Below are 72,089 nucleotides of genomic sequence, written 5' to 3' on the forward strand. Positions count from 1 at the left end.
GTCATAGACAGACCTCTGTGCACGGGGATTGTGAGCACAGCTTGGGCAGTGGGATTTTTGCTTTCCTTGATGAATAGTCTTTTCATCCACAAGTTACATTTCTGTGGTTCCAACATCATCCCCCACTTCAGTTGTGAGCTACCTCCACTCTTCACTCTGTCCTGTACTGATCCCACTGTCAATGAGATTCTTCTAGCTGTGTCATGTGCATTTCTAGGGCTGCTGACACTTCCCCCGATCCTCTTCTCTTACTCCAGAATCATTTCTGCCGTACTGAGTATCCGTTTGTCTAAGGGCCAAGGCAAGGCCTTCTCCACCTGCTCCTCCCACCTCACTGTGGTGCTCTTGTTCTATGCAACGGCTCTATTCAGGTACACGAGCCCTGACTCAGGCTCAGTGTTGGAGCGAGTGGTCTCCATTCAGTACAGTGTGATCACATCCTTGCTGAACCCCCTTATCTACAGCCTCAAGAACCAGGAGGTGAAAGCAGCCTTACAGAGAATGCTGAGGCAACATAAGTGTGCCATAGGGTAAGAAAAAGCTATGTGATTCTGCTCAGGAAATAGAAAATTTATCTCTAAAGGAGAAAGATTTTTATAGGCACAGAGCATTTGGATTTCACTGAAATTGGATTTCAATTAAATTCAAGTATTTGTTTGGATCTGGAAGTAAATAAACTGCCAAAAACAATAGAGGCTGGGGGAAAAGAGTTTGATGTACAGGCTCCTATCCAGCAGCGCTTTGCAAAATAATCTGAGAGAGAGAGACTTTGGCTCCATGTGAGGAGACAGCAGAGCTGGCTGACACAGATGAAGTATACTGAAGCAGAACAGGGTCTCTGGCCAAAATGCTGACCTTGTCTTGACATTTTCACAAAGGTACATAATAAAGAAAGGAGCCTACAACAAAGAAGAAATCAAATGTAAATAATACTCCAGAATGGAGACAGTCAGAGCCATTCATTCACCAGACCTGGTAGTATTCACTGGCATCAAATGGCCAGCGTACCTGCATAGGCTGATGTGATGGTTAATTTTATGTGTCAACTTGACTGGATTAAGGGATGCCCAGATAGCTGGCAAAACAATATTTCTGGGTGTGTCTATGAGGGTGTTTCCAGAAGAGATTAGCATTTGAATCAGCAGACCTAGTAAAAAAGATTGCCCACAACAATGTCATGGGTATCATCCAACTGTTGAGGGCTCATATAGAACAAAACAGGGTGAATTTGCTTTCTCTGCCCTTAGACATTGATGCTTCTGGTTCTTGGGCCTTCAGACTAAGAGTGGGACTGCTATCACTGGCTCCCCTGGTTCTCAAGCCTTAGGGTTTAGACTGGAATTACACCACTGGCTTTCCTACGCCTTCATTGCACAGATGGCAGATCTCAGCCTCCATAACTGTGTGAGCCAATCCCACATAATAAACCTCTTATATATATCTATACATATGTATATTCTGTTAGTTCTGTTTTTCTGGAGAACTGTGACCAACATGACAGGGAAAAGTGAGAAAAAAAATTAAATGATTGTCAGATTGGAAATCAGTATATCATGCCTATTTGATTTTTCCTAAGCTCTCCTGCCCAAGGTCTTATGTTTAAAAAATATAGCATGTACATTTGATCCAGGTACATATTGTCTAATAGTATATGGAGTGGGGGGGGGATAGGCATGAATAATTATAATAGTAAAATTAAAAGATCAATAAGGTACCCTTTTGCATCTATGTAATTAATAAATAAATATATAATAGCAGCCTATTGAGAAACATTAAAGAAGACCTAAATAAATGGAGAATAATATACCATGCTTATGGTTGGCAGACTGACTATTGTAAAAAATGTCTATTGTTCCCAAATCATTTATATATTTAGTATAATTTCAATAAAAATTTCAGAACAATTTTTTATTAATTTGAAAACTTAATTCCAAAATTTATGCAGGAAGGAACAGGGTTCTTGTAGCAGAGTGGTGTATATCCCTGTGCTGGTAATGTACTGTTCCTTAACCTTTAAAATTTTTTTCTTATATACTGGTCACATAGATCTTTGCTTTATAATTATTTGTTAAATTGTACATATATGTTGCATGCACTTTTCAGTACATATGGTATATTTTAATTTCTTGAATAAACTGTAAACAACAAAATAAGTGGTGAAATACCAAAGTAATTTCTATTAAAACCAGAAACTGGGCAGAGATGCCTGTTTTCTCCACTATTTCCTAACATTGTTTTGAAAGTTATAACTAAGGTAATAAGACATGAAGATGAAATACTTAAAATAATTATAAAATACTAAAACTTATTTTGTATGCATATGATATGATTATATTCTTGGACTCAATAGGCTGGGGTGTGGAGGCAGGGAAGAATGAGAATTAATAAGAGAGATTAAGTTGGCAACACAAAAAATAAATACACAAAAATAGTCTTTCACTATCCTATCAATAACCAATTTGAACTGAAAATGGAAAAAAATCTATTCACATTAGCGAGAAAATCCTAAAATAACTAGTAATAAAATTAACCAGAAAAGGTACAAGATTTATATGACTAAAACTGTATTTAGTGTCATAAAACAAGATCTGAATAAAAATTTCTGAAAGAAAAAGTTTTTATAGAATTACTATCCTTTTAAACTTGATTAAATTCAACAGTAAAATCATCTGGACCTTGGGTTTCCTTCTGATTTATGGTTACAAATTCAATTTATTTAGTTGATATTCTGTGCTACTGTGGTTTTCTATGTTTTCTTATAATTTGGTAATGTGTCTTTCAAAGAATTTGTCCACTTCATCTACATTGTCAAATGCGTTGGCATAAAATCATTCATAACATTCTCTTATTCGCTTTTAAGTCTATGAAGAATCTATAGTGATACACTCTTTTATTCCTGATACTGATAATTTGACTTTTCACTTTTTCTCTTAATCAATCTAATGGAGATTTATTGACTTAAAAAAAACAGTTTTTGGTTTAATTCATTTTCTTGTTTTTTGTTTGTTTCTTATTTTGTTGACTTCAACTTTTCATTATTGTTTCTTTATATTTATTTTCAGTCTAAGTTGATTTTTTCTCACTTCTTAAGATGGATTTTAGATCTTAATTCTTTTCTAACATAAGCATTTAATTTCCCTTTAAGTATTAATTTAGCTGTATCCCACAAATGTTGATGTTTTCATGTTCATTCAGTTAAAAAATAATTTACTATTTCCTTTGTGGTTTTTTTCTTTGACCCCTGGGTTATTTGAAAGTGTGTTGTTTGATATTTAACTATTTCAGGATTTTCCAGATACAGTACTTTCAATTATTGACTTATAATTTAGTTTCATCATGATCAATTTCCTTAATGGTTCAGCATAGTTCTAGCTTGAGACTGTGCCATGTGTATTCTGCTGTTGTTGGATGGAGTGTTCTATAAATATCTATTAAAGTTTATTGATAGTGTTACTCAAGTCTTCTATAGCCTTACTGATTTTCTGTCTACTTTTTCTATCAATTACTGAAAAAGGAGAATTAAAATAACCAAGTATCATGAATTTGCCTATTTCTTCTTTCAGTTCCCTCAGTTTTTCCTTCATTATTTTGAAGCTCTGTTGTGTCTTCTTGGAAAATTGATCTTGTTATTATTATGAAGTGTCCTTATTTATCCCTAGTTTAGGCTTGTTCTGAAGTCTACTTTACCCAATACTATGACTTGTTGTAAAGTCTACTTTGCCTTAGATTTCGATAACACCTTCTGCTTTCATACAATTGTACATAATGTTATATCCTTTCCCAATCTTTTACTTTTAAATTAAGGTAAAGGCTTCCATTGCTGATGAGAGTGTGCACACATACAGGGAACAGGGCTGACTTGAACTCCAGACCTGCCTCTGACCAGGGCAAAAGAAACTATTTCCAGTACGTGCCCCTGCTCACATTTGGGAGGAGCAAAACTACCTCCAGGGTGGAGACCACCAAAGCCTGTAGGAGCAAAACCAGCTCAATAGTGTGGCACTAGACACTGTGGCCCCAACCCAGCCTCTAACTAAGGCAAGCACACTGGGGAAAAAGTGAAACCAGCATATGAGTGCAGTCCCTCAGGCCTCAGCCATGACCCTAACCAAGGCAAAGACTACTATCACACCCAGGAGAAATACAACTCCCTCAGGGCTCCCACTCCAGCACGTTGGGCCCCAACCTGCCTCCAACAGGGTGGTAATAGCCATAAAGCACAGGAAGAATCCTGGTCACACTTGCCCCTGGCTCTAGCTCCTTCAACTCCATCCCTACTTCCCACACCAAGGTCACGGCTGCCAGCAGAACCCAGGGTAAGAGGCAGCCCATGTTCACTTTAGATCCAGCTCTCCCACCAAAGCCACTGGGCACATGCAGACTACATAGGAATGCTCCTACACAAGGAAGTGACTTCAAGACTAAGATAGGTAAATGCTTCACCTAATTTCATAAAGACACAAAAAGTTAAAAACAAAATGAGAAGACAAAAGAATATATTTCAAACAAAAGAACAACAAAAAAAAACCCTAATGAAACAAAGTAATTTACCTGATAAAAAGTTCAAACAATAGTGATAAGAATGCTAACTGAACTTGGGAAAAGAATAAATAAACACAGAAAGAATTTTAACAAAGAACTAGAAAATATATATATAAAAAAAAGAGCCAGTCAGAGCTGAAGAATACAATAACCAAAACAAACAAACAAACAAACAAAAATACTAGAGGGAATTAACAGCAGATTAAATGATACAGAACACACAAGTGATCTGGAAGATAGAATATTGGAAATAACCTAATCAGAAGAGCAAAAAGAAAAACAAATTAAAATAAAATAAGGACAGTTTAAGGGACCTCTATGACAACATCAAACATACACCAAGAAGGAGAGAGAAAAAAAAGGGGTAGAAAATGTATTTGACAAAATTACAGCTGAAAACTTCCTGAACCTAAAGAAAGAAACAGATGTCCAGGAACAGAAAGCAAAGAGAGTCCCAAACAAGATGAAACCAAAAAGACCCACACCAAAACATATCATAATTAAAATGCCAAAAACTAAAGAGATAATTTTAAAGACAGCAAGAGAAAAACAAAAGGTCACATACAAGGGAACCCCCTTAAGGCTATCAGCTGACTTTTCTGCAGAAACTTTGCAGGCCAAAAGGGAGCAGAATAATATATTTAAAGTGCTGAAAGGGAAAAACCTTTCATCCAGACAGAAAAATCAATAAGAAAACAATGGCCTTAAATGACATATTAGACCAGTTGGACTTAACAGATATCTAGAGGACATTCCATCCAAAAACAGCAAAATACATATTCTTTTCAAGTTCACATGGAACTTTCTCTGGGACACCTCACATGCTAGGTCACAAAGTAAGTCTCAACAAATTTAACAGGACAGAAATTACATCAAGCATATTTTCCAACTACAATCGCATTAAACTAGAAATCAATCACAGGAAGAAAAATGGAAAAAACACAAACACGTGAAGACTAAACAATATGCTACTAAAAATCCAGTGGGTCAGTGAAGATATCAAAGAGGAAATTAGAAAATACCTTGAGACAAATGAAAATAAAAACACAAGTTTCCAAGTCTATGGGATGTAGCAAAAGCAGTTCTAAGAGGGAAATTCACAGTGATATGAGCATACCTAAAGAAACAAGAAAAATCTCAAACAACTTAAACTACCAACAAAAGGAATTAGAAAACGAAGAAAAAACAAAGCCCAAAGTCAGGTAAAGGAAGAAAATAATAAAGATCAGAGAGGAAATAAATAAAATAGAGACCAAAAAAATGGAATCAAGCAATGAAACCAAGAGCTGATTCTTTGTAAAGAGAAACAAAATTGATAAGCCTCTATCCAGGCTCATCAAGAAAAAAACAAGAGAGGGCCCAAATAAAATAAGAAATGAAAGAGGAGAAATTACAACCAACATCACAGAGATACAAATGCTACAAACAATGTAGTATTCATAAGAGAATACTACCAACAGTTACATGCCAACAAATTGGACATACTGGAAGAAATGGATAGATTCCTAGAAGTACACAATCTTCCAGAACTTAACCAGGAAGAAATAGATAATCTAAACAGACTGATAACTGGTACTGAAATTGAATCAGTAATGAAAAAACTCCCAAGAAACAAAACTCCAGAACCAGACAGATTCACAGAAGAAATCTACAAGCATATAAAGAAAAGCTAATACCTATACTTCTCGAACTATTCAAAAAAAACTAGAGATGACAGAGCACTACCAAATTCATTCCATGAGGTTAGCATTACTCTGATACCACAATCAGACAAAGACACTACAAAAAAAAAAAGAAAGAAAGAAAATTATAGGCCAATATCCATGATTAATATATACACAAAAATCTTCAACAATATATTAGCAAACTGAATTCAACAATATGTAAAACAAATTATACACTGTGATGAAGTGGGATTTATTCCAAGGATGCAACCATGGTTTAATATTCACAAATCAATCAATGTGATACACCACATTAACAAAGAAAGGATTAAAATCACATGATCATCTCAATTGACACAGGAAAAGCATTTGGCAAAATTCAACATTGATCCTGATAAAAACCCTCAACAAAGTTGGTATAGAGGGAACATATCTCAACATATAATAAAGTCCATTTATGACAAAACCAAGGCTAACATCATGCTCAATGGTGAAAGGCTGAAAGCTTTTCCTCTAAAATCAGGAACAAGACAAGCATGCCCAGTCTCATCATTGCTATTTAATATAGTATTGGAAGTCCTAGCCACAGCAATCAGACAAGAAAAAGAAATTAATGTCATCCAAGTTAGAAGGGAAGAAATAAAACTATAACTATTTGCAGATGGCATGATACTAAATATAGAAAACCCTAAAGTTTCTACCAAAATAATTTAGAACTAATAAATGAATTTAGTAAAGTTGCAGGATACAAAATTAATATACAGAAATCATTGCTTCTCTATATGCTAATAATGAACTATCAAAAACAGAAAGCAACAAAACAATCCCATTCAAAATCGCATCAAAAAGAATGAAATACCTAGAAATAAACTTAACCAAGGAGGTGAAAGACCTGTACTCTGAAAAACATATGACATTGATGAGGGAAAGTGAAGATGATACAAAGAAATGGAGAGATATCCCATGTTCATGAATTACAATTAGAGAAAGTAAAACTGTTAAAATGGCCATATTACCCAAAACAATCTACAGACTTATTGCAATTCCTACCAAAATACCCATGACATTTTTCACAGAACTAGAACAAACAATTCTAAAATTTATAGGGAACCACAAAGGATCCTGAATAGCCAAAGCAATCTTGAGAAAGAAGAACAAAACTGGAGGTATCACTCTCCCTGACTTCAGACTATAATACAATAGTAATCAAAACAGTATGGTACAAGCACAAGCACAGACACAGATCAATGGAACAGAATAGAAAGTCCAAAAATAAACCCACACATTTATGGTCAATTAATCTATGATAAACATGGAAAAAATATACAATGGGAAAAAGTCTCTTCAATATCTGGTGCTGGGAAAACTGGACAGCTACATGTAAAAGAATGAAATCAGAATGTTTTCTCATACCACATAGAAAAATAAACACAAAATGGATTAAAGGCCAAAATGTGAGACCAGAAATCATAAAACTCCTAGAGGAAAACATAGGCAGTACATCCTTTGACATAAGTCTTAGCAATGTTTTTTCGGATCTGTCTCCTTAGGCAAGAAGAACAAAAGCAAAAATAAACAAATGAGGCCTGATGTTTAATCAGAAGCTTTTGCACAGCAAAGGAAGCCATCGAAAAATAAAAGGACAACCTACTGAATTGGGTGGAAATATTTGCATTGGTATGTCTGATACAGGGTAATATCCAAAAGTTATAAAGAGCTCGTACAACTCAATATCAAAAAAAAAACCTAATTAAAAATGGGCAGATTGCCTAAATAGATATTTTTCCAAAGAAGATATACAGATGGCCAACAGGCACATGAAAAGATGCTCAACATCACTAATCATTAGGGAATTGCAAATTAAAAGCACGAGTTATTATCTCACACCTGTCAGAATGGCAATCATGAAAAAGACAACAAATAATAAATGTTGGTGAGAATGTGGAGAAAAGGAAGCCCTAGTACACTGTGGTGGGAATGTACACTGGTACAGCCACTGTGGAAACAGTATGGAGTTTCTTCAAAAATTAAAAATAGAACTATCACATGATCCAGCAATTCCACTCCTGGTTATATATCCAAAGAAAATGAAAAAACACTAATTTGAAAAGATATATGCACCGCAGTATTCATAGCAGCATATTCACAATAGCTAAGATATAGAAGCAACTAAGTGTCCATCAATGGACAGATGAATGGACAAAGAAGCTGTGAGATATATATATATGCACACACAATGGCATATTAGTCAGCCATAAAAAAAAATTAAAATTTGCCATTTGCAACAACATGGATGGACCTGAAGAGCATTATGCTTGGTGATGTGAGTCAGAGAAACACAAATAGTGTATGTTTTCATTTATATATGAAATCTTAAAAATAAAATGAATGAATGAATAAATAAAACAGAAACATACTCAGAGGTATGGAGAACAAATTAGTGGTTACCAGTGGGGCGAGGGGTAAGGAGAGAGGTAAGATGGGGAAGGGGATTAAGAGGTATGAACTAGTAGGTATAAAATACATAGGCAACACAGATATATTGTACAGCACAGGGAATGTAGCTAATATATTATAATTACTTCAAGTGGGGTATAATCTATAAAAATATTGAATCACTGTTGTATACCTGAAACTAATATAATATTGTAAATCAACTATACTTCAATTAAAAAAAACAATTAAGAAACTATACAATGTCAATGAGAAATCTGCTTTGAGTAAGTTTTTGTACTATAAAATAACGGCAATTTGAGATTACACCACTTTGAAGCTGTCCAAGTGTAACATGATATTTCACAAGTGCCGGAAATTCCTGGCAGTCCAGTGGTTAAGACTCCGTGCTTCCACTGCAGGGGGCCTGGGTTCCATCCCTGGTCAGGGAACTAAGATGTCACAAGCCTCACAGCACAGCCAAACAACAACAACAGCAAAAACAAAACAAGTGCTGTCTTGACCCAGTCTTGCTGCCATTACTGAAACTCTCTATTCCCCTTAATCTGCAATTTGTCAAACCCCCATTCCAACTATTTCCCTTATCAGGCTCTAACACTCCTGGGTTATAATACATATAAACCCAGGCCCCCTTCTCCATACCTATACCCAGGGACAGCCCATTCTTTCTTAGGCCTGAAGAATTACTCAAAATACCCAATACCCTGGAAGCCTATGAAACCTAGCTACTCCATCCTGTTTGCCATACATAAACATTTCCTGCAGTTCCAGCTTACTGTTACCTGTCCCTGGGTGCAAATTCCTGTGTGGCCCTGTGTGACAGTCTTCTCTGGTTTGGAGCTATAAGTAACAAAGAGTTCTGCCTTTCATCTATCTCTTTGAGTTGTGTTCCACCATCAAAAAAAACTTTAAATCTTATAAAACATCTAGTCTTACCCTGATTGCAACACCAGCTGTCACGAACTGACAGCTGCCTGCACTTGGTTCACTATTTGCACTGACTACAAATTATTTCTGCCAAGTAACACCAATTGCCAACATCTTGCCTTTGAATAGTGCTTTATAAGTTTTACACCATATGCCTATATTTTTACTTAATTTAGTCCTCACAACAGCTTTTAAGGAAAAGAAGAATGATACTATACCAATTTGACTGATGAGGTTAAGGCTCTGATCTGTCACTCAAAGGCAAAGCCAGAACTAAAAACAAATCTCTGGGTTCTTAGTTTAGTGCTATTTCTAGCACAACTCCGTGCCCACTATTCAATTTAGCACTGTCTTTTAAACTAAAATTTTCCTATTTAAAGAGTACACAAGAAACAGTTACCTCCTTATAACAGGCCACTCTTTCCCTCTCCCTCAATATCAAGGACAATAGGATTTAAAGGTAAGCCAAAGAACTCCTTAAGCCTTGACACCACCACCACCAATTGCCAAGCATGATCTAAGGGACCGCGGAGCTCTGGCACTTCTGGACAGACCCTTTAGCCTTAACTCTGTCTACAATAGGATTGAAAGAGGGTCCACAAGTGCAGCACACTTCTAGTGAGATCCTCATTCTACCACGCACACCTCATCCCCAGCCAACCCTTATACCACACCTCATCACTGACAAGATGACTAGACCAGTCCCAAGAAGAGAACTATGATTAGAACTGATACCGCCCCCCCCCCCCCCCCCGCCCTGAGAGTACTAATTCCATCATGTCCTCTGCTTACAACACTCCCCACAAGAATCCTTGGCCTCCAGATCATCCCTCATCATAGAGATTCTTACCCTGTCACAGTCTTCTACACTGCTTAATTTGAATTAGACTCTAACCCCACAAAACAATATCTAACTCCTTCCACTGTGACCTCTGGAATTCAGGATGTGTCATCAACAAAATCCCTTTGCTATAGCCTGAATGCTTGTGCCATCCCCAAATTCCTATGTTGGAGCCTAATCCCCAATATGATGGTTTTTGGATGTGCAGCCTCCAAGGGAGTGACTAGGTCATGAGGGCAGAGCCCTCATAAATGGGATTAATGTCCTTATAAAAGGGGCCTCAGAGAGCTCCCTCGCCCCTTCAGTCATGTGAAGACAAGAAGACACCAGAAAGCATTTTTCACCAGACACTGAATCTGTCAGTGCCTTAATCTTAGAAGTCTCAGCCTCCAGAACTGTGAAAAATAAATGTTCCTTGTTTATAAGGCAACCAGTCTATGGTATTTTGTTACTACAGCCAGTCAAGTAGACTAAGACACTCCTATATCCTGCAACCTCTTTGATAGATGTTTCCTTCACTTCCTTTATCTAACTGAAACCTGGCTACCTCTTGAGGAAAAAGCATGCTTCCTTTGCAGTCCTCTCAAGGGGTGAATATTTTTTCTCCGACAACTTACATACCAATGCTTTTCAAATGGTAAATTGCAAGCCATTCATGGTTTATGAAATCAATTTAGTGGGTAGGAAATAGAAAACTTTAAAAATAATGTAATAGGAAACATCAGCATATACCACATGTAGTTAAGTTGAGTATCGTTCCATGAAAGTCTTTTTTCAATTATATAAATGAAGGCTTTCAAACATGTTTTTTTTTCAAATATTTTTTCACATACAACATATGAAATTTGAAAGCCACTGCTTTACACCTTCTAGGGTTAGAAGTAAATACCCTCTTTGCTCTTCATTGCTGCCTCAAGTACCACTTTCGTCCTTCCTCCCTAAAGAATGCCCTGCGCCTTAGAGACATCAAGCCATTCCACACACTACCCCACCTTATTATCACCTACCACAGTCCTGGTCATTCTTCTTCTTTCATTAAAGACTCCCTCAACTAGCTTGCTATCTCACTCTCTACAACCCCATCAGCATTCCTGGTAATATCCATGTGGATGATCCATCTTATGCCCTGGGTTTGACTGCACAAGTATGATCGTTAAAATACTGAAACATTTTCATAGCCACTAGGGCCTCCAGGACCCTGCACAGCACTATAGGCTACACTCATTTTAGTGGATCCATGCCCTGCTAATACTGGTAGTTAAATATTTTTATTACTATCCCTGCTAATAAAAGTTCTTTGACTTTCTCTTACCTTAAATGATCTTGTCTACCATCTCAGTCCCTCACTTTCACAGTCATACCCTATATCTAGCTATTACCAACAACTGTCACCCCCGTCCTAATCTCCAGTTGAAGCATCCCACTCTGCCACCTACACCTTCAACTCCAACCAATTTGTCTACCTCACTGAGACTAAGGAATAAAATTTCTCTTTCATCCCACCTTTGCTCTGTCCCACCCTACTGAAGTCTTCTTTTCATCCATCATACCACTTCAATTCCTAGGTCTTATCATTTACTGAAGTCTTACTTGTATTAAGTTGACTATTTTTGTCAACTGAAAAAAAAATGCACAATGTGAGAGCTGTGAGTTAAGTTTTATTGGGGGCAAAATGAGGTCTATAGCCTGGGAGACTGCCTCTCAGATAACTCTGAGGAACTGCTTCAAAGAGGTGGCAGGGCTGGGGGGGATGGGAGGTCAGAACATACGTGATTTTGCCGAAGGGGGAGACACGTGATCAGGCACACATTTTGGCAGAAGGTTACTGCTGGTCACAAGAGGGTTGCTGATAGTCATGAGGAGCAGATGTCTCCATTAATGATTTTAGTGCTTTCCTAGATATGAGAAGATGCAAGAAACTGTGCTCATAAAACCTTCTCCTGAAAAAATCTGTCTGAAGACCTGTTCTGTAAGTTTTTCCCAGAGCGCACAGTGCGTCATTCCTACCTCCATCCTGAACTCCTTTTAGGATATGTTGACAGTGGCTAGTGACCTAATCTTTGTAGAGGCAGATGGTGAGACAATTTTTAGGTGACAATGTACATCATCTCATTTATCCTTCACAACAACCCTACAAAGTAGGTATAATGACATTCATTTTATTGATTAGGAAACAGGTATATCTACATAAATCTGCCCAAGATTATAGAAATAAAAAGTGAGGTTCTACAATTTTAAATGTCTGAACCACTTTTTCCTTAAACATAAACTAGGAATAAAGATAATTTATCTATCTCCCTGAGTTGTGAAGATATCACATGTACACAAAAGTACTTTGTAAACTGTGAAGTGCTCTATAAATACTAGTTTTAATTATTAACTACTGATTAGGGGGCCCTTACCCTTTCTTTACACAGGAATCCTAACCTGACACTTCCCTCAACCTTCCTCTTTCTTTTATAGTCATAGGCATAGAGGAAGCAAACAACTGCACTGCCCTGTTGGTAGAAAACTCATCTCTGACATTAAGCTTTAAAACTTTGAATGGAAGAAAAGCAGTGTCCTAAATGGTGATTAGGCTCTAATTAGCAATTGGAGGTATGGTTTATTATAGTGAAACAGGTTTTCATAAGCCAAGCTGATAATTCATTACAATCAACTGACTAATAAAGAAACTCTTACAATACAATCCTAAACTGGTGAACACCTGCCTTATACTTTTTTACTCAAACCATGGCAGAACAGGAGTTCAGAAATGAAGAAGCCAAGGCTGATAGGCAAGAGACTGAGTCTCTTAAGGTCTTTTGAAGTCCAACAGAGAACTTGGAACCTTAAATGACTGTGACCTCTCTCTGATCTCCAGGAAGAACGCTGCTGTGTCCTGAGGAACTCTGTACTCCACACGCTACAATCTGACTTTGGGTCCAACTCATTCCATTCTGTTCTGAACTCTATCAACAGGACAGCCCCGGATGACCAAGTTTCCTTAGAATGATAATAATTAGACCCATCAGGTATATCACTTCCTTATAACACTAAATATAGTTACCCTCTACTTGACATGGCAAATTAAAAATCCTTGACTTACTACTATAATCTTTCTATCAATTTCCCCATTTCTTCTCTACTCTAGATAGGCACATCCACATCTGTGTGTTCTTCACCCCACAGCACATACAGTTCTGCCTTCTGAGTCTATCCAAGATGGTGTTCCTACATTTTGCCTTCAAAGCTGACCTTGAAACTCTTCCACCAGGAAGTCTTAAGAAGATGGAATCACTTGCCTGCTATTCACTGCATATTTAATTATCCCACCTAACATAGGAGTTTGGACTCATTCATATGTTACTGCAAAATGTAAAGTACCACTCTGGTGATAGGTGCACCAGATTATAAGTCTAAGGCCAGGGTTCAATTCCTAATTTTGCCTTTTGGCTCACTGAATGCTTCTAAACCCCTGCTGGGATAATATCTACACCTTACAGTTTGCTGATCAATACTTAAAGAGATGGTACATTAAAACTAATAAGCTAAATATAAAGGTATTTTCTATTTTTTTCCCCTGTGATGTTAAAAAACAAAGTTCTGGCATAGAGTAGATATTTATTAAATATTAATGACCCATTATTGTGCCATCAGGCCAAAGATGACTATTTTGCCTTCTTTTTCTTTTTTTTGATATGATCTGGCAGCTCTCCCCAAATATCTCTTTCAAGTAAAATCAGGTTTAGGTGCTTGATTATTTAATTATATGTGTGACAGATGCAATGCTAATTGTTCATCAAACCCCATTTCCTTCTCTACTGGGGCACACACTTTACAGCCACCTCTGCAGTTAGGTGAAGCCATGTGACCATGCACCTGAATTCTGGCGAAGGAAATGGGGTGAAAATGGTGGATAGCACTTCCAGGCTGACCCCCGATATCTCCAACATGTCAGCCACAGCTTTCCTCCCTTATCTGAGGTCCATAGATTGGATGATTCCAAGGCAACAGGGGATGGTGGAGCCACAAGACAGAAGAAACCTGGTCTTTCCATGACTGCAAGGAGCCGACACCCCACCCACCGACCCCAACAAGCCTACTACACACTGTGACTTACATGAAACATAAGCTTTTATTATGTTAAAAACAGAGAGACTGGTATTGTTAACATACCCAGATTAACATACCTTGTATATCTCACCTGTGGAGACATAAATGAAAAGAACCCCTGAACTTAGTTCCAGGACCTGAGATACAAATCCTGGCTCTACAACTTCCCCCAAATACCCTATGATCCGCTCTAGAATATAGTCTATACACTTTCCCAACTGCATGTCTAGCACATTCTTCTCCTTTCCATTAATGGAGCCCTCCCCACCCTTCTCTCCCTTGAGACTTCTGTCAGGCCTTCTCTGACCTCCCACCCATACATGTCTACTTCTTTGCTCCGAGTGCAAAGTATATTCCTCCACTTCAGCATCTGCTACATTTCATTGCAAATATTTGTTGACATTTCCACAGACTGAGTTCTGGAATGCACAGACAATGCCTTTGGGATCTTTGACTTCCACGATTTAGTTACAGTGCCCGGCACACAGCAAAAAATAACCCTATACTAAAGGACGGTCACCTATGACCTTAAGTAAGTTACTGACTTTTTAAGTCTACAAAACAAAATTGTACGGAATTGTTCTGCTGAGGAAGTAATGAATGTGATTTGTCGATTCTAATGGTAATGTGTCTATTCTGTTTTGCAGGCCCTTTCTCACCTTTTCCGGTCAAATCTATCTTCATGCTTCTAGGTAGTTTCGTCCGGGAGAAATATAATGTAAGCCGCAAATATAATCTAAACAACTAAGCAGCCATATTTAAAAGTTAAAGGAAGTAGGTGATGTGAATTTCAACTATACATTTTAGCCCAACATATCTACAATACTGCTTATTAGCTATTGTACACTTGTTAAGTCCTCTAAATCCGGTGTGGACGTTACAACACACCTCTATCTGGACCGCTGCTGCTGGTTCCCGCAAATCGGACAATGAGGCCGCAAGGCCTACTTCAGACACACGTCTTGGTGAAGTCAACCTCGTTCAGAATTAATGACTCAACGGCCTCTCCAGCACCTTATCGTCACCCTCGCTATCTTGAAACCTAGAAGGTGAGCTCCTTGGGGGATTCCAGACCCAGACCGCTGTCTGGAGAAATCGCTCTTACAGCGCTTGTCTGCAGGTAACGAGCGGTTGCTAAATGCTGAGGTAATTCATGACCCCGCGGCGGGCTGAGTGGCCGGGACGCAAGATGGTCAGTCAGAGAGGGAGAAGGCGGGGCCGAGCGGGCGCGGTGGGCCGGGACCCGGGCGCCTGGGCCCGTGGCGCCCCGGGGAGGCGGGCGCCGAGGCGCGGGTCTGGGCCGGCCGGGGGCGCCGGAGCCGCAGCCCGTCCCCCGCCCCGGCGTGGCCCCCTCCCCCCCACCAGCGCCGCCGCGGCCGCCGAGCCCCGGAAGCGGGCGGGGATTTCCTGTGCCCGCCCCGCCCGCGCCCGCCGGGCCGTCGTCTCCGCCTGTCGCTGGCTCCGCGGCCGCCGGCTCCGACGAAGCGAAGCGAGGGCGGAGGGGAGGGGCAGGCGGCGCCCGGGAGGGAGGCACCGGGCCGCAGGCCAAGCCGACCGGGGTGAGTGGGGCCGGGCCGAAGGGAGTCGCGGCTGGAGGGAGGGACGCCTAGCTTCCCGGGGCGGCGAGTGGGGCCGGTCACCCGTGGGGGCGGGGAGGAGAGTCGACGCGGCCTCTGGGTCGCTGCCATTCCCGGGGGTCGGCCGCACTGACATTCTGCGCCCGCCCCTCTCCTGTCTCCCCGTCCCCATCGTCGCTGTCAGACCCCGTGGGTTCCCGTCGCTGTCACCGCGCGCAGGTTACCCCATGGCTCCTTTTTCTTCACTTGCTCCTGCCCCAGTTCACGGGAAACCTGTTTTCTGACCTCACTTCCCCTGTTGCAGCTCAGCTTCTCTCGGGTTCTCTGAAATCTGACCCTCTCCAGGCGCACCGTGACGAGGGAAGAAGCAACCTTACTCCGGAGCGGACGCCCGTCCCGCCCACACCCCGCCCGGGGGCAGGGGCCAGGCTTCTCGGACATCGCTACTGTCCCTGTGCCCTTGGGCTACTCATTTCGATAGCATGGCCCTTTCTCTGTACAACAGCGCTTGCTGCAGAAGCCAACTTCTGCAGGTGCCATGCCCCCCAGATATGAGAGGAAAAGGGGAAATGAAAGTTCTAGAACCCCGACCCCAGTAGGCCTGGGATCATCCTGGAACCGGGAGAAACCAGGTTAGGGCTGACACTTTCACTGTCCAGGTGCTGGCTCTGAGAAAGCGAACATCTTAGCAAATGCAGTCTGAGGACGAGCACCTGCCCCCTCCTTTGCTGAGATTTCTGCTAGCACTTCCACAGGTTTTCTGTCAGTGGTCTGGAGAGGCTCACATCTGGCCTGCGAAAGAGGCTTCCTATCCAGGGACTCTGCTCCTAGGGAGATGGAGAAATGGGTCTCAGACAGGTGTCCAGATATTTACTTAGAGGTAAAGCCCTGAGGGAGGACTTTCCAATGGAGCTAGAGAATGAGGAAGAACCCAGGTGAAGAGGGGGAATCCATGCTCTACATGTTAAAAGTGAAGCGAATACAGGGGCTGGAATTCAGAAGAGAAAGCTAAAATGGAACTTTCCCTTTATTGCTTTATTGGGAATTTTCCTTTCTCATGAGAAGTCTCTGAAAAGGAAGCCTCCTAAGCTGGGAATCAGTCCAGGATGCTCCCATGAGGCCCTGAGACATCTCTGGACTTCTGAGATGAAAAGGGAATTTGTTCCCATCCTGTGCACTGAGCTTAGGGTTCCCCCCTACCTCTTTTGTCAAAGACGAATAGGCAAGAAAATAAACAACTTGACATTTGTCATTACATATCCTGGACTCCTGGGTTCTTGCAAATATTATTGGATGGATATGAGCCAGCCAGAACAGTTACCAAGGTTCTGACCTGTTTTTGGAAGCCTTTCAGTAGCTCTGACTGCTTGGGCATTGAGTAAGAATCAAAAATATGATGTTGCCAAGCAAAAAGGGACTCTGCATAGTCTCATAGACTATTTCTCTGCTGTAAGGCAGGGAGACTGCTATCACCACACAACCTGTCCTGCTCCTGAGATGTCCAGAGCAAAGAGCCTTCAACGAGGTCCTGTGCACTGCAGGATTATTAAGAATTTTTTTAATCTAACCTAAATCTCTTCTCTTACAATCAAGAGACGAGATCTACACAGAGATAGAAAACATCTCTCTTTTTATTCATTGGCAGCATCATTCATCAGCCGTCTTCCCTAGACAAGAGAAGACTATGTCCATTGTTTTGAACTTTTCCCCAACAGACATATTTCCCATGCCTTTCTTCACTTTTGTTTCTTCTGATGGAACAGACTCTGGCTTCACCATACCCTTCTTTAAAATTGAATATGTTTTGTAATGAGATCTCACTGGTTCTATCCTGTGTCTCAGGTTCTTTCCCATGTCTTAACTCATGCCAGGGTCAGGTTAGCGACACCTGTTTTCCCTTTTTCTACCTAGTGCAAACCCTTTCTGTTCTTTTTTTCTTTTCCCAATTAGACATCAGCTCCTCAGTGACCAACAGTTTCTCTTTATCTGTTAGGGTTGCTTTAGAGTCTTACACCTGCTTTCCAAGTTATTGATTTTTCTACCATATTTACAACCAGTTCTCATTTTCTACAATAGAGTGACAGGATATATGTCTCTTCATTGAGGCTTGTCCTAAGCAAGGCACCATTTCGTTCAAGTTCATAAAAAATACACCCTTTGACTAGGACTTCTACCTATGGTAATCATTCCATTCTAAATTAACTGATGAGAATTGGATTTGTGGCAGAAAAGCTTATGTGTGAGTACAACCATTTTTGTTAAGTGCAAGTCTGTTTGCATTCCTTCCTGCATATTTCCAGATTGCTTACTTTCACTGGTTGAAATTCCCAGATTAAGTATTTTCAGTGGTTGAAATTAATTGATAGCTTTTGAATTTCTAGGATTGTTCTTTTTTTTAAATGAAGTTCTTCCAGCCATGAGGGCCCCAAAATAACCATTAGTGACTTTGCTATGTAGCACCTGCTCATTTCTGGCTCAGGTTCAGCTGATTGGAGCATATCAAGCTTTTAAAGTTCATCTTCCTTCAAGCTCTTCCTATCCAGTTTCATCTTTTATCCCTGGGCTGTTCTCCATAATTCCCTTAGGAATATCACTCCTTTCCATTTTCATGGGCATAACTGATATGAATTTGTTCCAGGTCACAGTCTGGGTTTGCAGCAAAAATGCTTTCAGAACAGACAGCAGCACTGGGGACAGGATGGGAGTCAATGAATGTCCAGCTGGACAGAGCAGAGCCCCAGGTGGAAAGGGGAAGCCAGGAAGAGGGGCCATGGAGAGCAGCACCAGGGTCACTGGAGCATCTGTGCTGTGACCTTGAAGAGGAGCCACAGTCCCTTCAGGAGAAGGGTGAGAGCCCAGAGGGTGTGTATGTGGGAAGCACAGTGCAGAGAATAGTCTTCTAATCTGTATTGAAAAAGTAGAGTTAAAAACCCCCAAATTTTCATGGACTGAACAGCATAGACAGTACCAGGACTAGGCCACAGAAATATAAGGAACTTCTGGGCCCTGGTCACAGAAGTATAAGGAAGACCTGGATTCTGCAAACCATGTAATTGGGCTTCTCCCACTTTTTGCATAATCACTCCCTCTACGTGCTACATGGTTAATGGTAACAAATATGGAAGACAAAGGAAGTGACAGAAACACTGACTGCTGTTGGAAAACAAACTCACTAAAATGCACTTTACAAGATGAAAATTATATTCGAATAATATAAATTCAAACCACAGCTAGTCTAGTAGAAATGGATGACATAAATGCTCTACTAAAAACCACTCAATACCCTTTCGGGACATTTTGAGGGAAGGTCTCTTCTACTACATTTATGCATTTGAGGCTTACCAATGGGCATAAATATTGAAAAAAAATGTGACCCTTAAGCCCCTCTAAAATAGGGCCAGGCTCTAACTGGGAAAGGACAGATGCTTCATCTCTAATGGTTCCTCTCTCCCCTCACCAGCTCAGTCGGCTCCCTGGGTTCCTGCCATTCCCCAGGAAGGGAGCACTGGAGACTGGGAGATGGCAGCTGCACTTCTTGCAGCTGGATCACAGGTGGGCTATGTTCTTCCCTTGGCCTCTCTCAGGGTCTCATCACCGTTGCCTTTCTGTAGCCTTTGCATCATTCCACTGATTTGTCATTTCACATGACCACTAATGGTATGTTCATCTTATATCTGAACAGATTCTATCCCTTTCTAAAGGGCTTATAATATCCTTTTAAAAAATGAGGCATGATGAGAAGAAGGGAATTCCTAGAGGTTAGGTTTTGTGCCTTTTTTTTTTTTAATGGATGGCTGTGCTATCCACAGAGGGAATTTAAGAACAATTCATTAATATCCTCTAAGAAATAAGTCGGGAAAGAGTAGGAAAAAGGACCTGAAGAAGCTTGGAAGAACATAAAGCAGACAGGATGATGGAGCATGTATGGAAAAGAATAGAAGGTCGAAAGATGTAAAGAGCAGCAGAGCTAGAGAGAGAAAACAGGTTTCGATTCAGAAGGCAAGGGGAGAGCCATGGGAAGATAGTGATAGTATCCGTACTCCCAACGTGTTTACCGTGCTTGCTGTTCTCTGAGTGCTTTATGTATATTAACTCATTTAACCCTGAGAGAAACTCAGTTATCCCTGTTTTATAGATGAGAAAATCAGACAGGAGGAGATGAAGGCACTTGTGTAAGATCATACTGCTAGTCAGCGGCAGAGGTGGGAGCCATTTGGCTCTAGAATCTGGGCTCCTGACCGCCAGCCACATCATGCTGCCTTAGAAGATGAGGATGGGGCATAATGGGAGAGGGGCAAGAAAGACTGTTTTATCTACATTCTTTTGTGCTGATAGCAAGTGGAGAAAGGAGGAGCTAGGACACACTTTCTGCAATGAAAAGAATAAGGCAGATGAGAAGAGACTGGACAGACACCTGTAACTAAACAGTGGGATCCTCCAACTTCTCATGGTCCCAACTTGGGAAGCTCCTCTATAGATGTTATTCTCGCTCATACACTGACCATTACCTTTACCCCTTTCTTCATTTCCTCTTCACCAAAACCACGTGCCCTGCCCAAGGACTTCTGGGCAGTTCTCGCCATCTTTCCTTTACTACTACTTCAGCCTTTTATACTGAGATCCCATTTTCCATAAGGAACAGCTGCTGACAGATGATGTTTGTTTCAGGGCCTGGTAACCATCAAGGATGTTTCACTGTGCTTCTCTCAGGAGGAGTGGCGGAGCCTGGACCCTTCTCAGACAGACTTTTATGGAGAATACGTCATGCAGGAAAACTGTGGGATAGTGGTCTCTCTAAGTAAGCATGACCTTCTCCAGCCACTAAATGATTGTACTCTGGGAGAATAGAGTCATCTGCTCCAGGGCTGTTGAAGAGTTTCTATTTGGGGTTCTTTTCTTGGCAGGGAATCTGTCTAGCCTTCCACTAGAGAAAGAATGCCAGAGTTAATCCAAAGAGAGTGGAAGTGAAGTGTCATTTTTTAAAAAAAACAACAGCAAAATGATGTGAATTATTAGAGAAGAGAACTTTAGGCTCTTCTTGGTTGGGAATTGGGAGGTTCTTTCAAAGCAGAGAGAAGGACATCTAAGAGATGGAACTGAGTCCTTGGAAACTCAGAAACCATCTAGGGAAAGATGAGAACGTAGAGGGTAAGACAGCTGTAGTAGGGCTAATTAAGTGAAGTTATGATCAGAAAGGACAGTTGTACTAGAAGTATTTGAAATTTGAGTGGAAGAGAACACTCATTGGGAAGAGAGTATGATTTTCTGAAAGAAAGAAGAGGGACTTAACAGAAACAGGAGGGGGAAGAAGGAAAGGCTTGTATCTGGCCCTCTTTATTTATAGAGCTCCAAGGAATAATGTAGGAACCAGTAGGAAACAGTTTTCAGAAATGAGAATTACGGTTGAACTAACTGATATCTCTGTTTTCCTTTCCCATGGGCAGGATTTCCAATTCCCAAACTGGATATGCTCTCTCAGCTAGAAGGAGGGGAAGAACAATGGGTTCCTGACCCCCAGGACTTAGAAGAGAGGGACATTCTGAAGGTCACATATACAGGTAATGACATAGAACAGACTCAGCCACAGCCTTCACCCCTTTTGGAGTTTCAGCATTACGTGTCCCTCTAATCCCTCCTCTGCCTCAGACAGTTATGGAACTGAAAGGTTTAGAGATCTTTTTCTTCAAGAGCAAGACAGTGTAACACAGTGGTTTAGAGGGCAGGCTCTGGAGCCAGACTTTGTGGATCTAAATCCAGGATCATACCTGTGGAACCTTGGAAAAGTAATTAACTTCTCTCTGGGTTCCTCATCTATAAATTATTGTGAGATTTAAATATGTTACCATAGTAGAACAGTACCAGGCACATAATAAGCACTCAATACATGTTCGTTGTTGTTGTTCAACCTCCCACCCATTGTGGAAATGCCTTCACAATGTCGCTAGTATTGCTGACAGGTGATCCCCCAGCCAGTGATGACTGCAGCACATTCCTAAACTCTCTCCATCTGTGCTTAGGCAGGAAGATGGTGATTAACAGTTTTTTTTTTTAAGTGCTAAATAAATAATAGTAATAAATAAATAACAACAATAGCATAGACCATTTACTAGTGCTTACTATATGCAGGTACTAGCCTATCTGTCTTAAAATATCCACTTATAATTATTCCCATTTTACAGAAGAAGAAATGAAGGCCTACAGAAGTTAAGTGCGAAAGCTGAGATTCAAAATTGGGTATCTGTCTCCTAAGCCTAGGCTTTTAACCTCTGTACCTCTTGCACTGTCTTGTACAACATTAAAATCTGTTCTCTCAGCCCTTATGGGGTGAGGTTTAGGCCCTGATAGGTATCATACAGCCTCACCTATGACTCAGGTCCTGGGGTACTCCCTTATGACTCCCCTCTTGGGGTCGGTATTTTCCCTTCTCCACAGGAGATGGAAGCGAGCACGAAGGGGATACCCCTGAACTAGAAGCAGAACCTCCCAGAATGTTATCTAGTGTGTCTGAAGATACCATTCTCTGGAATCCAGAGCAGGATGAGAGCTGGGATTCCATGCCCAGGAGCTCCAGAGGCATGCTCCTTGGCCCACCTTTTCTTCAGGAAGATAGTTTCTCAAATCTTCTGTGTAGCACAGAAATGGATTCCCTGTTAAGACCGCACACATGCCCCCAGTGTGGGAAACAGTTTGTGTGGGGCTCCCACCTTGCCAGGCACCAGCAAACACACACTGGGGAGAGGCCCTACAGCTGCCTCAAGTGTGACAAGAGCTTTGGGAGAAGACATCACCTGATCCGACACCAGAAAACCCACCTACACGACAAGCCCAGCAGGTGCTCTGAGTGTGGCAAGAATTTCCGATGCAACTCCCATCTGGCCAGCCACCAGAGAGTGCATGCAGAAGGCAAATCCTGCAAGGGGCAAGAGGCTGGAGAAAGCCCTGGGGCCAGGAAGCGGCAGCGCGCTACACCAGTACCAAAGTGCCACGTGTGCACTGAGTGTGGGAAGAGCTTTGGCCGAAGGCACCACCTGGTGAGACACTGGCTCACACACACCGGGGAGAAGCCCTTCCAGTGCCCGCGCTGTGAGAAGAGCTTCGGCCGTAAACATCACCTGGACAGGCATCTGCTGACCCACCAGGGACAAAGTCCCCGGAGCAGCTGGGACAGAGGGACATCTGTCTTTTGAAATCTATTTCTGCTGCAGCTGTGGTCAAATCTGTCAACCGGTGCTACCAGGAGTCTCTGCCAGATCTGCCCCTCTCCTGCACCTCAGTGGACAGAATCATGAGTTCTGGTCCCATTCCTAGAAAGATGAGGTTCCAGCATTGGCCAGAGTATTTTCTCACCAGTTCTGTGAGATGTCACATAAAGCAGAGTTCTTTGGGCAAAACTTTTGGGAAACAATGCTTACTGCATGGGCTGATATTCAGCCTGAGCCTGTTCTCCAGCATGTAGGCCCAAACTGATTGGATTGGTTGGATGGAGCCTATACCATACCAGTTGTTAAGTATTTTGAGTATCACCCTTCTACAGTTATATATATATATAGAGAGAGAGAGAGAGAGGGAAAGAAAGATATACCATGTTAGCATATTAAGGCTCTGAAAATGTATGCAGTAGAGCAAATGGTTAAGCCTCCTTTAATGCTGTTTCCCAAATTATTTGACCTCAGTATCCTTTTTATTTCACATCCCACAGAACTGGTGACTCCATGAAACACACTTGTGAACACTGGGTTAGAGCATAAGGAGGAAACAGGAAAGAGATAGTGATCAGGCACCCAGAGCCCCCTTTCTTATCCAAATGAAAGCTGAGGGGCAGACCTCATTCCTGTGTGGGCCCATCACCCTTACCCAGATCATCTCAGTATACATCCACACCTCTCACCCCACCTGCTGAAAAACAAACAATAACCTTCTCACCCCCATTCCTGCTCCCTTCACCGTGCATATACATATATCCAGCTGAAAGATCACACAACAGTGCTAAGAGATGGACCTTATACCCCCAAGTAACCCAGGCCCACACAGAAGAAAAATACTTTGTCCCCTTGAACAGACCCCTCTCCTCTTGACAGTGTCTTTATGTGTCTGTGTATCTGTGTGCAGGGTCTTTGAAGAGAGCATGCAAAGTGCAAACTGTATAAGCTAGATGTTCTAGGGGCTGTGTTCTGTGGATGAGGGTAGTGGGGATTGTATGGGGGTTTTTTGTTTGTTTTGTTTCAAGATAGTAAGAAAGCTGAGTGATGAAGGGAGCCCTAGTGGAAAGGGCTAAGTTGTGGGAGTTGAGGTATAAAGCCTTCCCCAGTATCACTGAGATCAAGACAATTGTCGATATATATGTATGTCTAGATTTGAATCTCTGAGCCACAGATTCTTTTTGCCTAAGTGGAGAAAGAAGCAGACATCCTCAGTGAGCTAAGCTGTTGCTTGTTGATTTCAGGCAAGGTACATATAGGAGCTTTGTGCTGAGTGAGTTTTTTGGTCTTGTTTCAAGTGCTGGGAAATCACGGCAGGAGTCACAGTGTTTGCAGGTTGTCGTCATCACCCTTGTTTGACCTTGATTGCCTCATCAAGGGGGCAGAGTTATTCTTGTGGATCTCATTCCCCTAAACAGAACTTTAGGGGAAATGGCTGTGGCTTAGCTACTCGGCTGATGCAGGATAATGAGTTTTTGGTTGGTTTTCCTCCCAATTCTGGGAAGGTGTCTGCACTAAGACTCCAGAACTTGCATAAGTATTCTAGCATCCATTAGTTGATGAGTTGGTCATTGTTTCTCTTTATTGGTGATGTGTTAATACCAATCGTATCATTTAAAAATTACCTTATATGTAAGATCAGTTTGGGGGGAGGGAGGGAGAAAAGCAAAGAAGATGGAAGTGGGATATTTTCTCTTTAATGCTTAGATTCTGGTTTTTCCTTAACATACTTATTTCTTAACCACAGTTGGTGGAATTAACGAGAGAGGCAAGAGGAAGTGAGCTACAGCAATCTAGTTTAATGACTGTTCCATTTGCTTGGGGAAAACTGGGTGAATCATAGCTCCTCAGAGTCCTGGGTCCAAATGGAGCCAAAAATAGGGTCATTTTGCTGACCGGGCTTAGAGTGTATATGACTTGAGCAACTCAGCCCCCAGCTCCCTTCTGCTCAGAACAGCCTTCCCTCTTTGCCTAGAATGCACCTCTCTTGCTTATTTTCCTATGAATAGAGTAAAACAGCCAGCCTTTTGTAAGGCATCCTTGTCCCAGGTCCTCAGAGACAGAAGCATTTTAGGAGCAGTATTAGGAGATGCCCCAGGGCATAGGAAAATATTGGCTTCCATTAGTAAAACTGGACTATAACATTTCTTTTACCCTCCCACTATGCCTCATTCATTAATACAATCAGCTCTATGTGAGCAATGGTTCAGAGCCTGTTTTGGATCACAAACCCTTTTGAGAATCTGATTAAAAACGAAACTGACTTTTGAGAAAAAAAGTCATTAGCAATTCACTCAGTTTTGCATATACATTTAGCAGGTTCAGAGCCCATCCATGGAATCACTAAATGGGAGTCAAAGAAGGGGTGTTACCTTGACCCAATATGGTCATTATACATTTGTGTCAAGAATTACAAGGCCAGGATCACTAAACATTTTAAGGACTAATATACCAGAGGCAGTCGGATATAAGAAGAGAGTCTAGTCTTTAATGACTTGAAGGGTATTGCTTACATTCTACTCTACGTTTTTTAAAAAAATGTATATGACATGCTGACAAATCCAGCTCCTCACTAACCGTGTTTTAAAGACTTGTATGAGGTGACTCTCCATACCATCAGATCAGACTTCTTAATAACCAGATGTTAACCTCCAGCCTCTGATCTGTTTTAGTAATTGTAAGGAGAGAAAGTGAAGCCCCCAATGGAAAGGCATCATGGAGTCTAAGGGCCTTCTGCAGAAGGGGCATCCTTTTAGGTCATTTCTACTGTACCACTGTCTTCTCTACCTCCGTCCAATACCACTTCCCTTGGACGAAAAATAAAATAAGCAACAGCCATCAGCTGGGTGAAGAGATCTGAGTGATTTTTCCCACAGGGAAAACTCCCATCTTCCTCCCAACTCCCTCGGCCACGTCTACCCTATCCTATCCCCTTTAAATAAAAAAAATGTCTCTCTGGGCAAAATGTAAAATAGGGAAGTCCATCTTTAGGAATCTGTCACCTTTTTTCCTCTGTGTGGTGCCTCTACCCTATTCAGAGCGCAAGTATCCTTGCCTTTCCACCCCATCTGAGTATCTCTGCAAAGAATCCCTTACAATGGAGATTATAACCAAAGGGTTAGCTTTCCCAGAGCTATCTGCATTTTCAGCTGCAGCTCTGATAGTGGAAGTGGAAGAAGGAAAAGCTTTTCCCTTGTTAAAGTGATGTTATGCCTTCAGGGAGCAAACGGGTGATAATTTGGGACAAAAATCTTTCCCTTTCCAGCACTCCTACAATCAAACCACTGTTTCCTGTTTCCATCAAGGGCAAGGTGAGCCCTGACTCAGAACCAGAGGTTCCAGAAGACAGGTTCTTTCCATCTCTATTCAGTTGAGTGCACTGGATGGGGGTGAGTGGGGCTGGGCAACAACGGAAAAGTGAAATCTCTTCCCTTAGACCCCCTAAAGATCCCAAGATGGCAAAATTTACTTCTCTTCCTTGGAATACTGTACTAGGCCACGGGTCTCAAAATGCAGTCTTTGGACCAGCAGCATCAACATCACCCAGAACTTGTCTCAGAAATGCAAATTCTCACCCCACACAAACTGAATCAGAAACTTTGGGGATGAAACCCAGCAATCAGTCTTTTAACATGCCCTCCAGGATATCTGATGTAGGCTCAAGTGTGAGAACCACTGGCTAGGAGATTCAAATTCCATTTTAATCAGTGGTTCCTCACCCTCTTCCAACAGAGATGGAATCTCTGATTTATCTTCTATTCTCAGATTTATCTTCTGCAAACTCCTAGGCTAGTTGGTCCTAGATTCAGTTCCTCTTGAGTCCCAAGGTATTCCCTCACCCTTAAGTCAGTGAAAGCACTCAGTTAGTCACCAATTTCAGAAACTATGGCAGGATAACTGCCAAGCTGTTGTAATTGGTTGGAGCTGGAGCTTCTAAAATGGGTACTGAGGTTTCATGGGTCTAGAAATCTGAAAAGACAAAAAGGAACAGACAGCTCAAAGAAGGTAAATCCAACGGAAAATGGAAAAATGGACATCCAAAGAAATGGTCCTTCTTTGTTAGTTATCTGGCCCCTTTTCAGGCCTAATAAGTTGCCTTGGAGGCAGGCAGGGTGGGCATTCAGCACAGCAGTAGAGAGTAAGGCCACCTGTCCCAAGCCCTTAAGGACCCAAGTATTCTTACCTTACAGTTGCATTGGAGACCAATAAGGTGCAACAGATTTCTAACCATGATTTGGCCAACCCTGTGGGAAAGGGCAGCAGTATTAGAGAGCCCCCAGGACATAAGAGGAAACCAGGCTCATTTAGTAAGATTTGAACCCAGACTCTGTTTACTAGGTAGAGGTTGTAACCAATTAAGCCATGGTGTCTATGTCAAAAATGAATTCTCCTGCTTTGAAGATTCTGTCCAGTTCAGGCTACAGGAAAGGATCTGTCATGCAGACCTCCTGCACCACCTCTCCTACATACCCATTAGGACAGCTGTAAACCTGCCACCTCTGTGGGACTCTGCAAGGTCAAAAGGTTAACATGAACCCAGGACTCTTTGGGGGAGGTGATCAGCCCCTCTCTCCTAAGGCAGAGAAGCTTGGCTACAGCTTTCTTCAACTCCAGGCCTCAGGCTCTCCTCTCCTTTCCTGTCACTGCCTCCATTTGCCCAATAAGCAGAGCTCTTCCTCCACTCCTCATTCGCACTTCTCTTTTTCAGTTGGTCTGGTTTGGTTTCTGTTTTGTTTTGCCTGGGGAATGCCACAACTTTCCAATGGTATTTGTTCTCCCTAATTTCTATCCTTCTTCCATTGTAAGTTTCTCTCTTCAAGTTTCTAGCCAGTTCCATTCCATCATGAGCCTACTTGCTACCTGTCCCTCTGCCTATTGTCCAGTTTCTTTTCTATCATCTTCAAGCCTACTAAGCAGGGTCCATTCCTCATACTTCCCACTTTCTTCCGTTAGATTCTTGGCTTGGCTGTAGCAGCTCAGCTGCCATCTATCCACTCTACCTCTCCCTCTCACACATACCTCCCCACATCCGGACTTGGCCCAGGTTGCCTGTACTGACAAATACAGGCCCTTTACTCCCTCCCTACAGGCCGTTTACTTCCCTTGATGCAGTTTCCAAATTTCCTGTCTCTTTTGGCTCCTGAGAATCAGTTTCAATTCTACAAGCCATTTTTTGCGTGCCTACGACTTGCCAGGCACTGGCTGTCCTAGGCCTGGGAGATGGAGTATGGCCATGATCCCTGTACTTAGCATGTTCCTCAGCCAACCCCGCCACTGCCACCACTTTCCCGCCACACCTCAGGGCACTGTGCACCAAGGGACCCTCTTCCAGGCAGCTTTGGCGGTATATGCCAGCTTGCTATCCAGCCCAGCTGCCTAGTGTCTGCCAGATTTCTAGCTGTTGTCTGACTTGCGTCCCTCTGATGAACAGTGAACTTCCCATGGATTACCCAACCAGGGACCTTCATCTGTATCTTTAGAGATCTATAATACATTCTTTATGGTCCCTGTCAGTTGAATAAAGGACGTATTGTCTGTGTCACTGATTTCCTCTCTCCATCCTCTCCTCTCCTCTCCTCTTCCCTCCATTCTCAGCTCTTCTCTCCTAAAAAAATGGCTGCAACAGAGTGGGGAACACCAGACAGCTCCAGGGGGAGTCACACAGCCATGTAGGAGCCCACCCACTGCCCCTCCCAAAACACACACCTCAAGATACCACAAGTTAGGTCTCCCCACTTCCCTCCTAGTGTCTTAGCTCCCAGATGTCGCTCCCGTCAGCTGGGGATGCAACCCATTCTGGAGACTGGGGGAGCAGAGTGCTGAGTAGGCCAGGCCAAGGGTAAGGTTAGCGAGGTCCTAGTGCACGAATTTTAGGAGGCCCTCCACCTCAGGGTTGTTTCAGTGCCAACCCACTCTTGGGAGGTCCTTGGAGTGCTAAGGCTGAGTCTGGAGCCTGAGGTGGTGGTGGTGACTGAATTGACCCCCTAGGCAAATTCATAATTATTGGAAGTTTGAGGGGAGCCTGTGGAAACCTGCACAGATGGGGTTAGACAGGAACTGGGTCCACCAGATGCATTTACCTTTGAGGGGAAAGAGGATGGGCATTGGTAGAGGGTATCAAGAGGGCAGGGTAAGAAACAGTGTGGGAGAAAACATGGAAAGCTGGTCTGGGGGAAACCACCAGCCTGTGACCCACTGACATGGCCTCTCACCCATGGTGCTTGCCTGGGATAGGGAGAGAACAGCTTTGCAGGCATTAGGCGCAGTGCAAAGGCTTCACTCTTCTCCATGGGAGTTGCCTTCAAGAGCTCCAGTCCTACTGCTTAGGAGGTGATCTACCTCTGCAGCTTTCTTAACACCAGCCAGGCTGTTTTGCCACCTGCCTCATGCTTCATGTTTCCCTGTTTTCTTGCGTTTATTCTTACTTCCCCCCAGCCACTTGGAGTAAATCTTTTGACATTTCTGATCTTTCCCCTAACCAAAATAGTGAAGAGAGAAGGAACTGACACAAGGGGGAGGAAATTCATTGATGTGCCTGTTCTCTCAGCCAGCTCCAGTGGACTACTGAAATCCTGACTTCCTTCTTCTTACTCTCCTATCAATGTCTTTCCTAGCATTGACAGGACTCATGCCGGCACCACCTCAGTCTTCAGTTCCTCTCTTCCAAATCCTTTGGCTATTTTTAAGTCCTTTCCAGACACAGTGTCTCTCTGTTAATCCCCCAAATGACCCATCTTCCTGTCCTTGCTAGGCACTTAGGTTCTGGCTGGATCTGCAGCCCAACCAGATAGCCTTGTTGTGCTAGAGGTCCTCAGAGAAGAAGGAAGAACAGGAGAAATCTATTGCTTTGAGGCCACTTAGAAATGGAAATATTTTCATGTTCTGTAAACACCCCACCCCCCACAATGTGTTGGAGAAACCTTCCCCTACAAGAAACCCCTAAATTATTAAAACACTCAAGTATATAAATGAATTCTAAATTTCTGACCTTTCCCTACATAAAAAAGATGTCTCATAGAGTTAATGACTAGATGGTGAGGCCCCACTCAACATCTATAACTATAGTGAAGAGAGCACTGGATTTGCAGTTAAAAGTCAATCTCTAAATTGTACATTTTCTAAACATGGTGAAGTAAAATGAGATAATGCATGCAAAAGTATAAACCATCTTATAAATGAAAAAGCTATAACTGACAATTTTGTGCAAATTTCTACCTTATTTTTGAACAAGTTACAATTTATGTGATTCTGAAGACAAATACAAAAAAAAAAAGATATGGTAAAGAATCTCATTTCTATGTTTTCTTATCACCTTCCCCTCACAATGGAGAACCACTTAGATTTTTGTGTGTATCCTTCCAGAGTTTCTTTATACAACTGCAAAGAGATATATTTTCCTTCATTTTACACAAAAGGTAGTTTGGTTTACTCAATGTTTTGAATGTTTTTCTCTTAATCTACGTTGGGGAGCTTTCTCATAACAATACGTGGAGAATTTCCCCCTTTTATAGCTGTACGCTATTTCACTGTATGGAAGTTTCACAGTTGAATCAATCCCCTAGTGATATTTAGATTACTTTGTTGTTGTTGTTACTGCAACACTGCATTAAATACCTTGGACATAAGTCTTTTCACAAATGCATTAATATCTAAAAGGTAAATTCCTAAAAGTGATTACACTGGGTCAGAGGACATTTGCATTTGTAATTTTGAAAGCCAGATCTCTTCCAATGGGGTCATAGAGATTTATACTCCCACTAGCACTGTATGTGAGTGCCTGTTTCCCCACAACTTCACCAGTGGAGTAGGTTCTCAAGCATTTTGGATTGATTAAAGATGCTATCTTATTGTTTTAATGTGCATTTCCCCTATGAGTAAAATTACACTTTTTTCATATTTTTAAAGACAATTTGTATTTGTTTTTTCAACAACAACTGAATAGTTGATGCTAAAGGGCATTACAATTCTAAAGTCCAACAATTTTCTGATCATCATTGCACTAGGCAGTTGAGACAAAAGGAAAGCAAAGAATTGAGGTCATGGATGTTCTATTTGCTCTGACCAAAGTTAAATACCCAAATATATGAATGTGAGCACTGAAAAGTGGGGATTATGTTTTATCCATCTTTATTCCCAGCAAAGGGTTCAGAATCTTGCAGACAGTTATTAATGAACACTAGGGATGAGATGAGCTATCCTTGGGAATTTCTTACACAGAAGTACCCAGTTAGCATTATGATCTAGATAATCTGGACGGCCTACCTATGAATTAAGGTTATTTCCTACAGTTTGTCAGAGTACAGCCACCCTAAAGCTTATCAATGAAAAATAATCTGAAATAACCATTGTTAGCTATTTAAGTTATATGTCTGGCACTTAATAAATTTGATAAGTTTACTGAGTAAATGAATGAAGTTTATTTAAATGAAGAAATCATCATAATATAAACAGAAGCGTGAAGATTCTTAGGAAATCTAGAAAACAAATTGTTGCCAGTGTCCTTCCCATCCAAACTTAGGGGAAAAGGATTTCTAATTCTAGACCATCTTGTTTTTTAGGTAAAAACATCCTGGGTCTTAAAAGGGGCAATCATCTGGCTATCATAAGGGCATTTGATTAATTTTGTTCTACTTGTATTCAATAGACAGTTTCTCATTGCCTCTTTTCAGGTGACTATTTTCTGATTGTTTGCTTCACTTTGCCACTCACAGACAATTCAAATGCACAGTAAACCTAATTATAGCAGGGGGAGATTTCAAAGTTCAGACCATCTATAGATGACCTACGTTACAAGCATTTTGCTATTACACTGTATAAGTTTAAAATGGTTCTCATTTAAGGGTGTGAGAGAATATTAGCATCACTTAAGTTTATTTGTTTTAAATACAAATCCTGTTCCCCCTTGTACAAGATACCAGAATTTCCTGGGAAAAGCTTGGACAGATATACTCTAAAAAAGCTCCCAGTTTATTCTAACACCTTCCTACCTCCCACCTTCACTCACCTCTTTTCAAGAATAAAAGGCACCTCCCAGGTGCTTTTCTTTTCCCTACTTCTCTGGCTTCAGTTGGAAACAGTCATTTCCCTGGATTGGCTACTCTGATGTTTACTTCCCTGGAAACCGTTTTTGTGTCCTGTCATGGCCTATGGCATGAGAACTACTCTCACACTGTGCTTATCCCCTGCTTTCAGAACCAAAAGAAATCACACATTTGCTCCAATTTGGTATACAGTACACAGTACACGTTTTTTAAGAAAAGCAAAGACCTAGCCTTTCAGTATTTAGCCTTCCACATCTTCTTATATTTCTGATATGCATTCTGTATATCTTAATAGTTTCCTGAGAGCTAGTACTTTCCCAGTTGATCATTCCCTTAATGAATTTTGTCAAGCAAAGCATACACCATGATGTTTAAGTCTCTCTTATCATTTTACTAACACTTAAAATCACCTAAAATAATCGTCGTCCAATTCCGACTTTTTTACAGAGAAGGAAACCAAGACCATGAATGATTAAGTAAATAACTCAGCTAAGCCGGAGTGGAAGAACTTTGACTAGAACCCTGGTCTAATTAAGTACCGATCCAGTATAGTTTCCTGCTATAGTACATTATCACCCCATCACAAATTATTTATACTCATATTTAATTCTCAGTGATGCACCCACCATGTGCCAAGCCCTGTCCTAGATGCTTTCACAAACACTGTCATTTAACAGAGGATTAACATATAAGACGTATTTTCTAAGTTAAAATAATTATCAAATCAGGGCAAAAACTACAAACCCACTACAATCAATTTTGGGAGAAGGCATTTTTTCCTAAAAGGAATTTCAGGTAAGAACACTTTGGATCACTGAACCTAAAGGCTGTCTATTCTTCTCTTGCCCCAGTGATGCCCTTACTTCTCTCCTTACATGCCCTTCTTCCCAAAACTCAATTTGGATTTGCTAGGGTGTCTAACATTAATTCAACACTTACTCTAAACCCAGTTAAGTTGCTGGCTTTCTTCTACCTGTTTTCTTTTCTTCTGAAAGGCATTTTCCTGGCTCCTAAAGCAGGAACACAATTCTAACTCCTTTTTCTCTCTTTACCAGACATGCTTCTGCTATAGGTCTCACCTCAACACCCACCCTTTCCCTTGAAGGTGTAGCAAAAAGGAAACAGACACAATGTGGTGGAAAGGTCTTGTAAATAGCTTTGTCCATTTCAATGAGTGTGGAGCTGTTCCCGCTGGAGCCTATGGGGAAAGGCATCTGTCCCTGGAGGAAGGGAAGCTGCTCCCATTCTATGGATTCCCGACTGCAGCCTGAGGACCTTCGGATTTAACGCAAGTCTTTGTGCGAGCAGCCCTTGTGTCATAGGTCTTTCCCTGCCCATTCGAAGGCCGGTCGGTTTTAACCGAGGTTGGCTTCTGGATGGTCCGTTTTACTGGTTTCTCCGAGTCCTGCTTCTTCTCTTCCCTGGGCTTCGAGCTTGGCCTCTTCTCGTCTCGGGTCCTGGGCCTGAGGTCTTCCTTCTTGGTCCGTCCTCTCCCCTCATCCACTGCGTTGGCCCTGCCTTCCTGCTTGGCTCTGGAACTCACCGGTTCCTTGGCCCCCGGCCTCATCCTCCTCATCCTCGTGCCTGACCTCAAGCTCCGCCGCCACACTTCCCTGGCCTTCTTGGCCGCCCTGCGACGCGCGCAGTACCTGCGTGGGCTCCGCGTCCCAGGAGAGGTCCTCTTCGGCGAGCGGACGCCCTCCTCCAACCTCGGGCGACCCGGCCTTCTCTTCAGCTTCGGAATCTTCCAGACCCTGAAACAGCCGGCAGCATCGCTGCCGCTGACCCGGAGGAGGGTGCCCTTCACCTCAGACCTGGACCCTTCGCCCGAGTGGCGGCCGCACCTCCTGCGCACTTCGTAGCCGGCATTTCCGAGCTCCTTCTTGAGAGTGGCCAGGGTCAGGCCCTTGTGCGAGGCGATGGCTCGGAGCAGCAGCTGGGACACTTTGAGCACGGAGCGCGGGCTCCGCCTCTGCGGTCCCCCGAGCCCTTTTTCCGTGGACTGCTGGGTTTTCATTTCAGCACTTTGGGATTCTCCCGCGGGCTCGGCCCCTTCGGCCATGGCCCGGCTCCCGCTCCTGCGGGGCCGCTGGCTGTGGACCTCGCTCACCGAGGTGTGAGCTGAGGCTGAGGCTGGCTGGGCCACGTCACAAAGGCAGGTCCTGGTAAGAGGGTGGCAGATCCCACCCAGGTAGGGGGTCTTCCTTACTGTGAATAACCCAATCACACGCCACCTCCTTCTAGGTCTAAACCAATCCGGATTTTCAGAGCCTATGCAGACCTAATAAGTCACCGTTATAATCTCCAGGGTTTTGGTTCCTGCTCTTACGTTCACACTTCTCATTGATCTTGATCTCAGTCGCTTTCTGAAGGTCACTATTTTTTCTGTGGCCCTGCCCACATTCCCCTAAAGTGAGAGAAGTTGCTCCCAACCATCCACAAGTAATATAATGCTTTTAAAAAGTAGATGTGGTAGTCTATAAAACACAACCCAACCAAGAAACTCCCACTTTTAGGTCCCACCAGATAGCTGTATGCAGTCATATCTCCCTGACTCTCTGCAAGTTGGATTTTGTGCAAGACTACGAAACAAAGGAAGAAGCTACTGTGGTTTCTCTATCCTAAACATAATTCCCACACCTGGAAAGTTCAGATGCTTCATTCAATCGGATTGGAACAATCCAGATTCCGAATAGCCTAAGAACACTGATCTAATCATTATTCTCTGAACAGACTTTGTGCTTTTCTGCTTCTTGTCCTCTTCTTGGATTGCCCATCCCCTCTCTATCCAGATAAATCCTGCTTATCTTTCAAAGTCCTGCTAAAGGTTTCCTTCACTGAAGCCTCCTCAGACTCTTTCAATCAAATGATTTCTCTCCTCTTAACTACCACAATTATTTCTGCAATCCTATTCTGTTTTTTCTTTATTTTAAATTAATTTGGTATGAGACGGTACAATATGGCACAATATTTAAAAAAAAGAAAAAGACCTGGAGCTGAAAGATATGGATACATAACCTAGCTCTTTAATAGCCATACAACATTAATAGTCCCTTAATATTTTTGAATTCTTCTTTATCTAAAAAAAAAAAAAGCCTTAATAATCCCTTCCTACCAACATCACAGAATTACTGCAACGACTTAGAAGAGATGATGGTTAATATTCCCTTCCTTCCAACATCACAGAATTATTGTAAAGATTCAGAAGAGGTGATGGTAGATGACGAAGGGCTACTCAAATATAAAGCATAAAATTAGTATAAAGTTATTTTACTCTGAATGTTTATGTCTTTCCAACTAAATAAAAAGGTCCCTGAGACTCAGATAGTCTTTGAATTTCTATGCCCCATGCTGTACCTAATACTATCCTTCCTCATACATAGCAGGCATTTGATTGAGTCTGCTTAAGCTCCTTGTTGGTGAGGAGGCCTTCTCTGGATTCAGAAGGAAACTCCCAGAAAATCAGGGGGAAAGAGCAGGTTGAATTTCAAAGGACTGGAAATGAATGCAACCAAGGAAGCTAGTTGCTCAAGGACCTCTTATTTTGGACCTCTTAGAACCTCTTAGTTTAGTTGGGGATAATTCAAAGAATACCTCAAATTGCAAAGCATATCATACTTTTCCAGAGGACATTCACATATAATCAGCAGTTATAGGCTGGACTATGGCATCATTTCTTCCAGGAATCAAAGTTCCAGAAAGTTGCTGAGACCAGTGCTTCTTAAACTTTAATGTGCATTTACTTCATAAAGTGCAGATTCCAATACTTGGTTAAAACACAAGTGTTGGGGGTGGAAAGGGGAGAACAGACAATGAGGAGGGACGTGGCAGGAGATGAGGCTGGAAAGGGGGCTTAGGGCCAAGGTGGGAAGGACAGTTACCATAATAACCACACAGATGTCAGCGGTCACATAGCGGTAAGTGGTAGAGTTTGGATTTAGACCTATGTCTGCTTAATTCTAAGGCCTGAGTTCTTAAAACTACTATGCTAGGTTTCCTTTTCTCCAAGGTTGACCCTCCCTACCCCCTTATATATCTCCATTATAGAGTAGAGGGAATTTTATAATCACAGCTCAGAATCAAGAGTATCTATAAGCACTCACTGAAGCTTCTCCCAGTCTTTCAATCAGGGCAGAGTACCATGACCCTGAGAATCTCCAGGGGCAGGGGCTAACACAGCAGCACAGGGACAGTGCAGCAAGGAAGAGTTGCCAGATGGAGAGACAGAACCACATAGTGCTGGATTTCTCCCATTTGTGTAGTCTCTCGCTCTAGCTCTTCTTCCTGGTTGCACAGGCCAGTGATCACATGACAGGGCAACCACCAGAGAAAAAGAGACAAAAGTGTTTGCTTTGAGAATAGGAGGAAAGTAAATGAAGTTTGACCTTCAACTCAGCTGACTCCAGGTAAAAATAGGTTGGCTGCACACAATGGTCTCATCACAAGAGAAAGATAAGAACCAAATCAAACAACCCTGTTTATTGATACCCCTGTGATCAGAAAGGTGGCCAATTGGAAACCTTTGGGAGAGGCTGAAATCAAAGAAAAAGAAATATATGAAAAAAATATCAAAAATACCTATGGCAAAAAAAGGGCAAACATTTTTATTTATACATAACCATTCTTTTCACAGAGATTTCTATATAAATATGCTGTAAGTAACAGAGGAATAACCAAAAATGGGAGGTAGGAATCAAATGCCCCACCACGACTCAGCTGACTCAGAGGACAAGAAAGCCAGCTGACATTCTCCATAGCACCAATCCCTTCCTCTTTAGAATAAATCTACTTGCCAGCTCCCATCTTCTGATACCCCAAAAGGAAAAGATACTTCAGGAAAAAAATGATTTCTTCAGGAAAAGACTCAGTACAAACCAATATCATATTCCTAATCAGGAAATACCAACCCCAGCTCCAGAAATATAAGACTGAACTATCCCTTCCAATTTTAATAGTCTATGATTATAAAGCAGAAGTTATCACCTAGAGAGGACAGCACCACCCTGTTGTGAGAAAGAGAAATAGCTCTTAATTTCTGGAAGTCCTAGGGACTGGAGGGGGGGTTGAGGGGGCGGGGAGGGAGGAAAAAGGACACTTGGGAATAATGTCTAGCCTAAATCCTTCTGCTTCAATTTCCAGAGCAAGATTGTTGTGTCCTTGGTTGGAAACAAGACCCTTCCTCTAGGGTAGTCATGTCTCTATGAGGTGTCTAGAGCAACTTTGTGGGTTTAGACAATAAGCAACCTTTAATTACTATACTAAATTCTAAAACCATCAGAGGTTTTATTAATCTCATTCCCTCATACAGTTATAGCGCTCTAACCTCACCAAGGATAATTCCATGTCAGAGCACAGCAAAATTTAGCAGCACACTCTGATCTAACCTCAGTCTATATCTCAATGCCCCTCCCTGATCCACAGGCCTGGGGTTCCCAGGGGCTAGGTCTTTCTGACTCAATTATCTTGCATTGATTCGATTTATCTCTCCCAAACTGAATGACAGAAACCTGTTCAACAATCTATTGCAACTGACCTTAAACTGCTAGTTCTTTTTTGGCAAAACTAACTTCCCATCTCATTTTGTTTTGTATTCTAAAACGCTTTTCCTCTCCTGAACTACTATTTTGCCTTCTACTTTAAGGCAAATAACCCCACAACAGTCATTTGAGCAAATAAGCCTACCAGTCCACTCAAGGCTGTCGGGAGGACTAAAGTGGTTTCACAAAAAGGAATGCAAAAATAAAATATCAAGATTCCTTAAAAGCATGGAGACAGCCTGGCAATTGGACATTTATCATTTTAATCCTCAGCACAACTGTTCAGAAGGGAATACAGCAAATCTAGATCCAGGTGATCTTACTGGAGGACCAGGCAAACCTCTCAGTAACTGGCCTGCAGATATGAAGATCTGGTCTCCCTGACTCCACCCAAGAAGCTCTAAGCATACCCATCCCCACATACTTAAAATCTATATCCCCCAAAAAAATGACAGCAAGAGAGAAATATGGGCTTTGGTATTACTAAAATCCTAACCCAAATAAAGATATGCTATACAAATTAAGCCTTTTAGCCAAGACTTATTAATTGTTAAGTCTTCCCATGAGTCTAAAATATGGGACTTCTAAGAAATATTCTACTACAGTCAGTTAAATCTCAAGCTAAAAACCCATTTCTCTGAGGATTTATACTTTCAACAAGAGGCTTCAGAAATCCCAAGACACAGTCAAGGTGCAGCCCCACCCCACCCCCCCCAATAACAGTACATTCTGGGCCTCACACAATTCTGCTATAGTAATTCCCAGTCATCTCCCCCTTTTGAAATGCCCATAATATTGTATAAATGAAGCCAAAGCAGAAATACGTAAAATTGCAAAGTAGCAATCATTTACTAAATATACGTTAACTCCTACAGTCTGAGAACTGAAACGTCCCAGACCTACATGCACAATTTGATATACCAATCCCACCATGAAAAACCTTATTTCTATCTTAATCTCTAAACACCTAAAATTCCACAAAATCAAATTTGCTTATTAAAAATTACTTTCCATAAAATTAAGTAACCATGTAAATGTCTATGCTGAAATATACAGCCAAAAGCAAGCTTTATTTGCACTCCCAATTGAAATACATGTTCCAGTATCATACTGCATAATTTCCTCCAGTTTTTCCTTCAAAATTCCAGTTCTAAATATTTCAACTCAAAAAACACTTAATTCTCCATTTCCTGGGAAAATAATACCCTTTTTTTTTAAATTTTAACACTACTCTTCTCCCATGGATTTCTGTCAGACTTTGATCCATCTAGCAAAGAAGAGCTACTATTTAATGAAGGCCTATGGACCAGGCATTAAAATTAGTCATAAATTATCACAAATTCTTTCAACAACACTGAAATTGGAACCACAGCCCACAGAAAACAAGTCAAGACATGCAATCAAAACATAACCAGGTCAACAGCCTGCTGAAAAAAAAAAAATCAACATTCTCCAGAAGATTTAAACAGGATCCAAAATCTCATAATATTCAAAATGTCCAGGATAGGATCCAAAATTACTCAACATACTAAATGGAAAACCTAAACAACTCCCAAAAGGAAAGGCAAACAACAGATGCCAACTGCAAGATGACCTAAGTATCAGAATTATCAAAGACTTAAAAAGCAGCTGTCACAACCATGATCCAAGAAGTCAGGGCTGTTGAAATGAATGGAAAGACAGAAGTTCTCAGAAAAGAAATAGGAGATATTTAAAAAAAAAAAAAAAAGGAACAAATTTTAGAATAGAAAAATTCAGTAATGGAAATTTAAAAATTCACTATAGGGATTCATAGCAGAATGGAGATGGCAGAACTTGAAGTTAAGAAGTACAGCCATATCTTGTTTTATTGCACTTCACTTTTTTGCACTTCACAGATATTGCATTTTTTATAAATTTAAGGTTTGTGGAAACCCTATGTCAAGCAAGTCATTTGACACCATTTTTCAAACAGCATTTGCTCACTTCATGTCTCTGTGTCACATTTGGGTAATTCTTGCAATGTTTCAAATTTTTTCATAATTATTACATTAGCTATGATGATCTGTGATCAGTGATCTTTGATGTTACTACAAAAGTATTTTTTAATTAAGGTATGTACAATGTTTTTTAGACATAATGCTATTGCACACTTAATAGACCACAATATGGTATAAACATAAATTTTATATGCACTAGGAAACAAAAAAATTCTTGTGACTCAATTTATTGCAATATTTGCTTTATTGTGGTGGTCTGGAACTGAACTCGCAATATCTCTGTGGTATGCCTGTATTAAATATAAGCTCTAGAGAAGGAAAAAAGAGTGAGAAGAATTGAAAATAGTCTTAGAGACCTGTAGGACAATATCAAAAGGACCGATATTCATGACACAGAAGTCCCAGAGAGAGAGGAAAGAGAGACTAGAGCAGAAAAAAAAATAAAATGTATTTGAAGAAATAGTGGTTGAGGAGATAGGATTAAGATGGCAGAGTAGGAGGACGTGCGCTCACTCCCTCTTATAAGAGCACCAGAATTACAACTAACTGCTGAACAATCATCAACAGAAAGACACTGGAGCTCACCAAAAAAGACATCCCACATCCAGAGACAAAGGAGAAGCTGCAATGAGATGGTAGGAGGGGTGCAATCGCGTTACAATCAAATCCCATAAATGCTGGGTGGGTGACTCACAAACTGCAGAACAGTTATACTGCAGAAGTCCACCCACTGAAGTGATGGTTCTGAGCCCCACATCAGGCTTCCCAACCTGAGAGTTCAGCAACGGGAGGAGGAATCCCCAGAGAATCAGACCCTGAAAGCCAGTGGGATTTGATTGCAGGACCTCCACAGGACTGGTGGAAGCAGAGACTCCACTCTTGGAGCACACACAAAAAAATGTGCTCACCAGGACCCGGGGGAAGGAGCAGTGACCCGATAGGAGACTGAACAAGACCTACCTGCTGGTGTTGGAGGGTTGCCTGCAGAGGTGGGGGGCAGCTGTGGCTCACCAAGGAGGCAGGGGCACTGGCAGCAGGGGTTTTGGGAAGTACTTATTGGCGTGAGCCCTCCAGAGTCCACCATTAGCCCCACCAAAGAGCCTGTGGGCTCCAGCACTAGGTGGCCTCAGGCCAAACAACCAACAAGGTGTGAACACAGCCCTACCCATAGCAGACAAGCAGATTAAAGTTTTACTGAGCTCCACCCACCAAATCAGATTAAAGCTTTACTGAGCTCCACCCACCCAGCCCTACCCACCATCAGTCCCTCCCATCAGGAAGCATGCACAAGCCTCCTAGATAGCTTCCTCCACAAGAGGGCAGACAGCAGTATCAAGCAGTATCAGCAGTATTTTGTCTTGCAGAACTGAAAACCACAGCCACAGAAAGATAGAGAAAATGAAAAAGCAGAGGACTTTGTACCAGATGAAGGGACAAGATAAAACCCCAGAAAAACAACTAAATGAAGAGGAGATAGGCACCCTTACAGGAAAAGAATTCAGAATAATGATAGTGAAGATGATCCAGGACTTTGAAAAAAGACTGGATGCAAAGATTGAAAAGTTTACCAAAGACCTAGAAGAATTAAAGAGCAAACAAACAGAGATATGCAACACAATAACTGAAATGAAAAATACACTAGAAGGAACCAACAGCAGATGAACTGAGGCAGAAGGTCGAATAAGGGACCTGGAAGACAGAATGGTAATAATGACTGATGCAGAAAAGAATAAGGAAAAAAGAATGAAAAGAACTGAAGACAGCCTAAGATACCTCTGGGACAATGTTAAACGCACCAACATTCGCATTATAGGGGTCCCAGAAGAAGACGAGAGAGAAAGGACCCGAGAAAATATTGGAAGAGATTATAGTTGCAAAATTCCCTAACATGGGAAAGGAAATAGCTACCCAAGTCCAGGAAGCACAGAGAGTCCCAGGCAGGATAAACCCAAGGAGAAACACGCTAAGACATATAGTAGTCAAGCTGACAAAAATTAAAGACAGAGAAATGTTACCAAAAGCAACAAGGGAAAAATGACAAATAACATAGAAGGGAACTCCCATAAGGGTAACAGCTGATTTCTCAGCAGAAACTCTGCAAGCCAGAAGGAAGTGGCATGATATATTTCAAGTGATGAAAGGGAAGAACCTACAACCAAGAATACTCTACCCAGCAAGGATCTCATTCAGATTCGATGGAGAAAGCAAAAGCTTTACAGACAAGCAACAGCTAAGAGAATTCAGCACCACCAAACCAGCCCTACAACAAATGCTAAAGGAACTTCTCTAAGTGGGAAACAGAATACCTTGAATGTAAATGGACTAAATGCACCAACCAGAAGACACCGACTGGCTGGATGGATACAAAAACAAGACCCATATATATGCTGTCTACAAGAGACCCACTTCAGACCTAGGCACACATACAGACTGAAAGTGAGGGGATGGAAAAAGATATTCCATGCAAATGGAAATCAAAAGAAAGCTGGAGTAGTAATACTCATATCAGATCAAATAGACTTTAAAATAAAAAATGTTACAAGAGACAAGAAAGGACATTACATAAAGATCAAGGGATCCTTCCAAGAAGAGGAGATAACAATTATAAATATATATGCACCCAGTATAGGAGCCCCTCAATACATAAGGCAAATGCTAACAACTATGAAAGAGGAAATGCAAGGCAGAAAAAGAGACACAGATGGAGAGAACAAACACATGGACACCAAGTGGGGAAAGCGGGGAGGGTTGGGGGGGAATGAATTGGGAGATCGGGATACCAAATTGTACACTCTAAATATATGCTGTTTATTGTCTGTTAACTGTATCTCAATAAAAGTTCTTAAAAAAATTAAAAAAAAGAAATAATGGTTGAAAACTTCCCAAATTTGGTGAAAAGTATAAATTTACAGATCCAAGAAGCACCACAAAATTCAAATGGATAAACTTAAAGAAAATCATAGTTGGACACATCATAATCATACTGCTTACAACTCAAAGATGAAAAAACCTGAAAGCAGACAAAAAATTACCAAACATATCATATTGGTGAATAAAACTCAAATGATATCATTCAGGCCAGAAATTAGTAGAACATTTTTAAATAACTAGTTATTGATTCGGATGGCTTCTAAAATCTTTCCTGTGGGTTGCAAATTGAATATGGTGTTTGGATATAACTGGATGAACAACTGTACACACAAAAAAAGGAGATGCTGAATAATCCACTAAAGCTTACTACGTTCTCTTCATGAGGATTAGAGAGAAAAAGAAAAGGCCTTACTATTTCCTCTCTAGAGCAATGATTCTCAAAATGTAGTCCTTATACTCCTGGAGAAGCCAAGACTTCCAGGGGAATATCACGAGGTCTAAATTCTTCATCATAAGTTCTAAGACATTATTTACCTAGGTTGACATTTATTTGATAGTGGGTAAAACTGCTGGCCCCTTAGCATGAATCAAGGCAGTGGCACCAAACTGTACTAGAAGACACTATATTCTTTATCACTACACTCATAGCAAAGAAGGGAAAGAAAGCAAGTTTTATTTTAAACATCTTTGTTGAAGTAATAAAAATTATAGTTTTTTAAAAACTCAACCCTCGAGTGCCCGTTTTTAATACTGTTTGTAGCAAAATAGGAAGTATACAAAAAGTACTCCTGCTGTGTGCTGAAGTTTAGTGATTGTCTCAAGGAAAAGCTTTTGTGCGATTGAGTTGCAAGCTGAACTAGCCACTTTTTCATGGAAAACTATTTTTACTTGAAAGAACAACTGACATATAAATGATGGTTACTCAAAATGGATATCTGGCAAACATAGTCTCAAAAAAGAACAAAGTAACTCTACCATTTCAAATAAAAAAACTGACAGTACTTATTGCCAATGATAAAATCCAGGCTTTCAAGCAAAAAAATAAAATGTTGGAAGACCTTTATCAGCTAAAACAAACTTGACATCTTCCCAGCACTCTCTGTTGAGATCAGTGGTGATATTAATAATTGTGATTTGGGGATACTGTATAATGAAATGTGTATTTGGAAGATCTGCTTAACTCTGTGAGCTAATAATATTTTCCAAATGTTCAGTGCATTGCAATGTTACAATTTAAGGTTATAAAATTATATACGGGCGAAAGATTCATTCAAAGTACAAGAGAGATCAATGGTTTTCAATGTAACAGAGTCTGAAGAGTTCATTGATAAGGTTTCAGATTTCACACTGCAACTAACCTTCAAGAAATTACCACTTGTAGAATTTCAGTGTTTTACCAAAGAATATCCACAATTATCTGAAAAGGCTAATAAAATACTTCTGCCTTTTCCAACTACATTATCTGTGTGAGGTTGAATTTTCATCATGTACTTTAAACATGGCAACATATTACAACATATTAAATTAAAAAGCAGATATGAAAATATAGCTGCCTCCTTTTTAAACAAGACACAAATGAGAAAGAATGTCACTGTTCTCACCCAATTTTTTGGTTTTAGGAAATTATTTTATATGGAATCTAAAAAAAATGGTTCTGATGAACCCAGTGACAGGGCAAGAATAAAGATGCAGATGTAGAGAATGGACCTGAGGACATGGGGTGGGCGAAGGGGAAGCTGGGACAAAGTGAGAGAGTAGCATTGACATGCTACCAAATGTAAAATAGATAGCTATTGGGAAGTTGCCACAGAACACAGGGAGATCAACTTGATGATGGGTGATGACTTAGATGGCTGGGATAGGGAGGGTGGGAGGGAGTCATGGGAGGGAGGGCATATGGGGATACATGTTTAAATACAGCTGATTCACTTTGGTGTACAGAAAAAAACTGGCACAATAGTGTAAACAATTATATTCCAATAAAGAGCTTAAAAAATTATTTTTCATTATAACTGTTATATTAACATACATGTATACAGATATATATACATGCATGTCAACACAAATATATATAGGCCCATGTACCACATAACAAAAATTTTATAAGAAGACCCTCAATAATTTTTAAAAATGTAAGGAGGTCATGGGTTCAAAATGTTTGAGAATCACTGCTCTTGTATTGATGCCTGATGATCAGAATGAGATTAATGGAGATTTAAATAGAGATAATATGGGTGTTGGGTGAACTATGCCTCCCACCTTTGAGGATTTTTTTTTTTTTCTTTTTTGGCCTCACTAAGGCCCCAGGTCTCAAGGCAGTCTCTGAGCAAGGAGGGCAATCCCACAGAAAGGGAAGGGGAAGGCCTCTGGAATGTTATGGGACAAGCGGCTGGAGGAGATACAGGGCCAAATAATCTTCATCTGAAAAGACAGTCCAGTGAGAAAATGCCTAAAGTGTCAAAGATCCCTGCCCCAAATGGACTGTGAGAACTGTGAGAGGAGTGTCAAGTTCCCGCTGTTCTGTATTTCAAGAAATTTACAGTCAGACTCACAAGATGGCAGTTGTTTATCTGTCCTTGACTTATTATTGGCCTGCTCAGGACCCTTCTGGCACGGGAGGAGAAATACAGGAAAGGACGGTTGGCTACTGGGCTGCTGCTAAGCTAGTCAAGGACCTGGCTGTGGAATTCACCCAGAAGAAGTGCGCTTTGCTAGGCCCTTCTCAGTAAACACCATATAGAAAAAGATGCAGCAGAACTACAGAAACAGCATCCCTTGGGCATCATTATCAGCAAACCCAGTTTGATCTCCAGGTTGGAGAAAGAGGATGCGAAGATGATAGAGAAGGGTGAAAATCTCCAAATACCTGTCCAGATTTATAGGTTTTACTTACAACCAAAGGGTCACATCTTAAGCAGGATTTTTTCAGATAAAAGTCATCTGGTTGTATGAAAATGGAGAGGTCATCTTAGAGAAAAACTCAGTGAATATAATCAGTACAAGATCTAAATTTACTCAACACAAGAAAATTCCTACTAGTGAGAAATGTTATGAATGTAGTTAACACGGAAGATGTTTCAGTACTACTCTTAACTTCCTATGCATATGGGAAAATACATAATGAAGAGAAACCCTAAGAGTGTAAGAACAATAGGAAAGTCTTTGGTTATCACTTATCCCTTTGGATACATACAAGAATTCACACTAGAAGAGAACACTGAATACAAGTAGTGTTTTCAAGTCTTTAGCATTAGATCTGTCCCTGGAGGGCACCAGAGAATTCACACTGGGGACAATCCCTATAAATGTAATTGATATGGAAAGGCTTTCAGTGTAACTTCTACCCGCACTGAACACATAAGATTGGTGAGAAACTCTGTGAATGCCATGATTATGGAAAAATCTTCAGGAAGCACTTAAATTTAATGTACGCTTGAGAACTCACACTGGAGAAAACCCCATATTTGTAATCAGTATGCAAAATCCTTCAGGAGTAGCTTTTCCCTTACTGTGCATAATACAATACAAAATGGAATTCAGTGACTGTGGGAAAGCCTTCAGTGTTACTTCATCCCTTAGGAAACATGACAAACCACATCAGAGGAAAGCCCTATGAATGTAATCAGTACAGAAAACCCTTCCACTGAAGTTCTTTGCTTACTGTGCATAAGAGAGTACTCAGTGGGGAGAATTCCTATGAATGTAATGAGTATTGAAAAGCAGTTATTGGTCATTCATCCTTTAGACAACCTAAGAGAATTCACACTGGACAGAAATCTTATGAATGTTACCAATGAGTACGGGGCAATTTCTCTATTCTTAGGTAATGCATGATCAGTTACACTACAGAGAAACAGTCTGAATGTCATCAGTGTGAATGAGCCTTCTATTTTGCCCAAGATAAATGACACAACAGGAATATATAAGGAATGTGTATCCCTTATCTTTTACACTGGAGAAAATTTCTTTAATGTAATTAGCAAGGCCCACTTCTTGGGCATGTGACTAGTGCAGTTACACAGAGCTCCATGCTTTAAGTTTAATACTAAGGTTGCTATTTTAAAATTCTTAACTTTGAGTTTGTGTCTAATAAGTGAAATTGTATGGGACAATTAAGCATGAGCTGGAAGCCTGGAAGCTCATGTATAGCCCTGCCTCCTACCACTCCCTGTCTCTTGGGGACAAATTCTATATATCAATATATATGAGAGTTCTGAAATTATTTTTACAGCTAAGTATCACACAAAAAAGCCTACTTTGACACTAATATATAAAAATATGCCAAAAAGAGATGCAACCTTCTCTACAAATACTAAAAGAAATAAATACATGGACCTGTGGACCTCAGCTAGAAATCTGGATTATTTACCAATACTACAATGGCAAGACTGCTACAAACTTAGATCAAAAAACTAACTTTACAAAGCACTTAAATTGATTCAGAAGTCATACTATTAAAAACATATAATTCTACTATGCATATTATGTGCTAGAGAAGCATTTATCTAGCATAAACTGACACAAAATGACAGCAAGTGCTGGAAACAAATCCCACATATTTCAACCCCCACCCTCATCACCACCAGTAGTTTTGTCTCTCAACAACTAGACTGCTCCTCTAAAACAACAGATGTGATGGTCCAACACCTCAAAGACAACTCCAACTTAAAATCAACCCAAAGTTTTCACTATATAAAATATTTGGAAAGTTTTTCCTCTTACACTGGATTCCTGTTGGCCTATCAGATTTCACCTTTCATAGATTTCAGGAAAACTGAGATGCTCTTTGCCACTCATTTCCAGCTTCCCTTATTGGATGCTTGGGAAATATTCCCTTTCAGAGTTCCTGTCCCACTTTCTTATGTTTCCTTCAACCAGCAAAAGAGTAAATTAAAGTTATAGTTTAAACTTATTTTTAAACTATTTTTAAAACCAATAGGGAAAAAGCCTCTAGGGCCGCTATCAATAAAGTATGTTTAAACATTAGCAAAAAAAGTTAGGTTTCAGCATTAGTATCCAAAGGCCTTAGTTTTCCAAAAGAGGGTAAAATCTTGTTCATTTCATATGTCAGAATTATAAAATATGACTTTACAGAAGTAAAGGACCAGACTACAGGTAAAATACCTAGTCTGCTGAGAACTATTATTTCGGCACTTTAATGAACTTTCAGATACAGCTGCTCCTTTCTCCTAATCTACTAGTTGCTTTTATCTACCCATTCTTCACATGCCTCTCACCTGGGTCCTTTCACCAGGATTCAGTTGCCTTAAGATTCTTAAGATACAGGTAGCAAGTCTCTTTGTGCTTGTAGCTGGATGAGGTTGAAGAAGGCACCTTGAGTCCTAAAAAATTGAAACAATCTGTTAGATAAACTAACTCTGTCCTGTCTGAAGCCTCTGAACTTCAACAGTTATTTTTCTTTTCAAATAATATACACATCCTATTTTTCTGATAAATATAGGTGCATTGTTTAGAATGAGGAAAATACAAAAAGTGCTACAGATAAATACATACATACATAAATGAGAGTATTCCTAAAGAAGCCTTAAAAATGAAAGCATCTACTCTGAAGAAATTAGGGCAGGCCTTTTTGAGAAAGAGAAAATTAAGGGGAGGGAAAGAATGCCAAAATAGATTAAGACTCCAAGGAGGATCGCTCCTCCAGTGGTCACAAAAAAGTAGAGGTTTTCAATCCATAATAGGGAAATTTTCTCAAAGAAAATGGAATAGGCAACACTTCTCCTGTTTATTCTACCTTCCTCCTGTTCACTTTACCTGCACTGCTTACATAATGGATCTCCATCTGACTCTTGCATTCCTGGAGAAATTGTGTCTTCACAAAATCTCCATCACCGGGTCTTCTAAAAACGGTTTTCAAAAATTCGTCATCTTTCCCACATGCAGAAGTGAGGGGTCACAAAAGGAAGACCTGTGTGATGCAGGCATAAGGCCCACCAGGTAGGTTGAGGAGCTCACAGGGGTTCAGAGGAGTCCACATTAAAAGGATGGTTCCCAGGCAACCGCCTTCAGAGAGAGGACAGAGCCTCCCAGAGCTGCCCCGCCCACAGAGGAAGGTAACCCACGTGCCTTGAGGACCGGGAAACTGTGTGCCCAATAGCAGTGAAGCCCAGTAATTAGGGTGGTGCTTTTCCTCTCTGGAACCCAGAGAGGGGGAGAGAGGAAGTAAACATTGGCCAATGAGAGCAGCTTTTCCTTGGCCCCGCCCCTGCTGTGTTCCCGCCCTTCGCCCCCAGGCGAGAGGGAGGAGGTTCCTCGGAGCGAAGCGTGGGAGTTGGAAAGTAAATTGGTAATGGCTGGCAGAGAGCTCGTGTTGCAACGGATACCCGGAGCGCAAAGACAAATAAAGAAACAAAAAGTGTCTCATACGGTAAGGCCAAAGAATGAAAGGAACACAGAAAACAAAGGTTACTTCTGCAAGGCTGGGGAGAGGAACACGCTGGCCAAGTGGCCGCTGAGGAGACTCCTCACGTGAGGCAGAGTTGCTTGTCAAAGGATTGGGCTGGGCGGCGAAAAGGAAACAAGGCAGTTAGTCAGAATGAGTGGTGTGGGAGGAGCCAGGAGACCGCTTCTCCCCAGCGCTGAGAGATTTCGGAATAATTAACGAGAATACACTTTCCCTTCCTGCGTTTCCTCCGTCTTTTGATGTCCTTTCTCACCACAGGCTCTCCGTGGAGCGTGCTTGTAGTGGCCTTGAGCACTCAGGCTTCCTTTTTGCCTCATTCTGCTGCCCATCACCAAGTTTGGACCAGCCATGTTATTAGAATTAACTCCCAGTATTACTGCTAGTTGAAGCCTTTGAGAATGTATAAACGATAAACGAGATACTTGTAAACGTATCTTCAGGAGAATTCCGGGTTTTTTTGTCATGGAGGGAACTAATTCTCAGACTTTGGCTATACATATTAGAATCACTTGAAGAGGCTGTTAAAAAAAAAACATTGCAGGGTCGTACTCGGGAAGTTTCTGGTTTAGTAAATTTAGGGTGAGACCCAAGAATTTGTGTTTTGTTTGTTTTTATATAATTAACATATAGCATTGTTTAATTTCAGGTGTACAACATAATGAGTCTATGTTTGTATGTATTGTGAAATCACACAAAATCTAATTACCATCTATAGTTTAAAAAAATTTTTTTTATGATGAGAACTTTTAAGATGTACTCTTAGCAACTTTCAAATATACAATATTATTAACTCTAGTCACCGTGCTGTACGTTACATCCCCATGACTTAGCTATTTTATAACTGGAAATTTGCACCTTTTGACCTCCTTCACTTATTTCACCCACCCCCACCCGCCACTTCTGGCAACCACCAGTCTGTTCTCTGTATCTATAAGCTTCTGCTTTTAAATATTTTTCCTTTCTTTTTTATTGATGTATAGTTAATGTACAGTATTATATAAGCTACAGGTGTACAATATAGTGATATACAAAATTTTTGGTCAGTCCCAAACTCCTAACTATCCCTCCCCCTCCCCCTTCCCCCCGTAACCATAAGTTTGTTCTCTGATTCTGTGAGTATGTATAATGTTTTGTAAATAAATTCACTTGTATCATTTTTTTAGATTCCTCATATAATATATGATATTTCTCTTTGATTTACTTTACTCAGTATGACAATCTGTAGGTCCATCCATGTTGCTGCAAATGGCATTATTTTATTCTTTTTAATGGTTGAGTAATATTCCATTGTATATATGTACCACAATTTCTTTATATCCCCGTCGAGGAACATTTAGGTTGCTTCCATGTCTTGGCTATTGTAAACAGCGCTGCAGTGAACATTGGGGTGCACACATCCCTTCAGACCTTGTTTTCTCAGGGTGTATGCCCAGGAGTGGGATTGCAGGATCATATGGTAGCTGTATTTTTAGTTTTTAAGGAACCTCCATACTGTTCTCCAGTGTGGCTGCAGTATCATGTCATCTGCAAACAGTGACAGTTTAACTTCTTTTCCAATTTGGATTTCTTTTGTTTTGTTTTCTTCTCTGATTTCCATGGCTAGGACTTCCAAAACTATGTTGAATAAGAGTAGCAAGAGTGGACATCCTTGTCTTGTTCCTGATCTTAGAGGAAATGCTTTCAGTTTTTCACCACAGAGAATGGTGTTTGCTGTGGGTTTGTCATATATGGCCTTTATTATATTGAGTTAGGTTCCCTCTATGCCCACTTTCTGGAGTGTTTTTATCATAAATGGGTGTTGAATTTTGTCAAAAGCTTTTTCTGCATCTATTGAGATGATATGGTTTTTATTCTTCAATTTGTTGATGTAATGTATCACACTGATTGACTTGCAGATATTGAAAAATCCTTGCTTCCCTGGGATAAATCCCACTTGATCATGGTGTATGATCCTTTTAATGTGTTTTTGGGTTTGGATTGCTAGTATTTTGTTAAGGATTTTTGCGTCTATGTTCAGCAGTCATATTGGCCTGTAACTTTCTTTTTTTGTTGTATCTTTATCTGGTTTTGGTATTCAGGGTGATGGTGGCCTCATAGAATGAGTTTGGGATTTCTCCTCCCTCTGCAATTTTTTGAAACAGTTTCAGAAGAATAGGTGTTAACTCTTCTCTAAATGTTTGATAGAATTCGCCTGTGAAGGCTTCTGGTCCTGCAGTTTTGTTTGCTGGAAGTTTTTTAATCACAGTTTCAATTCAGTACTTGTGATTGGTCTGTTCATATTTTCTATTTCTTCCTGGTTTAGTCTGGGGAGATTGTACCTTTCTAAGAATTTGTCCATTTCTTCCAGGTTGTCCATTTTATTGGCATATAGTTACTTGTAGTAGTCTCTTATTATCCTTTGTATTTCTATGGTGTCAGTTGTAACTTTTCTCTTTTCATTTCTAATTTTATTGATTTGTGTCTTCTCCCTTTTTTTCTTGGTGAGTCTGGCTAAAAGTTTGTCAATTTTGTTTATCTTTTCAAAGAACCAGCTTTTAGTTTCATTGATCTTTGCTATTGTTTTCTTCATTTCTATTTCATTTGTTTCTGTTCTGATCTTTATGATTTCTTTCCTTCTACTAACTTTAGGTTTTGTTTGTTCTTCTTTCTCCAGTTGCTTTAGGTGTAAGATTAGGTTGTTTATTTGAGATTTTCCTTCTTTCCTAAGGTAATATTGTATTGCTATAAACTTCACTCTTAAAACTGCTTTTGCTGCATCCTGTAGGTTTTGAATCATTGCACTTTTGTTTTCATTTGCCTCTAGGTATTTTTTAATTTCCTCTTTAATTTCTTCAGTGATACATTGGTTGTTTAGTAGCATGTTGTTTAGCCTCCACGTGCTTATGTTTTTTACAGTTTTTTCTTGTAGCTTATTTCTAATCTCATGGCATTGTGGTTAGAAAAGGTGTTTGATATGATTTCAGTTTTCTTAAATTTACTGAGGCTTACTTTGTGGCACAGCATGTGGTCAGTCCTGGAGAATATTTTATGTGCACTTGAGAAGAATGTGTATTCTGCTGCTTTTGGATGGAATGCTCTATAAATATCAAGACCATCTAGGGACTTCCCTGATGGTGCAGTGGTTAAGAATCTGGCTGCCAATGCAGGGGACATGGGTTTGATCCCTGGTCTGGGAAGATCCCACATGCTGTGGAGCAACTAAGCCCATAAGCCACAGTACTGAGCCTGTGTGCCACAACTACTGAAGCTTGCATGCCTAGAGCCCATGCTCTGTAACAAGGGAAGCCACCACACTGAGAAGCCCGCACACCACAATGAAGAGTAGCCCCTGCTCTCCACAACTAGAGAAAGCTCACACATAGCAACAAAAACTCAATGCAGCCAGTAAATAAATAAATAAATTTATTTTTTAAAAAAAGGCCATCTGGTCTAATGTGTCATTTAAGGCATGTGTTTCCTTGTTGATTTTCTGTCTAGATGATCTGTCCTTTGATGAAAGTGGAGTGTTAAAATCCCTCACTATTGTTATGTTACTGTCAATTTCTCCTTTTATGGCTATTAGTATTTGCCTTATATATTGAGATGCTCCTATGTTGGGTGCATATATATTTACAATTGTTATATCTTCTTCTTGGATTGATCCCTTGATCATTATGTAGTGTCCTTCTTATAACAGTCTTTATTTTAAAGTCTATTTTTCTGACATGAGTATTGCTCCTCCAGCTTTCTTTTGACTTCCACTTTCATGGAATACCTTTTTCCATCCCCTCACTGTCATTCTGTTTGTGTCCCTAGGTCTGAAGTGGGTCTCTTGTAGACAGCATATGTGTGGGTCTTGTTTTTGTATTAATTCAGCCAGTCTATGTCTTTTGGTTGGCACATTTAATCCGTTTACATTTAAGGTAATTATCAATATGTAAGTTCCTATTGCCATTTTCTTAATTGTTTTTTTTTTTTTTTTTTTTTTTTGGATTTCAAGTAAGGTTTTTTTTTTAATACTAAAATATAGTTGATTTACAATGTTGTGTTAGTTTCAAGGTGTACAGCAAAGTGATTATATATATAACATACAAATTCTTTTAAAAATTATTTTCCAGAATATAGTTCCCTGTGCTATACAGTAGATCCTTGTTGTTTATCTATTTTATATATAGTAGCAAGGCGTTTTTTGATAATCATGTAAGCAAGTAGGAAAATACAGTCTGAATTAAAGTAAAGCTAGGAGAATTAGTTACTGGGTGAGTGTGCCCAAAGAGTGCTAAATAATCGATTGATTTCAGTCAGAAAGGATGTTTCTAGAAGTTTGCAGAAGGTACTACCCTGAGACTTAGCTGTTCAACATTTCCCAGCATTTTTCAGATGATAATATAGAAGGAATACTTACAAATATGTAGATATTATTTATAAAGGGAATTGTTAGAGGAAATAAATCCAAAACTAACCAGACTCTAACAAGATATCTTTAACAGGGAAAATTAATTAAACATATAATATTGAGTGAAAGAAGCAAGTCATAGAAAAAAATCACAATAGGATTCCATTTATGTAAAGTTCAAAATAGGTGGAACTTAAAAAGAGTGTATTATTTTGTGAACTGCACGTAGGGGATAAAAGCCAGGAAGAAGAGCAAGGGAATGATTAGCACAGAAGCCAGGAGAGTTGGGAGGGAAGGAAGGGATGTGATTAGGGACAGGAACTAAGGGTCTGTCGGGGGACACTGTTCTAATTTCTTAGCTTCGGTGGTGGAACGCAGTATTTATATTATTATTACCCTTGAAAATGAATATATCTTTCCATGCATTCCTTCGAGTGTTTGTTACATTTTACAGTTAAAAAAAAAAATTGAAAGGAATAAATCTAAAGTTCTCTGGTCCAAAAAAACTCCCCCGAAGTTCCAATAGTCTAATCAATGTGATGTGTAGAAAAGACTTAGGGAACTTAGTTGATAATGTAAGTCAAAGAGTCAGGTGATCTAGGCTAGGTGTGGAGAATGGTCTCTACCCTGCTCTGTGTGAGCTGCTGGGGTCATGGCCAGGGACATGCACAGTTGGGGAGCTGCTCTTTCCCTGGGAGGAGGGGACTTGACCCAGGTGATGTGAGGTGCCATTGTCTGTCCTCAGATGCGTACTTTTCCCACTAATGGGAGCTTAGGAGGAGTCACAGGTGGCAGTTGACAGCTGTCTTCAAACCTTTGAAGGCTGTTACGTGGAAGAGGAATTCAACTTGCCAGGATAGCTCCAGAAGACAAAACAATGGGTAGAAGCCCCTGTGAGGCTGACTTTGCCTCAATCAAGTAACTGTCTAATAGCCAATGGCTTTAAAAAGTCATGAGCTTCCTGTCTCTGGACACATTCACGCCGAGACTGGAGGAGTTCTGTTTTGGGTGGTTGAAAAGGACAGAAGAGTACAATTGGTTTAAATGATCTTTCAGGTCCCTTCCAACCTCCGCAGGCTACAGTTCTATGAAATTCCATGATTCCGTGAAACTTGTCCATTATGCCTGATTTGAAGACATATTCTCAACTTTCATTAGTGACAAATAGCTCCTAAGTTCATCCATCTCCCTCTTCTTCTTCATCTCTTCCTTTTCTTTCCTTTTCATTTCCTGAATCTGCGCTTTCTTCTCATTCCTCTCTTCACGGTCTCTGCATTCTTTCTCTGCCTCTAGGTCTGGGAACCGCTCCATTTTGGTCTTTTCTAATCGGTTCAGGATCTCATTCACTTTCTTCTCTACTGTCACAATTTTCTTGTCCTTCTGCCTGTGAAAGCCTATCTGTCCCACATCCATGTCGGCCGTCTTCTTCAGGTTAGACCACGGGGTGTAAACCACATTGACGTTGTTCATCTTGCAGCCTTGAATGCTATTGGCCTTCACAAGATGGGCACAGTCCATCAGTACTTCCTTTGGAATGTCTTCTATTTTTTCCCCCTTATGTAATCGAAGGTATACATGAGCCGAAGAGAGTTTGTCCACATGAAACCAAATATCTTCAGGCCAGCCATACTTTATCAGATCTTCATTTTCATATTTATCCTTTCCCATGTAAATAGTGTAAGCAGATGAGTTAACGCTGCTGCTGGTGAAGTAGAACACCATGATTCCGGAGGCAGCACGGCGACTCCAGCGCGGAGCAGCAGCACTCAACCCTGGACGCTCTGGATACCCGCCATTTTCTTAATTGTTTTGGGTTTGTTTTTGTAGGTCTTTTTTCTTCTCTTCCTCTTTTGTTCTCTTGTGGTTTGATGACCATCTTTAGTGTTGTGTTTGGGTTGCTTTTCATTTTTGTGTGTGTATCTACTGTAGTTTTTGGGTTTGCTGTTCCCATGTGGTTTTGATATAGCAGTCTATATGTGTACAAGGTTGTTTTAAGTTGCTGGTCTCTTCCCTGCCTAGAGGAGTTCCTTTGGCATTTGTTGCAAAACTGGTCTGGTGGTGCTGAATTCTCTTAGCTTTTGCTTGTCTGTAAAGCTTTTGATTTCTCTATCAAATCTGTATGAGAGTCTTGCTGGGTAGAGTGTTCTTGGTTGTAGGTTCTTCCCTTTCATCACTTTAAATAGATCATGCCACTCCCTTCTGGCCTACAGAGTTTCTGATGAGAAATCAGCTGATGACCTTATGGGAGTTCCTGTATATGTTATTTATCATTTTCCCATTGTTCCTGTTGTTGCATTTAATAGTTTTTCTTTATCTTTAATTTTTGTTAGTTTGATTACTATGTGTCTCATTGTGTTCCTCCTTGGGTTTATCCTGCCTGGGACTCTCTGTGATTCCTGGACTTGGGTGACTGTTTCCTTTCCCGTGTTAGGGAAGTTTTCAGCAGTTATCTCTTCAAATATTTTCTCAGGTCCTTTCTCTCTCTCTTCTCCTTCTGGGACCCCTGTAATGTGAATGTTGGTGTGTTTAATGTTGTCCCAGAGGTCTCTTAAACTATCTTCATTTCTTTTCATTCTTTTTTCTTTATTCTGTTCCATTGCAGTAAATTCCACCGTTCTGTCTTCCAGGTCACTTATCCATTCTTCTGCCTTGGTCATTCTGCTATTGATTCCTTCTAGTGTATTTTTCATTTCAGTTATTATATCATCTCTGTTTGTTCTTTAGTTCTTCTGGGTCTTTGTTAAGCATCCCTTGCATTTTCTCCATTCTTTTCGCGAGATCCTGGATCATCTTCACTATCATTATTCTGAATTCTTTTTCTGGAAGGTTACCTATCTCCACTTATGTAGTTGTTTTTCTGGGGTTTTATCTTGTTCCTTCATCTGGGACATAATCCTCTGCCTTTTCATTTTTTCTATCTTTCTGTGATTGTGGTTTTTGTTCCACAGGCTGCAGGATTGTAGTTATTCTTGCTTATGCTGTCTGCTCTCTGGTGGATGAGGCTGATGTACTTTTTTTTTTTTAGATCCCACAGATAAGTGAGATCATATGGTGTTTATCTTTTTATGTCTGACATTTCCTCTAGCATAATACCTTCCACATCCATCCATGTTGTTGCAGATGGCAAGATATCATTCTTTTTTTATGGCTGAGTAATATGCCATTGTGTGTGTGTGTGTGTACCACATCTTCTTTATCCATTCATCTATTGATGGACACTTAGGTTACTTCCATATTGTGGCTATAGTAAATAAAGCTGTGATGAAATTAGGAGTGCATATACCTTTTCTAATTAGTGTTTTTGTTTTCTTCAGATTAATTTCTAGTAGTGGGATTGCTGGAACATATGGTAGTTCTATTTTTAATTTGAGGAACCTCCATACTGTTTTCCATAGTGGCTGTACCAATTTACATCCCCAGCAACAGTGCACAAGAGTTCCCTTTTCTCCATGTCCTTGCCAATACTTATTTCTTGTATTTTTGATAATAGCCATTCTGACAGGTATGAGGTGATAGTTCATTTTGGTTTTAAGTTGTATTTCCCTTGATTCTTAGTGATGTTGGGCACCTTTCTCTACCTGTTAGCCATATTTATGTCTTAATAATTTGCATTTTTAGTAAATTCCCAGCTGATGCTGTTGTTGTTCTGGGGACTGCATTTTGAGAACTGCTAGTCTAGCATATCTAATGGGTAGAATTTACTGAATTTCAGGCCTTCTACTAAATGAGTGATTTATTTTACATGCAATTCTTATCCAAACTATAAGAGATAGGGGTTAATATTTCTCTAATAGGAGAAGAAAGCTGACTGAAGATAATGACTGATATTATTCATTCTAGAGAAGGCTACTGAAGTTTACAAAAACACACCTCTCCGCCTTCAGGCCAGCCACCATTTTCACCTTCTTCTCTGATTTAAAGAACAAGTAGGCACAGAACACTATTGCCATCTGGTTTAAAATACCTGTGTGGATAAAGACAGACATATAGACCACTGGAATAGAATAGAGAGCCCAGAAATAAACCCTCCCATATACAGTCAAATGATTTTTGATAAGGGTGGCAAGATCATTGATTAGAGAAGGATAGTCTTTCAACATATAGTGCTGGAAAAACTGTATATCTATATGCAAAAGAATGAAGGTGGACCTTTACCTAATACTATATACAAGAATTCAAAATAGATCAAGGACATAAATGTAAGACCTAAAATAATAAAACTCTTAGAAGAAAACAAAACTTCACAACATTGGACTTGGTAATGATTTGTTGGATATGACACCAAAGACATGTAACAAAAGAAAAAATAGACAAAATGGACTTCATGACAAATTTTTAAACTTGTGCATCAAAAAACACTATCCACAGAGTAAAAAGGCAACCTACAGAATGGGAGAAAATAGTCTCAAATCATTTATCTGATAAAGGATTAATATCCAGAATATACAAGGAACTCCTAAAATTCAACAACAAAAAAGCAAACAGCCTGACTCAAAAATGGGCAAAGGACTTGAATAGACATTTCTTCATAAAAGATAAAGGAATGGCCAATAAGCACATGAAAAGATGGTCAACATCACTAATCACTGGGGAAATGCAAGTCAAAACTGCAGTGAGATACAACCTCACACCCATTAGGATGGCTACTGCTGGAAAAAAAAAAAAAAAACAAGTGATGGAAAGAATGTGGAGAAATTGGAGCCCTTGTGCTCTGTTAGTGGGAATATAAAATGGTATGGCTGCTGTGGAAAACAGTATCGTTCTTCAAAAAATTAAAAATAGAATTACCGTATGATCCAGCAATTCCACTTCTGTGTATATATCCAAAAGAATTGAAAACAGGGTCTCAAAGAGATATTTGTACACCCACGTCCATAGCAGCATTATTCACGATAGCTAAAATGTGGAAGCAAACCAAATGTTAATTGATGAATAAATGAATAAGCAAAATGTTGTATATACATATAATGAATATTTTTCACCTGTAAACAGGAAGGCAATTCTAACATGCTGCAACATAGACAAACCTTGAGGGCATTATACTAAATTAAATAAGCCAGTCACAAAAAGACAAATACCGTGTGATTCCACTTATGTGAGGTACTTATTAGAGTAGTCAAAATCATAGAGACAAAAAGTAGAACGGTGGTTGCCAGGGGTGAGTGTTAGGGGAGAATGGGCAGTTATTGTTTATAGGTATAGAGTCTCAGTTTTACAAGAAGAAAAAGTTATGGGGCTGGATGGTGGTGATGGCTGCACAATAATGTGAATGTACGTAATACCACTCAGCTGTACACCTAAAAACGGTTAAGATGGTAAACTTTATGTTATGTGTATTTAACACACTGAAAAACACTGGTTTATATACCTTTGCTGAACTGGAAGAGTAGCTTTGGGCAAATAATTTCACCTCTCCAAGACTAGATGTCCTCAAAATGGTCAGGTTGACTACAGCAGTGAGACCTTCAAGAACGCTAACTTGTTACTGTTTTTTCTCCTTGGGTCTTATGCTTTGAAAGACTGTCTTGTATAGTACATGCCATATTTATTAAGAAACTGTTTTCTGTTTCTTATTAATTAAAGACATTATTATTTCTGATTAGCATAAGATAATCATGATTGCCACCCTGAGTTGGTATGTCAGCCAAAAGCAAAGAAACAAGCCTTATTTAGCATGCATAGACTTAGGTAGCTATACGATTTCTATAACATTTGAAATATTGAAAATTGTTTATGAATTCCTATAGATTTGGAGACCATAGGCTTGACATCCCAGAAATGGTTGGTTTTCAAGGTTGTTCTTCCTAATACCAAGATTCTCTGAAGGTTTGGCTTCCTGTAGGCTTAGTGCTGACATAGGTTATGGAAACTTGTACTGTATGAATTATGATTGGCTTGAGAAAGGCTTGAGTCTGTAGAATAATTCCATTGATATCTCTGTATCTTTATGTTAGCTCAGAGATAAAATAGGAATGAGAAATGAAAATGGAGTTCAGAAAAATGAAATTGAGTTTATATCAACACAATGCTTGGGATCTGGAGCCTAATTCAAGGAGTCAGAGCACAGACTCCAGCCACAAAGCCTGGCTTGCAGTGTTGTAATATTGTAATGCAGTGTTAAAAGCATAGATTTTGGAGTCAGGCCGACTTGGGTTTGAATCACAGATCTGTCACTTATCTGCTGTGTGACCTTGGGCAAGTGACTTAACCTCTCCCAATTTCATCTACAAAATGTAGGTATTTTGAGGAATGAATAAGGCTAATATTTCTAGAGCACTCAGTGCTTTATAGACAGTGTTGTTAACACTTAAGAAAGCAAATACAGTAGTCTTTTACCTTAGCTCTTAATATCCTCTTTCTTATTTCCAAATGTGGAAATCATAAATCCTCCTCTACTTTGAGACTGGTCTCAAAACATACCTCTTCATGGAATTGTTCTGATTTCCTTCGATGTAATATAACCTTTGCTTCTGCTTAAAATTCAAGCATTTTGTGCCTTTTGTCCCTCAGTAGATTATAAGCTCCTTGGCACAAATACTCCCTAGAACCTAACACATTATCTTGCGTATAGTATAGGGTCAATAAATGTCTAGTGGAATTTATCACCAGTTACTTTTATATTTATGCTGTCGATGCCCTTCAGCCAAAAGCTACAGGAACACCTGCAGTTAAATTATTTGAATCTATTACTCATTGCAGCAAGAGAGAAAACACACCATGCGAAGCTGTGTGGAGTCTCAGTAAGAGAATGTTAGAAAGAACTTATTCTGGAATTTGAACTTTGATTAGATAATTTTGGAGGGAGTCTAAGGAAGCAGACATTCTAGATTTGGTAGTGTCAAAAAGCAGGGGCAACACTGTAATTGGATATCTCAACAAATTTTATCTATAGGAAGAGCAAACTAGAGCAGAGATAAAGCTTAATGGTAAAGAAGAAAAGTCATTCATTTAGGTGACAGGGAAATATTTGGTATTTTGTGGGATTGTACAATAATCTTATTTGAAGTGGGTGTTCTTGAAAGATTGTTTACGTCCAAGGACAACATAGCTTAGCTGTATCAAATCAGTTCCTGGATATTAAGGATAGTTGTTTTTTTTTTTCTTTCTCACCACATTTCACTTTTAAAAACCTCATTTGATGTTTCTAATTCAGAAATTATAAAAGGTAATTTTGCTTTGCTCTTGTTGAACTCTAAGATTTCGGCTATCACAGGTAAGTGTTGGAGGGCTCTCTAATTGGTCTTGGACCTAAGAAAACTTTTTCCTTTTGCCTAGTGGTTGGGAACTTTCTTCTCCCCTCAAAACTTTTGCATTTTGAGCAGTATAGGCACTCCTTGATATACATGTAGATAGAAATATTTTATTGCCCTTGATTAATTAACCATGATCATAACATAAAGGTTTTAAAGTGACCTTGGAATCAGGCCATGTAGTTTATTTCTTGACTCTGACACTTGCTGGCTTTGTGATTTTTAGAAAGCTATTTAATTTCTCTGTTCATCAGGTTTCCTTATCTATAAAATAGGTTTAATAATACTTATGAGACATTGTTGGAAGGATTATATAACTCATGAGATCTACTAGAAGATAAGCCCAATGAGAACAAGAATCTTGTCCAACTTGTTAACCACCCTATTCTCACTAGCACGGTGCCTACTAGCACATACTAGGTGCTCAATCAATATTGGTTAAATGATTGACTGTAAAGCACTTATCATTGCCTTATAACATATTAAGAACTCAAAAAATTTGGTTATTATATTTATTACTATCACTATTATTATTCTCATAATAATATGAGAATAGCCTTTTACTCAAATGAAATTGCCTGTTTATCGCACCCTCTAGAGCTGTACCAGCAATGTAGTTATAATACTGTTTGGATCAAATCATATTACAGCAGCTGTACTTTGCTTATATCTTCTAATTGAGTCTAAACTCTTGAGTATGCTTCTAAGCTTTCTACCATCAAGTGTACCTCTCATCGCAGTGTTATATAGTGAACTCCTTCAACAAACCCACTGAAGCCCTCATTCTTACCCCTCTCCTTAAAACCATTTCAAAGTCTATGTGGCAGTTTCACTTTGAGCCTTACTACACCATAACCCTGAAATATGTGTGAGCCCTGCTCTTACTCCTCTTTACCAGTTAGACCTCCTTGGACTTGCTTCTTGGTTACATTATCCATTGTCTTCTTCTTTATGGTGAAATTACTTGGATAAGCTCAGATGAGATCTGCAACCGTGGGATACACTTTCGTCAAAATTTTAAAAGGCCTGGAGTTTGATCATATTCTTCTCAGATTTGTATTAATTATTAAATAATGGCTCATGCTGAGAGGAAATGATATATTTGGTTTTGAGCATTTTGCATCTGAGTTAATAACAGGAGATACAGTATTCCAGAAGAAAGTGAAAATATGAATTTAAATATTTTATCATGAATAGATTTGTATCCTATAAGTATATTACACATTTTCCCCTGACCTTATTCCTGAAATCTCACCCAATCCTTGACCCTATTTGGCAAAGCTCAGAATTGGAATAAAGCTAAGGATTTTGGGAAGGCTCAGTGATAAAATAAGAGGGCCTGATGCTTGGTAATTAAAAATAACAAAAGTTTTTTAAAGCAGTATTAACATGTCACCAAGGTCACTAAATCAGTTTGGAACATGACAGCACCGTGCATAAGAGTAACCAGACTCTCCCTTGAAAGCCCTCATGTAATTTTAAAATGGGTCATGGAGTCTGGGTTCTTTTGGAAAATCTTGTTTTCCTACATGAACTCTTCTCTGCATAGGGTCTGTTTTTTGACAGTCATTTAGCCAGGCTGACTAGTCTGGGTTAGTACCTAAGGACATGCTGTAGGCTGCTACAGTTTTTAAATGTTCTTATTCGTTTCTAAAAGAAATGCATACTAATTACTCACAGTTTGGAAATACTGAAAATTAGAAAGAAGGAAAAAACTTTCCCATAGCCCCACCATCTAAATATACTATTCATATTTAGGAGTGTTTCCTAAATCTTTTTTTTTCCTTTGGAAAGTTTTTTAAAAAACAGAATCCTACTGCTTGTATAATTATGAATGCTGCTTTCTTTACTAAATGTTTTTGCATAATTATGTTCCTATGTTGCTACTTAGAGATATAAATATTGACTTTCAAGTGTTTTTTTCATTAAATAACAGAAGTTTAAGTAAGCTCAAACTTAAACTACAGTGTAATATTTCAGAGTTTAATTATTCCTTTTTGACCATTATTTAGGTTTTCCAGTTTTTACTATTATAAACATGCTACAATAAGTATCCTTTTATATTCCTTTTTGTGTACACGTGCATATAATTCTGTAGGAGAGATTTCAAGAAATGGAATTCCTGGTTGAAAGGTATATGTGTATAATATTTTGGGAGATGTTGTCAAATTGCCATCCAAAAAGGCTGGACCAATTTAAATTAACACCAACAGTGTTGTACTGTTTTAATTTGCATTTTCCTATTGGTGCAATTGAGCATCTTTTCATGTGTTTATTCATTTTTATTTCTTGTGAATTATTGTTCCTATCCTTCCCTAATGTTTTATTGGGTTGTCTATTGTTTTGTTATCTACTTCTACAAGAAACAAAAATGACAGGTGTCAGATAGGAGGAGCTAGCCTGCAAATAGTACCTAGACCCAGGCATTCCCTACTTAATAAAAACAACTACAGAAAACACCAACATCAGACAAGATTATGCTGTGATTCCGATGGAGCAGGACAAAAATACAGCCACTCTGAAATCGTCTAAGCACAGATAAAAACAAGAAAACTATACAAATCACAAAAAATGACCAAACATTCCCTTCTCCCAGCGAACAGGAAGTCTTGCTGCTGCTTTACTGATTACAGCTTTAGCTCCATTCAGTTCTCACCTCCTAGATAAAAATTAAGATATCCAATCATAGAATTTGCCCCGATTTCTGACAGACTCTCCCCAAACCTAACCCAAGCCCAAATCACAAAACAATCCCCTCTTAACCTCCTCTAACTGAATGTCCCACAGTTTCCCCATGGTGTGCAGTCTTCCTTGTTGCAGTAAGTGTTAGACCCAACTCTGTTTGCCTGCTGTTGTGCTTCTTGGTACTTTTGGCTGGTGGGCCCAGACATCTGGATGTTGATTGCTCTCATGCATGACACAGATGTTTTTTTCCTTGTCTTTCTCTTGTCTCTTAACCTTGTTTATGGTATCTTCTGTTATTGATAAGTTTCTAATTTTATGTTGTCAGTTTTCTTTAATTTTTATTGTAGTTGCTTTACAATGTTGTGTTAGTTTCTACTGTACAGCAAAATTAATCAGCTATACATATATATATATCCCCTTTTTTTTGGATTTCCTTCCCATTTAGGTCACCACAGTGCATTAAGTAGGGCTCCCTGTGCTATACACTATATTCTATGTTGTCAGCTTTATCAGTCTTCTCCTTGATGACTTCTTAGTTTTGTGACTTGCTTCCCTGCCTTAGATCATAAAAATAGTATCCTATATTTTCCTTTAATACTTTTACTTTTTTTTAATGTTTAGCTCTTTAGTCCATCTGGATTTTAATTTTGTGTGCAGATAACGAGAACTGAAGTTCTTTCCAAATCTAGGCCACTTCAGCACTTAATTCATACTCATCACTTTCTCAGGGCAGCTTTCCTTGACTCTCTCCCCCTCCATTTCAATGGTCTGGGTTAAGGAGTCTTTGAGTTGTGTTCCCATACCACACATCACAACAGTCATCACTTCTGTCTTTGAATAGTTTGCTGGAGAGCAAGGGGAGCATTTTATTATTTTACCTCCATGCTTAATATGTTGCTGACATAGGAGTTTAATAAATATTTATTGATTGACTGTCCTCTTTACTTCGTCTCCTAGAGACCAAAGGTCAGATCTTATTTGATGGGCCTCTACCGGTGTTTGTTAACCTGAGAATGAAAAACAGAAATTTTTGTCCCTGGGCTATTTTTGTTGCCATGGTAACGGGGCAGGCTTTTGAGGCCTGCAACTACACTTGTGCATTACAGTTGGATAAGAAATTGACTGCTTATCTCATTCTCCTTAACAATTTTCTCCCCACCTACTACACTTAAAACTAAAATTAGGCAAGCTGCAGGAATAATTTCTGTGAAGCCCTTTCATGGGGCTTTTGCTCCTCCTTCTTGTCCTAAGGCTGAGGGGATGCACACAGCAGACTCCCGTCCTCAAAAGACAATCGCCATCTGAAGAAGGGACCATGTGGGGTCCCGGGACTACCAGAAGAGGAGGTGGAGAAAGACTGGGCGCCTGGAGTGGGTAAAAGCCAAAAGCTCCAATCTTGTTGCTCACCCCTTTCCAGTACTCTGAAGTCTGGGTGGGCCTAACTTGTCAATACTCCAATAGCGGGGTTGGGGGAGGCAGGGGGTGGAGGAGAATCTGGTGCTAATGGTCAGAGCATGCACCCTCCCCTCGAAAGGCTAGTCTGAGACCAGAAGTGGAGCGGTGGCTTCTAGGAAATGTAGTCTCCTGTGTCCTGAGTCTGAGGTAGAGCCTGAGAGGCTGCTAAGCCTCAAGATGCTGCCGAGGTCATTTGCCTCTGAAGGAACAGGCTGTTGTGCTCCTTATAAGAAATGGGTAAAAAGTTAGCTATAAACAGTCTGGAGTAGAGTTTGGCAGCCTTCTAAATTTCACCCTCCTGAACTGACCCTACTCTGCTTCAGTCTCTTTCCTTGAAACCACCAAGGGTTCCAGAATCTGACTAGGAGTTTTATTTTGTTAACCTAAGCATTAGGGTGGGAAAGTGGGGGGGTGTTTAGTTTTTGTTTCTTTCTCCCTGAGAGTGCCAATTGGAAAGCCCCAAATATGTGAAGATGCTCAGCACAGTGCTTAGCACAAAGAAGCTAGTAGATAATGGTATTTGTTAAATCTAACATGGTAAAGGGCTCTGGGAATAAAAGTGATTACCCATTATGGGCTAGGGACTTGGAAGGGAGGAATATATGGTGAGGGTCAGAGGCTCCATGGATCTGTCCTTTTCCATTGCTTGAGTCCTGACAGTAGGTCTTGGCCAGCTCTCTCATTTCATAGAAGAGAAAACAGAGATAAAAGGCCCCGCCCAGGGTTCTACCACTATATAGCAAAGCATTGAAACTAGTACCCAGGGTTCTCTCTCCGATTTACCTCCAAGTGAGCCAATGAAGTATGGAGATCAACTTCTCACACTTCTGAGGGTGGATAAAGGCTAGGCAGGCATTATCAAGGAAAGATGATGCTAGAATCTGGTTTTTCTGCCTAGACAAATGGAAGTCTCCTGCTCCTAGGGAATATGTCATATAGCTTGGCTTAGAGAGCTTACCCTTCCTTTGAGCTTCAGGTCAGGAGGATTAACTGTTTGAATCCCCAATGACAAGGAGCCTGGGACCCATGAAATTGGCAAAGTGGACATATTCAGTTGTATCATACAGTCCAGCCTAAGTTAGATTATCCTTTCCATTTCATGTCTCCTCCTCCTAAGGATTATTAGCAATTCTAAACTAACTGCTGAGATGATGGGGTTAGAGGATTTCATTCTTTCCTTTCCTAGATAACTTTATAAATTGAATTTCTAATTGAGTGATGACTCCCAACATGGAAGATGGAAAGAATAGAAGCCTTGGTCTTAGAAAAGCCTACATTCAAGTCCCAACTCTATCATTAAATCTGACATAATCAAGTTACTTCTCTAAGTTTTCTCATCTATTAAGTGGGAATATGAATACTTCATAGGCTATGGTAGATAGCCTTGGAAAAAAAAATCTCACCAATGAGATTTTTATTAGAGTAAAGCACTAACACATGGTAGAAAGCATATTGGTTTCAAGGGTTTTGAACTTGGCTTCTCTCGGTCCCCAAATGTCCCTTAATTATACTTGAAGAACTATAAAAGCAAGATACACAAATAAAGGCTTTTAGAGGAAGTTCTGGGAGAAGATCTTTCTCCCTGAGAGAATGGTGTATAACAGAAATTTGGAATGCTATCACATAGACTGAGATGGTGTTTAATTTCCATATAGCTCCTGTATTCACAAGGCTGCACTTCTGAAGTCTGTATCTCTTTTCACCTAGGAATAAACCTACCTAAGGAGGCCAAAGACCTATATGCAGAAAACTGTAAGATACTGAAGAAAGAAATCAAAGATGACACATATAGATGGAGAGATATACCATGTTCTTGGATTGGAAGAATCAATATTGTGAAAATGACTATACTACCCAAAGCAATATACTGATTCAGTGCAATCTTTATCAAATTACCAATGGCATTTTTCACAGAACTTGAACAGAAAATTTTATAATTTGTATGGAAACACAAAAGAACCCGGAATAGCCAAAGCAATCTTGAGAAAGAAAAATGGAGCTGGAGGGATCAGGCTCCCTGACTTCAGACAGTATGGTACTGGTACAGAAAAAAAAAAAAAAACAGAAATGTAGACCAATGGAACAGGATAGAAAGCCCAGAGATAAACTTACGCACCTATGGTCACCTAATCTATGACAAAGGAGGCAAGAATATACAATGGAGAAAAGATAGCCTCTTCAGTAAGTGGTGCTGGGGAAACTGGACAGCTACATGTAAAAGAATGAAATTAGAACACTCCCTAACACCATACCCAAAAGTAAACTTAAAATGGATTAAAGACCTAAATGTAAGGCCAGGCACTATAAAACTTTTAGAGGAAAACATAGGAAGAACACTGACATAAATCACAGCAAGATCTTTTTCGACCCACCTCCTAGAATAATGAAAATAAAAACAAAAATAAACAAATGGGACCTAATGAAACTTAAAAGGTTTTGCACAGCAAAGGAAACCATAAACAAGATGAAAAGACAACCCTCAGAATGGGAGAAAGTATTTGCAAACAAAGCAACTGACAAAGGATTAATCTCCGAAATATACAAACAGCTCATGCAGCTCAATATCAAAAAATACAAACAACCTAATTAAAAGATGGGCAGAAGACCTAAATAGACATTTCTCCAAAGAAGACATACAGATGGCCAAGGGACACATGAAAAGATGCTCAGGATCACTAATTATTAGAAAAATGTGTATCAAAACTGCAATGAAATATCACCTCACCCCAGTCCGAATGGCCGTCATTATAAAATCTACAAACAACAAATGCTGAAAGGGGTGTGGATAAAAGGAAATCCTCTTGCACTGTTGGTAGGGATGTAAATTGATACAGCCACTATGTAGAACAGTATGGTGGTTCCTTGAAAAACTAAAAATAGAACTACCATATGACCCAGTAATCCCACTACTGGGCATATACCCAGGAAAAAAATCATAATTCAAAAAGATACATGCACCCTAGTGTTCATAGCATCACTATTTATAATAGCCGGGACATGGAAGCAGTCTACATGTCCATCAACAGAGGAATGGATAAAGAAGATGTAGTACATATATACAATGGAATATTACTCAGCCATAAAAAGAAATGAAATACTGCCATTTGCAGAGACGTGGAAAGACCTAGAGACTGTCATACAGAGTGAAGTAAGTTAGAGAAAACCAAATATCATAAAATATTGCTTATATGTGGAATCTAGAAAAATTGTACAGATGAACTTATTTGCAAAGCAGAAATAGAGACACAGACGTAGAGAACACCATATGGACACCAAGAAGGGAAGGGTAGTGGGATGAATTGGGAGATTGGGATTGACATATATACACTATTGATACTATGTATAAAATATATAACTAATGAGAACCTGCTGTATAGCTCAGGGAACTCTATTCAATGCTCTGTGGTGACCTAAATGGGAAGGAAATCCAAAAAAGAGAGGATATATGTATATATATGGCTGATTCACTTTGCTGTACAGTAGAAACTAATACAACATTGTAAAGCCACTATACTCCAATAAAAATTAATTTAAAAATAATAATAATAATTGTAAAAATAAGAAGCTGGCTTCCCCCTGGCCTGAAGTTTTCTGAACTAGATAATTTTGCCTTTAGGGCCAGGCATTGGAGCCAGAAGGGTACCTTGCAGTGAAACTCAGGAACATTGCCCCCATGAAATCAGAAGTTCAGCCTAGGTGGGAACTCTTTTGGCCCTAATATTTCCTGCCATAGCTTCTTTGAATGTGGGAAAACATTCAGAAGTCTTTCTGAAACCTTGAAAATGTTATCACAAATATGGCTAAAAGTAATTAAAGTATGTGGGCCGAGTGACTGGGTGCAGGATGTCCTGCTTAAGCAGCAGAGGAACTAAGGGTGCTGGGCGTGGAGGCCATGGGGGCATAGGATACTGTGGAAACAGAAAATTGACCCTCTCTGGGGGCACAGCCCCTTCCTCACTTGCACACCTCGTATCACCCTGTTTGGCCCCGGAGGATGGCTGGTTAGCCAGAGATGGGTAAGATTCCTCAGGGGAGGAACAACCTAAGACAGGCACAGTCGCAGAGGGGCCAACGGGTGGGGCACAGAACCTTACTCCTTCTGAGAGAGGTCTCCTACCCCCATGGCTGAGTTGCTTCCCCCGCCCAGCTCAGATCGGGACCCAGGAGGCAAACAGAGACCTGGCCAATAGCAGCTGCCCTCCTTCTGCTGTTCTTGCAAAAGACCACTGCCCCCAATCATATGAGGCCTTTGTTTGATTATTTCAAAGAAAAACCTTGATTGTGGGACGAAACTGGGAGTGTGAGAACCTTCTGCTATCTTGCTTCTGGAATGCCAAGAGCTCAATAAAAACAACATGGGATGAAGCAGCAGGGCTTTTGATCCTAGAGGTCTTGAGTCCCCCCGGTCCCATCTTTCCCTTAAATCTGTGTCTGTATTTCTTTAAGCTTGCAGCACCTATCATTTGCCCCAAGTCGCCAAGCTGGTCTCGGCATTTGAATTAGTTCTGACACAATTCTGGCATCTATGCCTTAAGGAGTTGAGGTCAGAACCACACCAAAGAACAGATTCTACCCAAGAATCTGGGTAGTCGTGGGTTCAGTGGCAGCGTCCAAAATGTGGTGAAGAATTTGTGACCATGACATATGAGAAAACTTGCAGAAAGAGTCCTGGAAGGTCACACTGCAGGTGAAGTGGGGCACTCAAATGATAGGGAGGGAGGGGAGGCTAGATGGGCAGAGTTGGAGAAAAGGTATGGAGCTCATTGCCTCTTTGCTTTTTGTAAGGACATACACAAATATAGTATATAGAATACTTGTAAATGTTTTTGAGAATTTTATGCCAGAAGGGAAAACAGTGAGCAGAGAGGAGGGACTTTATGTTTGGGCCAGTACCCTTCCTTCGTGTTATGAAGACTTATATTTCTTTTGTGCCCCTAATCTTTTGAGAGAAGAGGTTAGTGATTCTTTCCTGAGGCCCCTTAGCCCCTAGTATTGATTTGTCTCTTTGCTTGAAGTTATTAACTATTGAAGCACAGCAGATGTCATGATGGAAATGAACGAAACTAGAGGTATAATCAAGGGCAACAAAGTAGAGTAGCGATTGGAAGGTCCTGCTAACTCTCATTCCCTGTATCTCAGTAGATCCTAGGCCAGAATTTTTTGGAAATTTCTTTAGGCCAGAATTTTTTGGAAATTTCTTCATTCTCTTTAACAACCCCTGAAAACAGGACTTTATTTTCTCTTTCCCTTTCTCTTATTCTATAGAAAATTCAGGCCAGTTTTCCAAGAAGCCTTAACCCTGAATGCTACAGCAATAAGAAATGGTGTTCAGGTCGCAATCCAGAAATAGGACCAGCACGTTCTTTGGTGGAGTTGGCATTACTGAGTTCCCCAGCGGCAAAAACTGAACAATAACCTGAAGAATTGCCCTAAGAAGAGGAGTCACGACATCTGTATCCCAGATTAGAGGAAGAGGAAAGGCCCAGGTAAGTGAGTAGAAGTTTGAGAAGTTTAAGCCCAATATGGACTCACAGGACAGAGAACTGTTTGTGACCTCTATCCTTCGTCCCCACCCAAAATTTTTTAATCTCGCTTTCTGAGAAGCATATTCAGATTGAGACCACTCTAACTAACTTTCTAGAATCAATTTTATGGAGAATGGATCTAGATTTCAAATTAATGATCAAAAAATAAATTTCAGTTTTCATTTTCCTAGGGTTACTAGTAGTACTGCCTTTGGGAAGATAGACCCTGTTGTAATGAAAAAAATCAGAATACTGCTTGTTTCTAATTCTTTTCTGGATCATCCACCTTCCTAGTTTCCCTCTCTTCCTACTGATAGTAATACTATATTGGAATATGGCATCCCAACTTTTCTTTCAGTCAGGTCCTCAGTTTTTCTTTGTTCTTAATTGAGAAGATTACAGGCTGTAAGTTAATGATTCTGAAATCATAGTGCTGGGAAATGGGGACTGCCATGAAATTTCTATGATGAAATTTGACAAAAAAGCTTCACTAGTGAAGCTAAAGGAGATGATTTTCTGATAGAGTGTGTTTACTTATATGTGCATGTATTTCTGCAATATGATTTCAGAAAGGTGCTAAAAGAGGAAGGATGGTCCTATGTGTGCCCATTCTGTGATACTAAGCTTCCAGGTCATGCGTATGCAAACCTTTTCTATAGAAGGCCAGATAGCAAATATTTTGCTTTGCTGGCCACAGTCACTGTCACGACTACTCAGCTCTACCAGTAGCAAAAAAAAAAAAAAAAGCCAGACAAGATGTAAACAAGTGAGCATGAACACTGAAATATGAATTTCATATAATTTTATGTATCATAAAATATTATTTTGATTTTTTTCAACCACTTAAAATTATGAAAGCCATTCTTACCTCACAGGTCATACTAAAACAGGTGGCAAGCCGATTTTGCCTAAGGGGTGTAGTTTGCCCACCCATATTCTAAGTTCGTGAGATCTCTTTGTGCATTTTGGGACATGAAGAGGGGAGTGTTAGCTGTGGGCATTTACAAGGGGAGAGCAACCTGAGTATTCAGAGTGAATATCCAATTTATATATAGGCCAAAATCAGGTATTATGGCCACTCTTGGAACCGAGGGATTTAAAATATTGCTTTTGATTTTGATTAACATAATACATGCACTAAGTATAAAGAGTTATCAAATAGCACTGAAAGACTTAGTGTAAATATAGTGAATACCCCACTCCTCTTTGCTTCCCCAAGTCTTCCACCTCAGAAGCAACAACTTCTGAACTCCTTTTCTAGCTGTGTCTTCTGGCTTTTATACATCTCCATTTACTTATCGTCAAATCTCTAATCTTATTCATTTATTTATTTTTGACATTGTCCTTTGACATCCTATTGTGGTGGGTAGGAATGGCAGAGAGGATTTAGCTCTGCTGTGCTTCTATCCTCTCTGGCCTTTCCTTCCCCATCCTCCCAGTGGAGTTATAGTGTAGTTTTTTAATTAATCAATATTCAGTATTTATATGATTATTGTCTGTCCAGATATTCCTATCAGATTATTGTAATGTACTAGGATTACATTCTTATGTCTTTCCCTAAAGTTAATAATTGCTTTGTTTTTTCACAGTTTTTGCATTATTTTTCTTTTACCAATTGCTGTTTCTTCTCATATCTTACAATAATCTC

General features: G+C 40.2%; 4 protein-coding genes across 4 annotated transcripts in view; 2 read left to right on the forward strand and 2 right to left on the reverse strand.

Annotated features, from left to right (window-relative positions):
- Positions 1–534, forward strand: part of LOC130834103 (olfactory receptor 8S1-like) — a 930-nt gene extending 396 nt beyond the window's left edge. Inside the window, exon 1 of the mRNA XM_057704178.1 lies at positions 1–534. This exon is cut by the window's left edge and continues 396 nt beyond it. Coding sequence (XP_057560161.1) covers positions 1–534 — 534 coding nt within the window.
- Positions 535–15,987: 15,453 nt separating this feature from the next.
- Positions 15,988–28,170, forward strand: ZNF641 (zinc finger protein 641). Its single transcript, XM_057703658.1, has 6 exons — positions 15,988–16,082; positions 18,739–18,947; positions 19,561–19,652; positions 20,769–20,898; positions 21,545–21,658; positions 22,533–28,170. The coding sequence occupies exons 2-6, from the start codon at positions 18,764–18,766 to the stop codon at positions 23,285–23,287; spliced, it is 1,275 nt and encodes a 424-aa protein (XP_057559641.1). The 5' UTR covers positions 15,988–16,082; positions 18,739–18,763; the 3' UTR covers positions 23,288–28,170.
- A 5,171-nt stretch (positions 28,171–33,341) lies between these two features.
- LOC130833638 (testis-specific H1 histone) lies at positions 33,342–34,429 on the reverse strand. Its single transcript, XM_057703463.1, has one exon. It carries the CDS (start codon positions 34,400–34,402, stop codon positions 33,587–33,589), a length of 816 nt encoding a protein of 271 aa, XP_057559446.1. The 5' UTR covers positions 34,403–34,429; the 3' UTR covers positions 33,342–33,586.
- A 20,216-nt stretch (positions 34,430–54,645) lies between these two features.
- LOC130834104 (coiled-coil domain-containing protein 25-like) lies at positions 54,646–55,310 on the reverse strand. Its single transcript, XM_057704179.1, has one exon. The coding sequence runs from the start codon at positions 55,246–55,248 to the stop codon at positions 54,646–54,648; it is 603 nt and encodes a 200-aa protein (XP_057560162.1). The 5' UTR covers positions 55,249–55,310.
- Positions 55,311–72,089: the final 16,779 nt, after the last annotated feature.

Source organism: Hippopotamus amphibius, chromosome 12 (genome assembly GCF_030028045.1).
Source record: "Hippopotamus amphibius kiboko isolate mHipAmp2 chromosome 12, mHipAmp2.hap2, whole genome shotgun sequence".
Lineage (NCBI taxonomy): Eukaryota > Metazoa > Chordata > Mammalia > Artiodactyla > Hippopotamidae > Hippopotamus > Hippopotamus amphibius.

Excerpts from the sequence above, each read along its gene's own strand:
- ZNF641 (XM_057703658.1), top strand. The coding sequence starts at position 18,764 with ATGCTTTCAGAACAGACAGCAGCACTGGGGACAGGATGGGAGTCAATG. Across the intron at positions 19,653-20,768 it reads TTCTTGCAGCTGGATCACAG|GGCCTGGTAACCATCAAGGA; the intron begins GTGGGCTATGTT and ends TGTTTGTTTCAG. Across the intron at positions 21,659-22,532 it reads TCTGAAGGTCACATATACAG|GAGATGGAAGCGAGCACGAA; the intron begins GTAATGACATAG and ends CCTTCTCCACAG.
- LOC130833638 (XM_057703463.1), bottom strand. The coding sequence starts at position 34,402 with ATGGCCGAAGGGGCCGAGCCCGCGGGAGAATCCCAAAGTGCTGAAATG.
- LOC130834104 (XM_057704179.1), bottom strand. The coding sequence starts at position 55,248 with ATGGTGTTCTACTTCACCAGCAGCAGCGTTAACTCATCTGCTTACACT.